The sequence below is a fragment of the Salvelinus namaycush genome, chromosome 3 (genome assembly GCF_016432855.1).
Source record: "Salvelinus namaycush isolate Seneca chromosome 3, SaNama_1.0, whole genome shotgun sequence".
In the NCBI taxonomy this organism is placed as follows: domain Eukaryota; kingdom Metazoa; phylum Chordata; class Actinopteri; order Salmoniformes; family Salmonidae; genus Salvelinus; species Salvelinus namaycush.
In genome coordinates, this window is record NC_052309.1 from 41,012,921 (window position 1) to 41,085,009 (window position 72,089).

The 72,089-nt window shown below is 41.2% G+C and overlaps 2 protein-coding genes across 2 annotated transcripts; both read left to right on the top strand.

The window, feature by feature from the left end:
• Window positions 1-4,565: 4,565 nt before the first annotated feature.
• On the top strand, window positions 4,566-14,815 carry LOC120044355 (lens fiber membrane intrinsic protein-like). The gene is made up of 4 exons (XM_038988979.1): window positions 4,566-4,740; window positions 5,285-5,434; window positions 14,099-14,233; window positions 14,754-14,815. Exons 1-4 carry the CDS (start codon window positions 4,566-4,568, stop codon window positions 14,813-14,815), a joined length of 522 nt encoding a protein of 173 aa, XP_038844907.1.
• Window positions 14,816-18,231: 3,416 nt separating this feature from the next.
• Window positions 18,232-19,490, top strand: bsx (brain-specific homeobox). The gene is made up of 3 exons (XM_038988980.1): window positions 18,232-18,484; window positions 18,959-19,149; window positions 19,248-19,490. Exons 1-3 carry the CDS (start codon window positions 18,232-18,234, stop codon window positions 19,488-19,490), a joined length of 687 nt encoding a protein of 228 aa, XP_038844908.1.
• Window positions 19,491-72,089: the final 52,599 nt, after the last annotated feature.

Genomic DNA, 72,089 nt, shown 5'->3' on the forward strand with positions numbered 1-72,089 from the left:
TTTTTCTTAAGAAGTGTTTTATGAATCTGGGCCCAGTCCTGTATGGACACAGTGGCCAGGAGGCTCTATGTCAAGTACCAGTAGAATGGCCACTGGTGATTTACAGACAGACTGGTCAGACCAGGGAAGTATATGGCTGGTGATGTTAGGCAGAGGGAGGCAAGCCAAAAGGCTACGCAACAAGCGGAGATACAAGCCAATGGCATCGTAATGGACACATGCATGTAACTCTCAGTCAAAGCCTGCCAAAATTATAATTTCTAATTGCTCATGAAACCATTAATGTTATGAACCTCTCTTAAAACATTTTGTTTGATCGTTCCCCAGCTTGCATAAATGTGTGCTTTCCATAACAACATTCATCTGTCAAAAGCTAGATGGATTTGTAGAAGATGGATTTTCTCTTCCAGCACAGAGGCATATTGTCCACTTTGATGGTGCAGGATGATATCAAATACCCTCCTGGCTGCTGAGTTGAAATGAAAGAAAAATAGGCGGGGGTCTATAAAAATGAACTTGGAAGTAAGTACGCCACTCACATCTATGAGGAGGAGAAATCCTTTTCCCAGGACATTTTGTAGTCGTCAATTGGTCTGTGCAACTTGCTGTAATGCAGGTAATGGAGCAACTCTTCTCCTTTCATCTTCAGGGTGAGTGTGTGCTGAGGCGAGGGAAGGCCCAACAGGAGAGGCAGATCAGTCGTAACGGACATGCATGGATATATGAGGGAAAAACAAACCCTTATTCTAAAAAGAGCAATCAACTAGCCTAGCTAGTTTGTGTTTGTTTGTAATCTCTCATGATGATGAATGATACAGAGGAAATGTGCTTTGATGCTGGGGGCAGTTTGTATCTTTTCGATGCAGAGTTACCGAATGATTGATTCTCTCACTTGGGGAGAGCTTCAGTGGTTGAGGAGAGCGATATAGCAGTCTGATGCTTTTTCTCTTGTTTTTAAGAGTACAATTTAAAGAACTGTGCATTAAAGGCACAGTGCAGTCAAAAATAAGATTGTCTGTGTTTGATATATATTTCCACACTATGAGGTTGGAATAATACTGTGAAAATGTGAAAATTATGATCATGCTCTTTTAGTGTAAGAGCTACTTGAAAAGACCGCCTGAAATGTCAGCCTGTTTTGGTGATGTGGAGTTTTGGCCTTTCATGTTGCCATCATCAGGCAGTAAATTACTTAATTAATAGATCAATAAGAAAGAGAGTTCCAAACCTCTCTGCCAATAACAGCTAGTTATCCGTTTTCTCCTCCCCACGCAGACCACTCCCAGACAGTCTTAGCAAAAATCTTGCTTTAGAAATTGCTCTTTGCTAAGAAAACAATCACAGTAAGGTACTTCATTGTTACCCAGAAATGATTTGATATTGAGAAAAAACGGTTCCATTACAACTTTAAAGTAAGGCCAATTAAAATCAAACAAAAGTTTTGAATCCTGTTTTTATTACAGCCACAGATATTCATAACATTTGAGTGTGCAAATTAAAACATACATTTTTATTGCCATGGGTTACATTCTTTCTTTCAGGAAATACCCTTTTGTGTTGAGGGTGCCCCAGGGCCCTCTATAGATGATAAAAGGATGTTGGGTGCCAAATTATTGGTGAATTTCCAGAAAAGGGGGTTAGGGGACCATGGTTCTCTGACATATTGGTTCACATTGGACATATTCTGCACCATTTTAGTTCAACATAGCTTGACATTTTAGTGCTATATCTGGTTGTCAAACCTATTAGTGGTGCAACTTTGTCGAACATTAATTATTATTGGCACAGTTGATAAAGATGAGCAAAAAGACTGTATACAATGAACTGCTATATTATAAATAGCTATATTTTATGCAAAAAAAAGGGAAATTATATTATTTTATATTTTATACTAATACAATTGCTCAGAGAAAGTACTATCATTATATAATTTTTTTTGATCGTGGTCAACATGAGTGGCACCTGTGTTTTCAATACTCCAGCACCCTCCCCTTGAGATGATAAAAGAGCTCTATCTTCATGTCATCTGACCATAGCACTTCCTGGAGTTTTATAAACGGCATTGGCACTTGGATTGAAAATGGTGCTATGGTCAGATGACATGAAAATAGAGCTCCTAGGCCATGCACACCAGTGGTGGGTTTGGACTTGAAAAACAAAAGTATATGCAGAAAAGTACCTCATACCTACAGTAAAATATGGTGGTGGATCTTTGATGTTATGGAGCTATTTTGCTTCCACTGGACCTGGGGCCCTTGTTAAGGTCAACGGCATCATGAACTTTACCATGCACCAGGAAATGTTTGCCAAAAACCTGGTTACCTCTGCCAGGAGGCTGACACTTGGCCACAAGTGGATCTTCCAGCAAGGCAATAACCCCAAACACTAATCAAAATGGGTTTGAATTGAAGAGGGCAGTCCATAAGCACAGACGAAGGATATCAAGGATCTGGAAAGATTCTGTATGGAGGAATGGTCCAATATCCCTCCCAATGTGTTATCCAATCTCGTAAAACATTTTACAAAAAGGTTCAGCGTCGTTACCTCGCAAGGGAAAGATGCTAGAGTATTGAAAACAGGGATGACAATCATTTTTACCCCCCTTTGATATGTTTGTATTACTTAAATTTCTTTCTCTAAGCAATTGTATTTGTATAAAATAATATAATAAAAATTAAAAAAAATCATAGAATATTGCTCAGTATTTGTATTATTTATTTTATACAGTCTTTTTGGCTCATGTTAATCAAGGATGCAAATAATGATGGTCCTGACTGTATATAGAACCAATCATGGTAAACTCTCATATAGAGTATATCTGGAAATTGTGAGTATGCCTCACAAAATGATATGAGTACCTCTTACAGCTTGCATCTATAAACAAATACCTTTGAATCAAAAATGGGACAAGGAAAGACTAATTGGGAGAATATTTGCTGAATTTTCTGTGACTTTTGTTTGTTTTGGAAATTAAAATAAGCACTACTGGTTGAGGCAGAGTCTCTGATTTAACGCCTGGCCTGCTCTCCATTATAGCTGCTTCAGCCCTCCACTTTCAATAGAAACCACCCAGTCATCAGTATTAACTTCAACCTGCCAGCTTTAGACATTTCTGTTTTTTCAGCAGATTCCCAAACGACAAAACTAGTCCGCGCTGATTGGCTAGCTCTCCGCCGGTCCCTTTGTCTGCCCTCTCGGTTTGTTCTATCCCCCGTTTCCCTATTCACCGACTCAAACGTTAGCGCTATTAGCCTGCTGGAAATCTGCCTGTCTTGGCATTATAGGGGCCTTGTTGTATTTTGTCAGGCAACCCGACTTCAATACAGAGTCACTTAGTCTTCATAAAAGGGGTCAATAAAGGTAAGCTCGTCAGCGTGTGGTTGAATTTATGCAATAATGACATCTTGGAAATAATTATTTTGTGTGATTGTGTGTGACAGTCAAGCTCTGATTCTTTCCAGTATAAATGTAGATTTATATTCTAAATATTCAAATGAATGACTATACTACATAAATTCATGAGAATATAGATGTACATGTTGATATCACCAACTTGCATTAATAGCATCGGCACATGCTATCTGCTGTATTGGAAAAAGAGCAATACAATTATTTGCGTTTGGGAATACTCTGGTTATTGAACCACTGTGAGAAATATTTTGCAAATATTTAGCCTGTAGAATCAGTTATAGACCTTTGTAAAATCCCCACCAAATCATAAACAGCCATTTTGTTGGTGTAAATAGGGTATGGATGGAATATTAGGGTAATATGGATTTAATCCATATGGGTGACACCAAAAACAACTAGGTTGCCCTCTTCTGGCGAGTGTAAAACCGATAGCTGATTGATAGGAGTATCTATGGCAAATTAGTGTCTATTCTCACAGTAAGAGGAAAAGTGGAGCTGAATTTGAGAGGGATGACAGATTTAATGTTAATGTATTTTACAAATTCTGCTATTAGAACAACAATACATAGAGACATAAAAAAATCTGCATTAAAATGTGGATATACTATATTTGCAATGTTTATTAACAATATTTTACCAGACATAACCTGCCATGTAAATCTATTGAATTTGAAATAAATTGAGACATTTAAATGAGAACAACTAGGGTTTGGTAGACAATATTGTTTTCAGGTGGAACAAGTAGACAATCCATGTATCAAATATCAAAGTTATCCTGGGCAGATGCCCTGAGTGAAGCTCGATAATATAAAAGGTGCCTGTGAGGGCCCATCCTTTCTCACTGATCTCCCAGAGAACAAAGTGGACCTCAGAGTAGACCCATGCCTGTGACCCCTCGATTCAATCCAGTGGAAATGATGTGTTCATTACAATGCAATTACAGACACTTTGGCCCTCTCTCCCTGAAGTGTGTGTGTATGTTGAGAGGGGGCCGCAGCTGACCCCCGTATGCTAAGTGACCTCATTCTCATCAGTGTGTGTGTGTGTGTGTGTGTGTGTGTGTGTGTGTGTGTGTGTGTGTGTGTGTGTGTGTGTGTGTGTGTGTGTGTGTGTGTGTGTGTGTGTGTGTGTTTCTGTCAGTCTGCAGGTGCAGGATGTACAGCTTCATGGGCGGAGGGCTGTTCTGTGCAGGCGTGGGGAACATCCTCCTGATTGTTTCCACGGCAACCGATTATTGGATTCAGTACCGGCACTCCAACAACTACATGCATCAGGGCCTGTGGCGGTACTGCATGCCGGGGAAATGCTTCACACACAATGAAAGTATTGGTGAGGACTACGGCCAGTGCACACAATGATGTCATAACACTGTGATAACACCCAACACATGTCATAACTGTTCATAACACGCCATAACAAATGAAAGGTGCTTTTTAAATTTTTTGTGCCATGTCATTGGTACGGCTTGTCACTTAAGAATCACGATATGTTGTGATTGAAGCTATGTCAATCACACCACATCTGTTTATAAAAAGGCAAAGTCCAGGAAGCAAAGTGTAACCCGAAAACCCCCAGAAAGGATTGATTTGAACTTCCATTGACTAAAACTATTCTTATATCACGCTTTGTATCTAAACTGCATTTACGCCTTATCCATCAGTGAACAATTGCATTTGAATTGGTGATTTTGGCACAAAAGAGTCATTATCCTAGTCACAGCATAAGCATCAAGACATGCTTTCCATAATAAGATTATCATTTGCCAAGCACAATTCAAATGTTTTACCAATATGGGTAGTTTGTCAGGTCAGAACAGGCCAGGGTCAGCCACTCTTGTACCCTGACGACCCCTGTTAACCTTTGACCCCTGCAGCCCACATGGATGCCACCCGAGCACTCATGATCCTCTCCCTCTTGGCGTGTTTCATGGGCATCATCATCGGCATCATGGCCTTCATCCACTACTCGTCCTTCGACAGGTTTGACAAAACCTTTGCTGCAGGCATATTGTTCTTCATCTCATGTAAGTTTGGTTAATTTACTTATTTTCACTTATTTTACAACTTTTACTGCTTGATGTAATGTTGTTGTCCTTATTTGATAATCTATGCAGTACTTTGTTGGATGATGAACACAACTTTTAGTTCAAATTATCTGTCTTTTCAAAGATTTTGTCAATGGAATGGTATCAAATTGTTTTTATGAACCACTTAAACCCAACAGGCAAAATTCATAATGATGTTATTTGGTTTAAATATGTTTCTGGTTGAAGCAATGTCAGGACTATAAAAAGCCAATATTTTGGTTGTTATCTGGGTATTTTTGTCCACTTTGCAATTAGTATACTACCAGACCATGACGTCATAGCCAGACCATTACATTGTGATGTATTTGCAGGGACATGCATCCAAGACATGCTAACCTCTCACCATTACCAATAACAGGGGAGGTTAGGGGGGTATGATATTTATGCCTCTGTAACTTTCTCACTCATTATTATTCACGATTCATTCAGGATTATCAATAATTATGGTAGCAGCCACAATAATGTAGAAGTGTTGCGAAATATATTATATTGTTATTTACAATAAAAGTGACTCCAAAATGACACAATACATTATTTACCATTAATTTCTATTGGGCACAAAATCATCTGAAACACAACTAAAACCAACTGCAAATGCATCCAATAAGTTTGTAGTCACAAGTTTGATGTAGTCATTGCACATTAGGAATATGGGACCAAATACTAAACTTTTGACTACTTTAATACACATACAGAGTGCCTTCAGAAAGCATTCAATTCATTTTATTTATCACCCATCTACACACAATACCCCATAATGACAAAGTGAAAACAGGTTTTTAGAAATTGTTGCAAATGTATTGAAAATGAAATGCACACATCTAATTCACGTAAGTATTCATACCCCTGAGCCAATACTTTGTAGAAGCACCTTTGGCAATGTTGCACTTTCCACACCTGGATTGGGCAACATTTGTCCATTATTCTTTTCAAAATTCTTCAAGCTCTGTCAAATTGGTTGTTGATCATTGATAGACAACCATTTTCAGGTCTAGCAATATTTTCAAGTAGATTTAAGTCAAAACTGTAACTTGGCCACTCAGGAACATTCACTGTCTTCTTGGTAAGAAACTTCAGTGTAGATTTGACCTTGTGTTTTAGGTTATTGTCCTGCTGAAAGGTGAATTCATCTCCCAGTGTCTGGTGGAAAGCAGACTGAACCAGGTTTTCCTCTAGGATTTTGCCTGTGCTTAGCTGCATTCCATTCCATATTTTTTTGTCCTAAAAAACACCTCAGTCCTTAACGATTACAAGCATACTGATAACATGATGCAGCCACTACTATGTTTGAAAATATGGAGAGTGGTACTCCGTAATGTGTTGTACTGGATTTTGCCCAAACATAACACTTTGTATTCAGGACAAAAAGTGAATTGCTTTGCCACATGTTTTGCAGTATTACTTTAGTGCCTTGTTGCAAACAGGAGGCATTTTTGAAATATTTTTATTCTGTACAAGCTTCCTTATTCTCACTCTATCAAATAGGTTAGTATGGTGGAGTAACTACAATGTTGTTGATCCATCCTCCATTTTCTCCTATCACAGCCATTAAACGCTGTAACTGTTTTAAAGTCACCATTGGCCTCATTGTGAAATCCCTGAGCGGTTTCCTTCCTCTCCGGCAATTGAGTTAGGAAGGACGCCTGCATCTTTGTAGTGACTGGGTGTATTGATACACCATCCAAAGTGTAATTAATAACTTAACCATGCTCAATGGGATATTCAATTTATTTTATTTTTTTACTCATCTACCATTCTTTTTTTTGGGTGCCCTGGTCTTTGTGGTTGAATCTGTGTTTGAAATTCACTGCCTGACTGAGGGACCTTACAGATAATTGTATGTGTGGGGTACAGAGATGAGGTAGTGATACACTATTGTTGCACACAGAGTGAGTCCATGCAACTTATTTGACTTGTTAAGCAAATTTTGGTAACACTTTATTTCGCTCCTAGCGTCACAACACGTTATGCCACGGTCATAACCATGTCATAATATGTCATAACAGCTGACAAAACTTAACATAACCTGTCACAATATTGTGATAACACTGTCATGACACATATATTTAGACCTGTTGTGACATATATTGCATTATTTTATGGCTGGTTATGACACCTACATAAGATTGTCAAAACCCACAAAACCTACCACACAAGGCAACCCTCTTCATTACACCATAGCCTACTTGTAAACAGTATTATTGTTATATAACATTTTCTGAAATGTACCATATTAAATTATAATTGTAATTGCGCGCACATTGATGTCAGACATGCACCTACCTCAATGCTCTGTTTCTGATGACTGGGATGAATGCAGGAGCAGATTTCAGGAGCAGGAAAAGACACCCTCTTTGTGACTGATCCCTGACATAAGGACATGTACATTATAGACCTATCTGGCTTATAGGATTATGATGGTCATAATGCTTCTTGACAGTGTCATAAAATGTATTTTCTTAGTCCAAGTAAAGTGACACAGGATGGTCATAATGCTTCTTGACAGTGTCATAAAGTGTATTTTCTTAGTCCAAGTAAAGTGACACAAGATGGTCATAATCGGAGTTGGGTAGGTTACTTTCTAAATGTAATTCATTACAGTTACTAGTTACCTGTCCAAAATTGTAATCAGTAATGTAACTTTTGGATTACCCAAACTCAGTAACGTAATCTGATTACATTCAGTTACAGATTACTTTCCCCTAAAGAGCCATTAGAAGAAGACAAAAATGTATGTTACCAATTGAACGACATCTATTGCAGGATAAATCAAAGTTTAAGTTTACATAGCTGGCCATATATGGATGTTCAATTTTACTTTATGGTTTGGTTATGTAGGCTTCTTCTAACTCATCTCTTTTTACTACATATAATAGTGAAATTATATATTTTCATTAAAAACCAAAGTCTATCAGAATTTCAGTCATTCTGATAAATGACCCCTTGATCTTCAAGAATAGGACTTGGAAATATGGAAGTATAGATTAGCAAAATTGTTTTACCTGAGCATAACCCCAAAATGAAGGACTTATTAGCCAGCCCTACTCTGTTGTTTATGATTTTGTTGTCATGGAGGACTGACTGGGCTCATTGATTTGAGTTGAAAAATAAATGCTGCGCTCATGGAATGGCATGCTTTGAGCACTACTGAAACGTGTTATTTACACGTGAAAAATGAATGCCATATGCTGCATTTGCTATTGGCCTATTCTTTACCTTTTTGTTGGTGACACTTTGATATCTTGATAATATGCAGCTGTTTAAAGGGTAAATCCACAGATGAAATAATGGCAAAATGGCTGCCCCTGACTCTGTTCAGATTAATAGACCTTCCATGACATCAAAAATATTGTTTTAACCTTGTTCTGAGAAAAACAAGCTTATATTTTGGGTTCTCATGGAATGTGACAGTTGAACTAAGCTCATGAGGCATTTATAAGTTCTATTCTTCATGAATCAATGGATATACACCACCGTTCAAAAGTTTGGGGTCACTTAGAAATGTCCTTGTTTTTGAAAGAAAAGCACTTTTTTTGTACATTAAAATAACATCAAATTGATCAGAAACACAGTGTAGACATTGTTAATGTTGTAAATTACTATTGTAGCTGGAAACAGCTGATTTTTTAATGGAATATCTACATAGGCATACAGAGGCCCATTTATCAGCAACCATAACTCCTGTGTTCCAACGGCACGTTGTGTTAGCTAATCTAAATGTATCATTTTAAAAGGCGAATTGATCATTAGAAAACCCTTTTGCAATTATGTTAGCACAGGTGAAAACTGTTGTTCTAATTTACAAAGCAATTCAACCGGCCTTCTTTAGACTAGTTGAATATCTGGAGCATCACCATTTCTGGGTACGATTACAGGCTCAAAATGACCAGAAACAAAGAACTTTCTTATGAAACTCGTCAAGTCTATTGTTTTGAGAAATGAAGGCTATTCCATGCGAGAAATTGCCAAGAAATTGAAGATCTCGTACAACGCTGTGTACTACTCCCTTCACAGAACAGCGCAAACTCTCTCTAACCAGAATAGAAAGAGGAGTGGGAGGCCCCGGTGCACAACTAAGCAAGAGGACATGTACATTAGAGTGTCTAGTTTGAGAAACAGACGCCTTACAAGTCCTCAACTGTCAGCTTAATTAAATAGTACCCGCAAAACACCAGTCTCAACGTCAACAGTGAAGAGGCGACTCCGGGATGCTGGCCTTCTAGGCAGAGTTCCTCTGTCCAGTGTCTGTGTTCTTTTGCCCATCTTAATCTTTTATTTTTATTGGCCAGTCTGAGATATGGCTTTTTCTTTGCAACTCTGCCTAGAAGGCCAGCATCCGGGAATCGCCTCTTCACTGTTGACATTGAGACTGGTGTACACAGCGTTGTACGAGATCTTCAGTTTCTTGGCAATTTCTCGCATGGAATAGCCTTCATTTCTCAGAACAAGAATAGACTGATGAGTTTCAGAAGAAAGTTATTTATTTCTGGCCATTTTGAGCCTCTAATCAAACCAATAAGTTCTGATGCTCCAGATACTCAACTAGTCTAAAGAAGATCAGTTTTATTGCTTCGTTAATCAGCACAACAGTTTTCAGCTGTGCTAACATAATTGCAAAATGGTTTTCCAATGATCAATTAGCCTTTTAAAATGATAAACTTGGATTAGCTAACACAACGTGCCATTGGAACACAGGAGTGATGGTTGCTGAAAATGGGCCTCTATACGCCTATGTAGATATTCCATAAAAAATCAGCCATTTCCAGCTACAATAGTCATTTACAACATTAACAATGTGCTTTTCTTTCAAAAACAAGGACATTTCTAAGTGGCCCCAAACTTTGAACGGTAGTGTACAGTATATATACTTTATAAGTCCAAAAATGGATGTAGCAACTACAGATTGCCCCTTTCAGTATATCAAAACGGTGCGAGTTTGAGCATGTGTCCATTAGGCCTATGGATTTTTTTTATCAACATGAATTAGATTAAGCAATAAAAGCCTCACTTTTATTCCATAGGCTGGGATCCGCACTATGCAGCTGATGAAAGAGTGCATTTTTCACTAGCTGTCCACTGGTTTCAAAAACAATGATTGTTAGGCGGTTTAAACTTCTTGAATTATTGGGTTCAAATACAAATTTAGATTTGTGAACAGCCATCCACAACAACCACAATCCGTAAGGCACAAATATCTAAATGAGAGAGCAGCAGTGTGATTCACATCAATGCGCTGTGTAGATATCAATAATAAGTGATATCCGTATCGCCGTAGACTAAACCACTGCTGTCATCCTTACCTCCAAGTGTTTATTCAAGTTGGATAATCTTTGGATGCCGACAGCAGTCACACCATTGGAAGACATACCTTGGATTGTAGCCTACAAAAGCCTATTCCTGCTCTTTTCCCACGATCCATCAAACACATTTGGTCTGTCATCATAGTGGTCTCTGACTTATGGTCAGACTCGCTCACATTGAACAAATTTAAACTTCCAAATTATTTCAATGCTGATTTGAATCACATTGAGAAAACAGAGAAGTGTCAAAGATTTTTTTTATGCAAACATCCTTTCGGGATTCAAAAGTAATCCTCGAAGTAATCAACTTGTTTTTCAAAAGTATCTAATCTGATTACAATATTTTTGCGGGTAAAGTAACAGATTACAGTTAGAGTTTACATGTAATATGTTACTCCCCAACCCTGGTCATAATGCTTCATGACAATGTCATAAAGTGTATTTTCTTAGTCCACAGGATGGCACAGGATGGTCACAATGCTTTATGGTGACAGTGTCATACAATTTATAAAAAATACGATGACAAAAAAACAACAACAGCAACACCCAGGTGGCGACACACATCTCTGTGTGCCTGGCAGACATCTCAGCTTGGATGTCAGTTCACCACATTAAGCTCCTCGACAAAACGGAGTTGCTCTTCCTCCTGGGGAAGGCTTGCTCTCTCCAAGATCTCTCCATCACAGTTGACAACTCCACGGTGTCCCCCTCACAGAGTGCAAAGAACCTTGGTGTGACCCTGGACAACACCCTGTCATTCTCTGCAAACATCAAAGCAGTGTCTCGCTTCTGCGGGTTCATGCTCTACAACATCCATAGAGTACGACCTTTCCTCAGACAGGAAGCGGCGCCGGTCCTAATCCAGGCACTTGTCATCTCCCATCTATACTACTGCAACTCTCTGTTGGCTGAGCTCCCTGCTTGTGCCATCAAACCCCTGCAACTTATCCAGAATGCCTCAGTCCGCCTGGAGTTCAACCTGCCTAAGTTCTCCCATGTCACCTGCTCCTCCACTGACTTCCATCATCTTCAAGACCCTGGTGCTTGCCTACGGAGCAGCAAAGGGAACTGCCCCACCTTACCTTAAGGCTATGCTCAAACCCTACATCCCAACCCGAGCACGTTTTGCCACCTCTGGTCTCTTTGCCCTCCCACCCCTACGGGACGGCAAATCCCGTTCAGCCCAGTCAAAGCTCTTCTGTGTCCTGGCAACCCAATGGTGGAACAACCTTGCCCTTAAAGTCAGGACAGCTGAGTCCCTGCCCATCTTCCAACATTTCTGGAACACTACCTCTTAAATAACGCTCACAGCACCCCCGTTAGATACACATTTCATAAAAAGTAACCTTCTTAAATACATATCATTAGCGTGGTTCATATGTACTCATGTAAATACACTTAATACAAGCCATCTTTTGTCAAAAAATAAAACCATTTAAGAGCCAAAATGTTTTAACGAAAACACATTTAACCCGAGACTTCATCTTGTCTCATTGACTTATATACAAAGTTAGCTAGCTTACTTGGCTACATTCATATGAAGTGGAAAATCTCACTCCATTTTCACTGTCAAAACACTTAAATTATCCATCACAATTACAAGAAAACTCATCATTTTGTAATAAACATGTTATCGCTATAAATGTTATAAACCTGAAAACAAGATGAATGAGACATGGACAATTAAACCTTTTCCACTGGGCTTCTCATCCTGTTTCTCTTCTTCCAACGTATGAGGTGCGTGCCTGCTGCTAACAGTTCGAATGTCTCCCCCTAGTGGTAGCGCTAAGTATACATGTATATTAAAGCAAAACCATGGAGGACTACAATACAATTGTTGTGAACAAACAAACTTTGATTCCAAAATATGGACATTTATAGAATCTATCACAGAAAATGTGTTGTTGTTGTAAGGCTAATAATATAAGCCCGATAGGCCTATCACTTACATGACCATATGTCAACATAAGTCCCAAAGAGGGTGTTTTGTCCTGCTCCTGCATTCACCCCAGTCATCAGCGACAGAGCATTGGGCTAGGCAAATGTTGGACATCAATGTGTGTACAATTACAATGGTAAAAAATGACCAATTTTAGGAAATGTTATATAACATATTATTTACAAGTAGATTGGAATGGTTTGCCTTTTGTGGTAGGTTTTCTCATAACCAGCCATAAAATGTTGCAATATTTGTCACAAAAAGTCTAAATATGTGTCATGACAGTGTTATGACAATGTTATGACAGGTTATATCAGCTGTTATGACATTATGACATGGTTGTGACCATGTCATGGTGTGTTATGATGCTAGGTGTCAAATAAAGTGTTACCCAAATGTTTACTCCTAAACTTATTTAGGCTTGCCATAACAAATGGGTTGAATTATTGACTCAAGACATTTCAGCTTAACGTCTTTTATTAATTTGTAGATTTTTTTTTTTAACATAGTTCCACTACGACATTATGGGGTATTGTGTGTAGGCAAGTGAACAAATAAAACTAAATTTAATCTATTTTAAATTCAGGCTGTAACTCGACAAAATGTGGAAAAGGTCAAGGGCTTTGAATACTTTCTGAAGGCACTGTAAGTAAATTTGTCAAAATACTTTTGGTTCCATTAAATGGAAGGACTATGTACAAAAAGTGCTGTAATTTTCTAAACGGTTCACGTTTTATGGATGAACATACCCTCAAATTAAAGCTGACAGTATGTATCATTTCAAATCAAGTATAGAAGTACAAAACAACAAAAAATGTGTCACTGCCCATGTGGGTTGCCCCAAACATGCTAACTTTAAGTGTTACTACTTTATCAAAAACTGATTTAAAAATATATCTCTAATCAAGTGAATGATTTATCTTTAGGCGCCCCCATGGTATATATATATATATATATATATATAGAAATGTTTATAGATTTAACTTCATTAGATTAAATATAACTTTTTCTAAATAACAAATATAAGATCAATGTACCTCAACATCGTTTTGTTGGAGTGACTTCCCAAGTTGAAATGAGACAGATGAAATGTTTAGTTGAGCAAAAGTAGAGGCAGCCGGGGGGGGGGGATATGAGGTGACATAAAGTGGTTTCTGTGAGAATTACATGCAGGTGAGTTTAACACAGGGCCTCCCCCAATGCAAACTGTTCACTAAATGGTTGTGCATAATAATTTCCATGTTTCCTAAAGCAGGAAACTCTTTTAAGAATCAAAGAATGCAAAAACATGGATGCCTGTGGATGCCATCATTAAATTATGTAATGTTACATTAAGTAGTTTGATCTCCTCTTTCTCTCCAGGCTTTTTCGTGTTGCTAGCAATGGCAGTATACACTGGTGTGACGATTAATTACTATGGTAAACGCTATGGCAACTGGAGGTTCTCCTGGTCCTACATCATCGGCTGGGTGTCAGTGGTGCTAACCTTCTTTTCAGGTAAAACCAAGACATCACTGGTCACACTCCCCACATAACATTCAGTTGTGAACAAATGTTTTATTTAAGAAAATGTATTATAGTCAATGGTCAATCCAGGGCCCATATTCACAAAGTGTCTCAGAGCAAATGACTGCTGATCTAGGATCAGGTTTGCCTTTTAATCATGATGAATAAAAGGGGGGGCTGATCCTAAATCAGCATTCCTACTCTGAGACGCTTTGTGAATACGGACCCAAGAGTATTATAAAGGAATAATATATTTTTGTTATATTTATTTAACCTTTATCCAGCCAGGTAATTCATTGAGAACAAATGTGTGCTACATCGATTCCAGGCTGAATATGTACAGCTCCTATTTACTTCAACATGCTTCAATCTCCTTACAGACTGCTTTTTTGGAATATAGAATCTTTAATGGCAGCTGAATTGTGTTTTATATCATTTTGGTCTAGGTCCTTCAATGTATGTGTGTGTGTGCAAAAGTACAACATGATGTCTTTGTCTTTTTTTTATAAAGGTATATTCTATATGTGTGCCTATCGGATGCACGAATGCCCCAGAAACTCAAACTCTCACTAGAAGACTTCAGAAATGATCATCAATATCTTATGATTTTGAGAGCCACTGACTTGTGGCTGTTCCCCGTATTTGAGAGTCAAGATGGATCAACCCACTATTTACTTTTGGAACATGGATTATAGAATTTAAATTATATGAATAAAGGACGTTGGGGGTAAACGTGTCACCTTTTCAATGATTAAATGCTTGTCTTTTATATTTGTACGGGCCCATTTTTACACGTCAGACATATTGCCCATTTTGACTCTACAGGTCTGATATGCTATATACAGACAAACTATCCCAGATCTGGTCAAGTTAAGTGATCCAAGTACCTAAAAGAAATTGTGACAGATGCACTGTCTCCAGGTATGACAATCCATATTGTGGAATAGCTATAACAACCTATTTAGCGCTTTAGCAGAGTTTGGGAGGCATCATGAAATTATACAACATTACTGTCCAGGGTCAGCCTACAGCAGAAAAACATAGTATTTTTTATGTGTATATCTTTCAAAATATTTTTGTATAGTATGTAGGGGATGCACAACAAGTTGCTATGTTGAACTATGTAAAAAAATATATATATATGTGTTTGGATCATACACCAATGTTGTGTTCTTGTGGCAGGCATTCTTGTACAACATGATGAATGATATTTTGTCCAGACTAACAGGATTGGTTAAGTGGAAGACCCAGATGTCATATAGGCTTACAAGGAAACCAAATAGATTGCATGCAAGATGATGCACTGGTGCCAGGTATACATATTCGCAAAACACATACTGTAGGCTGCGTTTACACAGGCAGACAAATTCTGATTATTTTTCCACTAATTGATCTATTGACCAACCAGATCAGCTCTTTTGCCAATAATTAAGGCAAAATATCAGAATTGGGCTGCCTGTGTAAACACAGCCATATTGTGTGTGAAATGTGTGTGAAGATGTCACTTCGATTGGTTAAACATTGACCGGAGTTAATTGATGGATGTCAGAAATGTTTAGGCCAGCGTTTCTCAAACTCAACCCTGGGAACCCCAAGGGGTACACATGTAGTTTTTCGCTCTAGCACTACACGGCTGATTCAAATATTCAAGCTTGAGGATGAGTTTAATATTTAAATCAGCTGTGTAGTGCTACGGCAAAAAAACATGATGTGCACCCTTTGGGGTCCCCAGACCGAGTTTGGGAAATGCTGGTTTAGGCCTATTAGGACCATGTTTTGAGATAAAGGTGTTGGAAAAATTGACACATATTTAAATGAATATGACATAACAATGTCCTCTGGTGTTTCACAATCAATCATCTTATTGATGCCAAAAAGTCACTGAAACGTAATGATCTAATAGAACCTATCCATGCCCCCGAGCCACTGGTGCGTGATGTTAACCCTGACATGAAACAAAGATGAATTGCAACAACAACAAAAACTACTTATTTCCACTAGATTGAATTTGATTTCTCTTGTTACCAGATCAATAAATATTGTAACTGCTAAGATTGACCCGTCGTCTTTGAAGCTAACCGACGTATTACCAAATGCAATGCTGCAAGCCTCTTATCGAACGAAAATAATACGCCACTTACTTTAGAGTGACGCAATGGCTCCCAGGCACCACATTTTACTTGATGAAGTTGGCTGTAAAAGCAGCTTAACCCCACCTTAACAACGGAACAGATCCTATTGACTATCCGTGCAAAGACGATGTAATTGCCATTTGTTCAATCACTTTCAAATTTTCATCTAAAAGCAACTAGTTACCCTGATGTTTCTTTAAGGATAGAGGAGATGCACGTGCATCTGAGGCCTTCTCGTATTAGTCCACGATTTATTTATTTGACATTTAAAATAATAGGCCTAATATGCTTTGCAAGTTTTTTTCAGACAGATCATTTGTCCTATAGGCCAATTATCTTCAACAAATGTTTATACAAATAGCCTTCTACAGATAGGCCATATGTAAAAAATTTAATGAAATAGGCATCAAGAGCATTACCAAAGTGAGCTAAGCCCTTCAAGTCATGTTATATTTACATCACTTAATTTCTCTGTTCACTCTTCCATTTTACTCATTCAACTGTCTAATTCTGTGGTTGCCATAAAAGTGTACTCTCTGATGTATGGACTCTGTGCTCAGGGAAAGAAACACAAACTAAAACAGTATCTAAATCTGTCACATTTCCATATTCTTTAAACTGACATTTTGAGTCATTTGCAAGGTCTACACCCATTTTCCTTATATAAGCTCATGCATATGGAGGACGTGTTTTCGATTTAGCGCAGTAATGCACTTTCGTGAGTAATTGAATTCAGTAATTAATTTGTTATGCCTACCTGATCAAATGGAAATCCTGTCCTTGCGTCCAAGGATTACTACTTCCGCTCTAACATCTCCCCTAATTGCCTAATAGCGTTGCAGCGAGAATACTGCCTGCATTAAGACACTTTCACATTAGCTAGCGTGATTGGAAATGTGATGACAACACGATATCAACAAATTAAGGCTTCCGTCGCTTAAATGGCGCAGGAGCACCACTTGTACTCTCCCAGATTTTAATACCAACAATTACAGCCAATTTATGGCGGAATTAGCAAATACACCTGTCATCCCCCGCATCAGTGATCCGGGGGATGACTATGAAAAGATAGTAGGAGACAGACACCCTACTAGGTATTAGGGAAACAACAGGTAGGAACTGTTGCACAAAAATAAAATGCTATTCAGATCAGTAAATGTTAGTTTTCTGTCGTATACTTGGGGATGCCAACAGCAATCCCACCTATTGAGGTCATTTAAACATGATAAGATATGCTACATGTAGAAAGTGAAACGTTATACAAATCACCTCCAGTTGTTAATCATTAGTGTTGCCTAATTGTGTAGCATATGCCTTGTTATAAACGTTGATGTTTGTTTATAAAAATAAAAAACACTGGTAATATGACAATATAAATAATAGTCTAACGGCCTAAAACAGTAGGATATATGTCTATAGTTTATATTCACTGGAAAGGGGACGAATGAAAGCAAGTTTGACTGAGGTGCAGGAGGGAAAGACTGCAGGGCTCCGGTGGGAATGCTGTTTCAGCACCATGGCGAGCGACCCTCCCTCTCCGTCGTCACCATCATTAATCCATACACAACTAATTCCATTCTCCGCCCCACCGGCGTGCTATTGGCTGATTACATATCAGTTTTATAATTTGCCACAGTCGCTCCACTTGGATAAATAGTAATCTACCTCCCTCTGAATAAATAGTAGGCTAATCTACCTGGCACCACTCACTGGCTGCCACACAGACGACCATTCTAGCGTTTGAGACTGAGGAGACGGAGGCAAGAAGTTTAGTGCTTCCCTTCCTTGGTTTGTTAGGGTGCACATATAATCAACACCACACGGACTCAATTGTGAAGGTGTTTTCAGAGATATAAGATGAATCTGAACTACACGTCCCCGGTGCCTCAGATGCCAGCCCAGAGGTCAACGTCGTTCTTCATCGAAGATATTTTATTACACAAACCAAAGCCCCTGAGAGAGGTATTCCACTTGCCGTTCTCAAGCTCTCTGGCTTCCCGGATGCCTCTCCTAGAATATGGATACCCACTGATGCCCACTCCGATACTAGCGCCTCACCCGCACCATCATCTACACAAGCCGGACCATCACCAGTATTTCTTCACGTCTGGTAAGTAGGAAGGCACTGGATTGGTTCATGCATTCAATGAAGCGAAGGCAGTTACAGAGTGCAAGAACAGCTAAGCCAACGTCGACATTTCATTAGGCCTATAATGATTTAATTCCAAAAGGATGTTATTTCATAATGTTGGTGCATGTATAATTTCCATTTTAGTAGTCTACCAATCCTAACAGCCTGACAAAACGATGGAGTGGTCTTGGGCGTTTTGCAACAGGTACATTGGCCTTTTCGTGCGTAAAAGTTAGTGCAAAACGTTTTCGAATAAATCCAACTCAATCAGGAAAAAAAATCATACTCCATTATATAATGGTGTGCTAAATATAACGAGGCCTTAAGTAATATTCTACAATGTGAAGAAATTGCATGGAGTACATTGAATTTAACTTAAAACAAATAAACTGTTAATATAATTGCAAAAGTTGTGTTGAAATTTCAATGTTGAATGCCTTATATATTTCACAGGGATGCAAATGCCGGGGTTATTTCAGCATCATCCGGAGTTACCGGGCAAGCATTGCAGACGAAGGAAGGCGAGAACGGTCTTCTCGGATTCGCAACTATCTGGTCTGGAAAAGAGATTTGAGATACAACGGTACCTATCCACACCAGAACGAGTGGAGTTGGCAACAGCGTTAAGTCTCTCGGAAACCCAGGTAAGAAACCTAAACTACATCACACTAATCATACCTTTCGGGATGGTCGCATTGTGCTGCAAAGCAAGTTTATGAAATATTCCACCTTTGTCACACAGGTGAAAACATGGTTTCAAAACAGAAGGATGAAGCATAAAAAGCAACTGAGGAAAACACAAGACGACCAGAAAAATCCGAATGACTTAGATAGATCCATGGAGAACTCAAGTGAGAGTGAACTCAACGAAAAAAACACAGATGATCTAAACAGTGGAATCGACCCAGACTCATACATGTTAGAGGAAAATGAGGACGATGTTGATATCGAGGATGATATTTGCTCGCCAGAACGTTCACTATAGTGCAAGTGGCAAGTTGTTTTAAAAACAAATAGCCATAACCCAGTGTAAATGTCAATATTGAATCTTGTATTTTAGGCTACATATGAAATGATATATTGCTTTTTTAAACAAATCAATGACAATAATGCAAAGTATTATTTATTCAAGCGTCTATGCGTAATATGTCACTCACTACACATTCCCTTTAGGCTGTCTATATTTATAATTTCCGTGGCTGTGTAAAAATAAATCATGTCAAACAATTGTACATAGGCCTACAAAATATAATCTGAAGCCATGTTCATTATTAGGATACTATTATCATTATTATTATCATCAACTTCGAATCAAACAAAAAACAGTCATTTTCATCTTAAGATAGTTTTTGGTGAATGTTTGAAGCCACCACTTATGCAGACGACTTACGTTGACCCATGCAGGACCAGTTGATTATTTTGGGAGACAATCTGTGAGAAAATACATTTGTATGTTCCTACTTTGATAAACAAAAACAACTTAGCTCTTAATTTCAGCATGTCACATTTTTACCCTTTCTTTTTGCACTTTCGTTCTGGTAATCGGAATATGTTGCAGCATATGCCTTTTGAAGTGTTATTGCTTTACTATTAAAACGTGCATGATAAACATAACTAATTGTTTAACCTGTACCATTTATCATGTACATTTGTCGGTTTATTATTAGGCTAAGGGATTGCAGTTGCATTTTCCTATAAACTTGGATGAACTGACCAATGTTTCAATTTAATGCCATTAATACTTTAGTATTAGTTAGTTATTAGTCAATAAATCAATCCTTATAGGACGCTAGAGATTTATAACTATTTGAATAGATATATTTGTATTTAATTGAAATAGTTTCTTGGAATACCTACTCATAACTCATAATTATATTTCGGGAAGTATGCCTAACCCTACTTTTGAAAAGCAATTATAGCCAATGATTATTTCCTGGCAGTCCGATTCTACGATCTCTTTGTACTTTAATAATATTACGAATAATGATAATTAATTAATAATAGCTACGAATTATGGTTATAATAATATTTTTAAATAGCCTATTATTTTGCATAGGCCTTTCGATATTCACATAGCCTACCTTAGGCTTACAGAAAATTCCCCGGCCGTATCTTGAGAGGTCAGTTGTAATAGCGTTTTACTAAAATAACCCCACCTGCTTGAAGAGCCAGGGCCTCGTCTCCCAGTTTCGGTGTAAATTAAGAATTGCGATGATCGTAGGCTACCCAATGCATCGTTATTTACGAGCCAAACAGTGTTTCCCAAACATGCACGTAGAGAAGCCTAAGTGCGTCATTAGACCATGTGTCGATATTGATAGGATCGAAAGAAAAGTAGCGCTGCTCTCCGATCAGCTTTCTCCATTCAAATCTACTTTAACATTATAATTATTCCACATTACTGACGAAGGATCAGCTCCTAGAGAAATATTACCACCTATTTCTGCAAATATTGAGGCGGCTTATTATGCTTACCCAATACTAATGCACTAACTAACAGATTGGCATATCACTGTGCACATCTTGTCACACATCATGAACCGTATTGAAGCCAAAATTACAGACAGTAGCCTATTGGCAAAATATAACTCAATATGATTGAAATAGGCACATGTAGGCTATTTATCGTTTAACGAAGTCATGTCGGTTTTTATTTGAAGCATCGTTTAATCTTTCACTTGTTCGTAACAAGTGCAAACACTGTGAGCTTTATAATTGTAGTCAACTTTGTTCTGGGGTTATTGCGGTCAGTCAGACAGATATAAGAATCTTGATTCAATGTTTAGCGGAGATCTTCTGTGAATAAAATGATGCAGAAGGGCAAAACAGCATCCAACGATGCACTTTGGCTGCTCAACGAATAGTCTGGATCACTCATAGATGTGTGAAGGTTTTTAATTAAGAATCACGTTACTAACAAAGGCTTTGTTAAACAGCTCGGCTACTAAAGGTACATCGTAAGATCTTAACGCTACGAAGGCTCTGGGAAACGAGGCCATGGACCAGAACCACTACTACAGGAGTCACTTAGCAGTGGAGGAGATGTTAATCGGAGGCTATCTGTTAAATTTGCTCATGCTGTGGTAGACGCCTTGGTAGCTGGGACCCCGCTGTGGAATAAAAGAAATACGTCATCATACAATAACAAATAGTTGTTGCATGTAACGTAGAGCGGTAGCTATTCATAAACATTGTCATGACTTTTATTGAACTTGAGTTAGGCTATTATTGGTTACTGCTAGGCCTACTGGATCACCAAATGTCTTGAAAGGAGCAGTGAGGGGATTCGAATAATCTGTTTTGCACCGGGTGAAGTTGATTGCTTTCGTTTCGGAACGGGCGTGAACAAAAAGTGCCCCCTTCAAAGCCCACGGGGAAATCGGCTCAAAACAAAAGTGGCGTTATTAAGCACAATGATTCATGAGTAGGATTCTGTGTTTTCACATGCGAAAGTGATTGATTTTGAAAAAAAACGCTTTATCTGTCTTCCCAACGAAAACTAGTCAGAAAATGAAAACAATCGTTTTATGGAAAAGAGATGTATGTTTCTGGACGATACACAATGCTGTCTTGTTGACAACATGATCAAGCTGTGCAGATTTCTTTTCGATTTGGGAAAGGCTTTTGCCCGCTTTTGCCCGTTCAAGTCAAGGGCCATAGACCGATGCCCAGCGGCTCAGCATAATAGAATCCGCCCACTGACTCAAGCAGCTGGCTTAAGAAAACATGGGTCTATCACAAAAACATTGCGTTCAATGTAAGCTATTTTGGGACATTTGGAAAATTGGAATGCTAAGCTAAATGGAGACATTTTGACAGATATTTAACTCAAATAATTTGTACACAATGCTGGTGAAATTACAAGTAAACCAACCATTGGTCTTTGCCTCTACATGGTAGAATATGAATCGAGGCCACCAGCTCCAAACAAACAACATTTGACACCCAAGTCAGCTGATTTGTCCAGAGAATTTTATGAACATTTAAGGAATGTTGTAAAACATCATTCTTTTCTGGAAGTAAGGAAAGATTTCAGGATAAAAGCAAGTAATTCAGTAGCCTACAGTCCTGGAATTTTGTCAGCTCTTGCACACCACTGCCACACTTGAAAACAATATGCATTGATTAATTAAATCTTAGTGTGGCCCACTAGGTCGATTTGATATTTTTGTATTATTAAAACTCTCTATATATAATTCATGGCTTATGTTTTAAATGCTCAAGAGTGCAGTAAATGTGTACATTTTTCTGTTTGCAAAATATATTGTTCACAACAAGCTGTTATGTTACTAACTACTCTGCCCCTCAGTGAATCTGCCAGCAACAGCAGCTCCATGAGCACATAGGCTGTGCGAACATTGCTTGGATTGTTTTGCAGGATTTCATAGCATAAAATGTAACAGTCAAAGTAAATGGACTGTCCTTGGTCATTCACATGTGCGTGCAGTCAGAACTTTTGGGTCTGCTCTAGTCTCCCTCCCAATGAGTCTCTAGAGCCAGATGGCTTACTTCTGCACGTGAGGCTAGATCTGCTCTATCAGGTACCGATGGCGCTAAAGCAAAAAGCAAGTTGTAATTAACTTGTAAATAAACGATTATAACAGTCATTGAAGCCTGTCATAACGGTCATCTACATCCAACAAGAGTCAAAGGACAGAGGGATACAGTAGCTTGAACCTTCTCATCGCGGATCTGGTAGGACAAAAAAGCATGAATGTGGATGGTCAATTTGATTGTTTCCCCCATGGTGTTCATTAGGTTATATTGTGCTGTAGGTGGCAGGGTGACATTTTGTGTGGACTAAAACAGCCTAAAACAGGGTGTATCACAAAGCACGATCAAATTAATTAGCCAGCTACAATCATTTTGAGAAACATTGAGAAATAGTTTGGTATATTTTTGGGGTCAAGTTAACCAGTTATCTACCTTTGATAAACAGCTAGAAAGCTACAGCTAGCTGATGTTAGCTCCCATGCCAATTTCAAGTCTATGTAAACTAATATCTGCCTAACCCATAAATATTAAGCTATTTCAGAATGAAAGTTAACTGGCTAGCACATCATGCTTTGTGACATTATATTAGCTACCTATCCCCAGTTAGATGATGTGTTTTCACTAACTGCATCTGCAGGCTTGTTGAGTTCTCCCTGGTGCACTCTTTCCTTTGTGAGCTGGCTGCTCATTCTAAATGTTATAATCAATCTGTTCCAAACAGTGGCAGCATGTGCAGCAGGGGGTCATTCTGTTTTTGACATGCACAAGTGAATTAATTGTATTTATGCTGTTGTTCAAATGCATCATATTCTGTCATGCTTCCTTTTTGACCCCCCTTGACCATTTTAATTTAAAACAATCGCAGTAAGGTACTTAACTGTTACCCAGAAAGGATTTGATATTGAGATAAAAATGGCTGCATGGACCTTTAACAGAAAAGGATTGGGACAAATTAGGCTAAGGGATTTGATAGCTCTTCATTGTATAATGAATGATACACAGAGATGTTACAGCAATAACACGTAGCATGTTTTAATCAAAACACAACAGTAATTGTTGGGAGTTTAAATCACAATATTGAAAATAATGTCCATGTCTTGGTGAAAGTAACTCCTTTGTAACACACCCATTTTTCATTTTCTCTGAATATGATAAGGATCAGTAGGGCCTTTGGCCCATTGAATTGGTTTGTTGTTTGTACACGTTCTTAGAAGATACTCACCTTAGATAATACTCACCAATAGCATGCAAACACTACCCTTTAGGCCTACAGGTGAGTAAACATTGAAATATAATGATTTCCATTTGAGTAACTACGCCAATTTCTTCTGCTATGGCAATGAGTGCTACATTTTTCTTTAGGTATCATCTCTAGTAGAAACATACTTTCTTATCCATTTTATTTTCAGACAATTTGACTTTTAACCCAAACCCCAGAGAAGCACAAACACCTACGCACACACACCAAGGAGTTGCATGCCAGGGTCTGCCCCTGGAGCAGATTATGGGTTAAGTGCTTTGCTCAAGGGTGCAATGGCAGGAGATGGCATGCCACTTGCCACAATATTTTCCTATCAGACTTGGGATTCGAACTGGCGACCCTCCGGTTGCTGGACCACCTCTCTAACCTCTAGATGACCTGGCACACCAAAAGTAGTAGTGTAACAAGAGTGAGTGGGTGGATTCCAATCCATAGAGGTCATCCCTGAGACCAAAAACCTAATCATGGAGAACCTGGCCAGAGCACTACTCAGGGTACCACTGGGAACACATTGGTTTGATCAGAACGTAATGGAACTTCAATGGTCATCGTTCATAGCTCAATTAGTGAACTGTGATCATCTATAGCAGGCATGGGCAACTTTGATGGCCACAAAAAATCTGAACTCATCATGAGGGGCCGCAGTGTCTAGCGGGTCTGTGTACCCACATCTATACCCACACTTGCAGACAGAGCCGGCCTTAGCCTTCTGGGCCTTAGCCTTTAAAAGCATGCACATGTGTACTCACACACACATGCATACACACCATACCCACACACACACGTACGCACGCACACGCACACAGGCCAAAATCATCAATACCAGCTATTATTTAATTTATTCAGTCATTTAAATGTGCACCAGGAGGCAGCTCCCCATCAATTTAGAAGGTTTACATTAACAGGCTCATCCAAACAGGATATGCAGCACTATCCCGCCCTTTGAAAAGCAAATCATGTCGTTTTCAAAACGTGATGCAGATTTACTGAGAAAATAAAAAGCGTTGAAGAGAATAGGCTGTGCGGAAGGTGATCAATTAAAAGATTAAGCGTTTTGCAACACATGGATGCATCTGCATTTGGGCCTAATAGTGGGGCCATCAGCTCATTTTCAGGGGTCTGCCGCCTACTTAGGCGCTGTCCTCACATCAAAGTGTGCGCGTCTGCCCCGGCTATTCCAATCGGCAGAAAGGGATGCTAATTTAGCCCCCTTCATGTGTGGTGGTGAGAGACTCCTTCAATTAACTGGATTTCTATGGCAAAAGAGGGGTGGGGGGAAAGATGCAAAGAGAGTTGGTCTGGATAGGCAGTGTTTCTCATTAATTCAAAAGGTCCGGTATTTATTATTACCCCCACGCATCTGAGGCTTAAACACTAAAAACACAGTGCATCAAAGACGCCATGATGGGTTAAATAGAGACTATAATCAAATTAAAATATTACATAGGAGTAAATAGCTCTTTTATAATGATCTGACGGTTCTATTAAAGAAATGGGGGGTGCTTGAGATTTGTTTTATTGGTGGGAAAATTATCACTAGTTTACGGAGCCCTAATCAGGTGGGCTTCAAAGGGTCATCTTTGTTTGACTCATTTGTATCTGGAAGTAGAGACGGGGGATACAGGGAGAAAATAATCAGGCACGGAACAAAAAGAGCAGATTATTTCAGATTAACAGCAGCAACCAGGTGCGTGAGAGGGTGAAAGGGGGCAAATTGGAAATGTGGATAAAATGCCAACGTGTGAATTACCGACTAGTACCCCCCAAAATTGAGACAATATAGCCCGCAGTACCAAAAGCTTTCCGATTTAATGATGTATTGTTGAATTTACAAAGGATGTTTCAATGTCGAGTGCTATCAAAACTAAAAAAAATGAGAAAAGGCGGAGCGCACTATGTTTTTAGTGTTTCCATAAGTGTCCTTTGTCATTATGACAACAATTTGACCATTAGATCTCTACCAATGGACTAGCCATGGTCTTTGTACTCAGTTGCCGATTCCTTGTCATCAAACAACCTACACAAAGCTTTAGAAGGTGTACATGTTCTCTCAGATTGTATATAGTATTGTACTATTAACACTGTATGTGTAATATTGTACAACAACAAACCATATGTGTTATGCCTGAATTGACTTGAGCAGCTGTATTAAACATTTTCAGGTCATGTGCACTCAAGTCATGACTCATGAGCAATTGTAAGGAATATTAGCAGAGAGATATTCAAGGAATTGTGGAATCATTATCAATAGCCAGAGCATTATTTATCTGAAATATGTACAAACATTTGCATATTATTCAAACATCAATATAATACCTAATCAACTTTCAACAAAAAACAACAACACTTGGTTTGGGATTACAGTACCATGTTTGCCTACAGTATAAATTACGGTGTGGTATAAGTACCATGTTTAGCTATGGTTTAAGTACATCAAATCATATGAACAAACGAGCAAGCTACGACTTCATTAGTCGTAAAAATGCATTCATACAGTAAATGCTTATGTCAACAACCACATACAGACAGGCTACTCTGTAACACGCCAAACTGTCGTTTTTGACACAAGCATGAATGAACGATTGCTGCAATATTTCCCTGCTTATTCCTCCATATTGTCTATATAGTCCATATACTGCCTTTCCCCAAAAGTTGAATGGCCGTGTCAGCTGTAAGGGGAAACCTGTTGTTGCGTGATTTCAGTGTGTTGTAAAGTAACTGGGTCGGTGTAGTGTCAGATGGTGTGCACCACCTTGAAGTGGGCCACGGTCTGTTTCTCCTGCTCTCGCCGTTTCCTCAGGGCCTCCAGTGTGGCCAGCTGGGATATGTCGAAGCCCTCCAGGAGGCGAGTGTGGCCCCTGGGGCCCTCCTGGGCCCACTCTGGCTCTCTGGTCTTGGTCTGCTGAGGCAGGGGCACCACCTTGGGCCGCAGGATGCACCTGGCAAACTCCAGGGCCTGAAACACAATGGAAATAAAGGTAACATTTTATTTATCACTGACAGGTATAATGACGATGCAGTATAATACCATTATAATTGATTGTAAGACTGTATGATGCTCTTATAATTTCCTATATCATGCCTCTTGACTAAATAACAGCCACCTTGAGTCAATTGAACATTTGCTATAAAGACTTAAGATGACATAAAAGCTCATGCTTATAACAAGTAATAAAGCATTATACCTATAGGCTTTAAGTAAATTGTTACAGAAGAATAGTTTGGAGATGGAGGGGGAGGGAAAGGTACACCTGCAAGAGCTGATAAACAACTAGGCTTTCATATGGCTGGCGATTCAACTTTGTGACATAATGTTGACGTGTCCGTAATCGTTCTCAGACTCGCAATCTCAGTGCATGGGGATTTATTTGTTATAGGTACCAGTCAAAAGTTTGGACACACCTACTCATTCCAGGGTTTTAGTTTATTTTTAATACTTTTTTACATTGTAGAATAATAGTGAAGACATCAAAACAATGAAATAACACACATGGAATCATGTTAAACAAATCAAAATATATTTTATATTTGAGATTATTCAAAGTAGCCACCTGTTGCCTTGACAGCTTTGCACACTCTTGGCATTCTCTCAACCAGCTTCATGAGGTAGTCCCCTGGAATGCATTCCAATTAACAGGTGTGCCTTGTTAATTTGTGGAATTTATTTCCTTCTTAATGCGTTTGAGCCAATCAGTTGTGTTATGACAAGGTACGGATGGTATACAGAAGATAGCCCTATTTGGTAAAATACTAAGTCCATATTATGGCAAGAACACTTCAAATAAGCAAAGAGAAATGACAGTCTGTCATTACTTAACCTGACATGAAGGTCAGTTAATACGGAACATTTCAAGAACTTTGAAAGTTCTTCAAGTGCAGTCGCAAAAACCATCAAGCGCTATGATGAAACTGGCTCTCATGAGGACTGCCACAGGAAAGGAAGACCCAGAGTTACCTCTGCTGCAAAGGATAAGTTCGTTAGAGTTAACCGCACCTCAGATTGCAGCCCAAATAAATGCTTCACAGAGTTCAACTAACATACACATCACAACATCAACTGTTCAGAGGAGACTGAATGAATCAGGCCTTCATGGTCAAATTACTGCAGAGAAACCACTACTAAAGGACACCAATAAGAATATGTATTTTTTATTTAACTAGGCAAGTCAGTTAAGAACAAATTCTTATTTACAATGACAGCCTACCGGAGAACAGTGGGTTAACTGCCTTGTTCAGACTTTTACCTTGTCATCTCTGGGATTTGATCCAGCAACCTTTGGTTACTGACCCAACGCTCTAATCACTAGGCTACCTGCTGCCCGAAGAAGTGACTTGCTTGGGCCAAGAAACACAAACAATTGGCATTAAACTGGTGGAAATCTATCCTTTGGTCTGATGAGTCCAAATTTGAGATTTTTGGTTCCAACTAACGTGTCTTTGTGAGACTATTTGTGAACGGATGATCTCCGCATGAGTGGTTCCCACCTTGAAGCACGGAGGGGGAGGTGTTATGGTGTGGGGGTGCTTTGCTGGTGACACTGTCAGTAATTTATTTAGATTTCAAGGCACACTTAACCAGCATAGCTACCACAGCATTCTGCAGCGATACGCCATCCCATCTAGTTTTTGCTTAGTGGGACTACAATTTGTTTTTCAACAGGACACTGACCCCAAAACACGTAGTGCTGCATCAGATGACCTGTCCTCCACAATCACCCGACCTCAACCCAATTGAGATGGTTTGGGATGAGTTGGACCGCAGAATGAAGAAAAAGCAGCTAACAAGTGCTCAGCATATGTGGGAACTCCTTCAAGACTGTTGAAAAAGCATTCCTCATGAAGCTGGTTGAGAGAATGCCAAGAGTGTGCAAAGCTCTCATCAAGGCAAAGAGTGGCTACTTTGAAGAATCTCAAATATAAAATATATTTTGATTTGTTTCACCTCTAAGGGATCGGTGTCCCTAATCCGGGACGGTTGTTGCTCAATATGCGATAATGTAACTAGAATGACGTTGTAAACAACAGACAATTCCAGGACATAGACATAACTTATATGGGCAGAAAGCTCCCGAGGGGCGCAGCGGTCTAAGGCAATGCATCTCAGTGCTAGAGGCGTCACTACAGACGCTGGTTAAATTCTAGGCTGTACCACAACTGGAATCACAATTGGCCCAGCGTCGTCCGGGTTAGGGTAGGTTGTCATTGTAAATAAGAATTTGTTCTTAACTAACTTGCCTAGTAAAATAAAAAATAAAAACTTAAATTCTTGTTAATCTAACTGCAGTGTCCAATTTAAGGTAGCTATTACAACAACAAAAAACATGCTATTGTTTGAGTGCACAACAAAACGCTTTTATCACAGCAACTGGTTTGCTACATTTACCTCTGAAGGTAAATAATGTACTTACATTCAGTAATATCCCAGGTCCCAGAGATAAAATGTAGCATGGTTTTGTTTAAAAATAAAAATATTTTTATATTCAAATGTTGGAACTGGGTTCTACAGTTTGACCCCCACTGCTGGCTCCACCCGCCCCCCCACCTAGATGTGTGGAGGTTAGTGTCTTTTCTGTAGGAAAGCTAATGATTCATCATGTATGACATTTCTGGAGGTGTAAACGTAATTTTTTTATATCCATAGCATTTTTGTATGTTCTCTATAGTTGGGCTCCCAAGTGGCGCAGCGGTCTAAGGTAATGCATCTCAGTGCTAGAGGTGTCACTACAGACTCTGGTATGATTCCAGGCTGTATCACAACTAGTCGTGATTGGGAGTCCCATAGGGCGGTACACAATTGGCCCAGCGTCATCCGGGTTAGGGTTTGGCCGGGGTAGGCCGTCATTGTAAATAATAATTAGTTCTTAACTGACTTGCCTAGTTACATTTTTTATATTTTTTTGTACTTGAAAATGTATAAATTGACCAATTTCTCACATTTGGGCAAACTCCTGGCAAACTTGATACAAAATGTTGTGTAGTGTTGTAATTCTTCACTGGATTAGTATGAAACTTTGCACACACACTGCTGCTATCTTGTGGACAACATCTAAATTACACCTAAAATCCTATCTGAATGTATGGACTTTCTCTTGCATTTCAAAGATGATTTTTGTTGTTGAAAATGCATGTTTATTTGTTTGTATTATCTTTCACGATATCTAATGTGTTATTTTCTCCTACATTCATTTCACATTTCCACAAACTTCAAAGTGTTTCCGATTCAAATGGTATCAAGAATATGTATATCCATGCTTCAGGTCCTGAGCTACAGGCAGTTAGATTTGGGTACGTCATTTTAGGTGAACATTTTAATAAAAGGGGCCGATCATTAAGAGTTAAACATTTTTTGGTTACTACATGATTCCATATGTGTTATTTCATAGTTTTGATGTCTTCACTATTATTCTATAATGTAGAAAATAATAAAAATAAAGAAAAACCCTTGAATGAGCAGGTGTGTCCAAACTTTTGACTGGTACTGTAAATAACAAAAAGTGGGGACTGGAGTTGCAATACACTCAAGTTGACAGATGATGATGATGGACAAATTGACTGAGGAAACCGGGATGAGATGGAGGAACTTGTTATGAAGCAATGTACTCTCTCTTTCTGTTTGTTTTTTCTTTCTTTCTCTCTCTCTCTCTGTTTGTCTCTGTCTCTTCACCTCTAAGTAATTTTCTCTCTCACCCCCACTCTCTCCCTGAGTCAGTCTGTCTGTCTGTGTCTGTCTGTCTGTCTGTCTGTCTGTCTGTCTGTCTGTCTGTCTGTCTGTCTGTCTGTCTGTCTGTCTGTCTGTCTGTCTGTCTGCCTGCCTGCCTGCCTGCCTGCCTGATTCTCTCTCGGTCTCTCTCTCTGTTACCTTCCTTCTGGGAACCATGTTGTCCTTGTTGCCACTGCCCAATGGGTTCTTGGCGTCCGGCAGAAAGGTAATCCTACTTATCTTCTTGTTCTGCTCACGGATCACATTTGAATACAGCTTCTGTCGTCTCATTTTCTTGTCCTGGGCCATGTTGTGAAAGAACAGAGAGAGAGAGCAGAGGGGGAGATTACAAAAGAGTGGGTTTAATTAACTGAGCCATTTCTCCCTTAAGGCCCTATTCTCTTTGTGTATACCTTGGCGGAGCCTCTCCACACCGCCCGACAAAACCAAATACAACAAACCATTCAGCGGGCCTATCAACATTTACACATATCATTCACTAATAGGGCCGGCCCTAGAGACAGAGGCAGCCTCAATCTAGTGCAAATTGGCCATACATGCTCACTTTTTCCTCTCAGGGATTAACAAAAGATACATCAGACCCCAAATACCACTCAACCTTCCAGGGCTACTCTCATTTGCTTTGTAAATCCAATTTAATCTGTTCAGAATGAGGCAAGTCATTAATGAGAAACAGGGACAGAGGGGCGGGGGATAATGGAAGCACAAAGAGACTATTGAAGATCATCAGCCGAATAAAATGAACTGGGTAAATGGATTTATGGGCCATCTAGTCATTGCTGTTGTCTGTTTTAGAACAACCTTCATTGTTGTTTTATTAAAACAAACACTTATTTTTTAAGTGTTAAAGTTAAATAAGTGTTTCAAGTTGTACGTGTTAAAAGTAATAATTTCTTCAAATGTTCAATTTAAGATTGCTGAATGAAGTAAAGCATAGAGTACAGGATTGCTGGAAGCCATACGACCATATTGTTATGATGGTATGGCTACTGGTTATAAGGTGGGAAGAGGCACACTGAAATTTCTGTGATGGTGTAATCAGGCCCAAGGCAGCCAAGATTCACGTCCTGAAACAACTGCTTGTAGTCCTTCAGGGAGGAGGCCTAAGACAATACACGTACACACACACATACACACACACACACACAGGTAAATGCTAAATATTACTAGAGAATAGTTATTAAACAGGCAGGTGATGAGAAACACACACATACATTAGACTTGGTTCCGGAAAAGATGCCTGCCTAAGTACAAAAATATTACATTTATCCTTTACACTGGTCATTCCTAAGTGCCTGTATGTTTGGGTCTTTTAGTATAAAGAGGGAGTGTGTATTGTACCCTGGGGAGTGGAGTCCCAGGGACAGGTTGACAGAGAGATGCTCTCTCTTAGGCAGAGAGAGAGGGTAAGCGCCTTAATCCGCTATGTACGTCTGAGGTGCACTCGAGAAGCAATCCACAAGCTGCCCCAGACAATAGGGGACTAATCATTCCAGATCGGACTGGCTCCTTTTAGGGGCTCAGGCCACTTTGGAATTAGCCATTGGTCATGGACACTGTGGGACGGCTTCTTGTTTTGTTTTTATCTTTCTTTCTTTTCAACCCCCTCCCCACCCTCATCCGCTTTCACTTTTGTGATACCCTCCACATTGGGGTGTTTTACAAATCTACCCTGTAATCTTGTCAGATGATGGTGAACATGGCACAGTGGGGATACATGGAGAGAAAAGGGGCAGGGGGAGAGGCTAGTGGCAATTGTGGTGTAAAGTGACCTCTAAATACACATACACTGATGGGTTAGGGAAAAAAGCTAGTCAGATCAAAACTTGGCAACCGTAAACATCGTAAGAGCATCAATTACCTATCGATATCCTTTCATACACTGGCCCTTACTACTATCACCGGGTTTCCAATCTATGCTTAAATTATGGTAATAATGTGATAAAATACATTTTCTCAAACTAATTGGTACCTTAACAATTATCAGTAGAGTATCTATTTACGTTAGCTACCTACTAAATAAAAAATAGTAGGTTACTTACGTTATAACATTATCTGAGTGTTTTGTCTTCGAAAGTGAATATCTACTACTGTATGTGGATGTCTGCAGTCTGTGCTACACTACCTTATGGGAGCGGGGCTGACTTTCTCTGTTCATCAGTGGAACACACCTGCAGGGCTCAAGCTGGTGAACGACAAAGAGGCCGTCATTACATGCAAATGGACGTCTTTGCCTCACTTGCTCTCTTTTATTCACCTTATTTTCTAACAACTGGATCCGGCCTGTGAGGGGGTTAAATCTAGACAGCGGGTGGTTTGATTTAAAAAATAAAACCACTGTGGGAGGGGGGGACAAACTCAATATACTTTAAAATGACTAAAACCAAATCGACTGTGTCCAGCTAATAATCACCTAAATTAAAGCTACAGTCAGGGAGTATCAAAAATGTTAAAACAAAGGATAGAGGACAATCTTTATGACGGCAAAGAAATATAACTAATTTTCAGTGCGCACCCCCCACCCCCTTGTGTGAGACCGAATGCGACCGAATGCGCCCCCCGGGGCAAAATTAGTTTGACTCCCCTGCTCTAACACGTCTCAAAATTGTTTTCTTACCTCATCATCTCAGTGCTAGTAGCACATTTTCTAAATATAAACATTATTTATTTTTTACAGCCGAAAATCTGGTCTTTCTATGTCAAACATTTTTGTTATATTTCAGTCTTCTCTGTGATGTATATAAAGTGTAATATTGGGATGCAAACTCCAAATTGAACACATTTCAACTCTATATCTGACATGGTACTGGTGTCTTATTTTTTTAAGCCCATAACCATGTGTGTGAGGTGTATACTTTTGTTTCAAAGTAGATTTGTTTAAGACTACCAAGAAACACTTTACGTGTCCCTGATTTATTCCACTGCAGTAAAAGGTTTAAGTGCATCTTACAGGAATTAGACAATTAACCTGCTGTTTTGCATTCGTTGCCACTAAAGGGCCCCTCCTTTAGTTGTTCCGTTTATAAAGGAGAATGTGAGGATATCATCTGTCGTCAAAGCACATTGTTTGTGCGACTTGTGTGACTGATTATGCCCTTTGAGATTAGGCAAATGGCTGTCATGTACTGTAATTATCCCAGTAACCATATTGAGAAATGTAACAATAGCCTGGCTAGTTAGTGTGGCAATTACAAATTAACACACACACACCTTGTAAGTGACTCTCTCATTTCAATTGTTTCTCTCTCCTCATCTGTGCCAGGTAGCCCTCAGAGCTGCTTCTCTGCATGGAGGTATATCTCTGTGCGGTTCTGTCACTGCCCAGCTCCCATCATTGTTTTACCTATAGAGGGCAGCACTGTGTAGGAGCCGGAGGAGCATTGCGTCTAAGAGGTGTAAGTAGACGTGTGACCATCCTCATCATCATACTGCAGGACAATGCGGTTTTCACTGTGCCATGGGGCGTTCTCCTGGTGCCAGAGGTGCAGTGGTTCTCTGCTGCATTGGGAGAGAGGGGCATCCCTTGGAAGCCCTGCTTGCAGCGAGAGCCCCAACCTGGGCTTGGTGGAGACACAGCAGCCTGTGGAACCAAAGCGAGCTGTACCCAACCGTCTTGGTGGAAGGAGTGAGTGCTTGGGTGGGATGGCGTTCCTAAGCGGTACGTTAGCATTAGGCCTGTATCCATCTGTAGACTGGGGCTTCCATTGGGGCCCGGGACCGATACAGGGTGAGGTTATGGTGAGAACCACGTCCTGGTGATTGTGTTGCAGGAAAGGGAGAGGTGTTGAGGTTGATGTTGAGGTGGACGGTGGGGGGCTGTCTTAAGGATATGCGTTGGCACTGGTGTGGCCGGTCTCCAGTATGCTAGATTGGAAGTCTGTGCCACTGTGCTTGGAGGCGGGGTTAATGCTGTGGTTGGTGGTGAGGGTAAGAGTGGGGGTGGGAGTAGGAGTGGGAGTGAGCCTGGATCCTGGCTGTGGGTCTAGGGATGTCAGTGGGGGGGCTCAGGTAGCAGTCTCTCTGTCTGGCTTTGCCCACCTGAGTTTGGGATTGACTGTCCACTGAGCTTTATTGTCTTTGGAGATCTGAGTAACCTGTGAGTAGGGGTTGTAAAAAACAGAACACACATGTGGAATAACATCACAGTAAGTCACCAATAGGCTAATAGCGATATGATCAGCTCAACAACGACAATAATGAAAAAACAAAATACTAGTTCAGGGTTAGGTCAATATCAATGATGTAGGAAATGGAAATAACGCTTGATCGATGAGTCTTACAGTCTGTAATGCATCTAAGAAGGACCCTATCTGACCAAGGAAAATATGGTAATAATAACCAAATATTTCAAGAACCAGGAGGATGCCAATGTACTGGACATTTTCTTTAATTGATATACAACCTCAATGTACTTCACATGATAGAGAAAAACCAAAAAGTACTTCAAAATATTATTTAGAAAAATACAACTTCATAATGTACTTCCCATGATTGAGAAAAACAAAAAATACACTTAAAATTATTATTTTAAACCATCACATTTTCAATTTGTGAACAACATAAGAGGGGTATCATCTGTTCCTTAACTCAACGTATCAGTGGGACGATGGATGGAAGATTCCACCCAAAATGCAGAAAAAATACCCCTCTTTCCTTATGTAACTGATGCTTTGTGGCTATTGTCGTGGCCATGTACAGAGAGGGCCTTTCATGTAATGTCGGAGCTCCTCTGAGCATGGCCCTCACAAATTATTCTGCCGGGCTCCGAGGCTGTGTGCCTCAGCATCTAATGCCTCTGATTTAGCAAACACCAGCTTTCCCTTATTCTAATGGGAAAATATTTACACTCCTCTCCTCTGCCAAGGCGGCATTAGGGTGACCGCTCAAGTGCTCAAAATAATGATGCTTCTCCATTCCCCTCGCTTTTTCCCGCCTGTAGAGGCTCCGTTTCAGGAGTGTTTTCAGGCGAAGGCCCTATTGTGCCTCGACAACTCCATCAGACGAAGATTGGGTCTGTCGTGGGGGTAAAATGAAAATCCCAGGTGACAGTAGTGCACCCACTGTGCAGACATTTTCATCTTGAGCAGAAAGCCCCGCGCTGGAAGTTATGCGTTATAAGGCAATGGGGGTGTTTTCGTAAGCAACCCCCACCAAAAACACACACAGGAGAGAAAATCAATGGGATCATAATGTGAAAAGGAGTGGAGAGGGTCCCACCTTGAGTTGCTGGGTTTTTTGGAGCCACCTCAGCTCTGGGTCTGAATTGTCCTCTTGGCTTTCCTTCTCCTGGCTCCCACCAATGGTAATCTCCTCAGTAGTATCCAAAATCTTCGGATAGAAATGGAGAAAAGATTAAGGAGAGTGGGGCAAAAAGTGTCATTCAAAATTAAAGAGCCCCTCATGGGACAGATTGAAAGACATCAGGTATCTAGATGGGAACATTTTTGTCTGTGCTGTGTAACACTGTATGAATACATGGTTTGCGTAAGAGCAAAGCATATTGGAGGTAAACATTTCAAAGCACGATAAACTGCGAGTCAATCAATGACAGTCCAGTCAGGTGCACAATACTCAAAACCGCCCAATGTATCCCTTATTTTCCCCAAATAATGACAAAAACACTCCAAAGAAAAATACTATTTTGAGAGAATGCATTTTAAGGCACTAAACTGCATGCTTAAAATGTGTTACAAGAATACTGGGCAAAAACATAGTATTGATGCTTCGCTAGCCACCAAACCCACTCTACTCTGTCAAATCTGTAGCATAGGCCTAACCTATATATATATGTATATATATATATATATTTTAGTAGCCTGCACAACAATCAATTCCCTCACGTTTCGGCCTAAGCTTCCACAAACCCTCACATTATATCCATTCTCCTTCATGTTGTCCTATAATGCACCGTTTTTGAGAGAGAATGTCTTCAGCTAATGCCGTAATGAAAATCATTTAGTTAACTTGGAGGCCTCCCTTGGCATCCCAAGGACAATCTGAGAGGATCGATGGTATTGACAGACTGAGGAGTTCCTTGTTGAATGCCACTAATTCTGGGAGAGTGAATAGGCGAAGGTCAGAGAGAGTGAGTGGATGGAGTTGTAATATATCCATCAATAAGTGTGGCGTCAAACTGTTCTGTCTATCTGCTGAAAGGCCAGGTATGCGGGGAGCTGGGCTGATAACACGATGCAGTGTCCTCCCTATCTGGGCAAGAAGGCACACAGATGATAGCTAAGCGGCGAAAAAAGCAGAACCGGTGTTGCAATAAAAAGCAAATGAAAGAAGTAACTGAATGATATTCTATTTTGGTCTGAAGAGGGACATTTTTGTATTACTATCATGGTGGGATTTGGTGCAGGATACATGTGACGTTATGGCCTATCCTCTAACAGAAACCGGTGCTAAAATGGCTGCCAGCTAATAATCTAGGTGGACCAAAAAAATCAGTAGAAATACATTTTATGAGTAGTAGCCTAACTTCTCAATGTGAAACCAGGGGAAACTAGGCCTATATTGTATGTATCATTTCCATTTCAATGGCAAATATTTGAAAAACAGGTCTCTTTAAATGCTGATATTTAAAGATTGGTTTTGTAACTAAGTTAGCTGTTGGTCATTTGGCACATCAAACTCAAGGTGATCCTAACAGTGTCCAGGTGTGACACTGTTGGAGCAGCAGCTGTTTTGTGTATAGATCAGTAACAGGTGTCAATGATTCCACCACATACACCATCCATCCATCCACCCACCCACCCACCTCTCTCCCCAGCTCTCCCATGGCAAAACAGGCCACAACCTCTGCCCGTGCCCCCTGCCACTGCCTTTTGTCACCCATTATAAAAGTCCCAATCAATTGGAGCCAAATGATCTAAGCCAAATTGCATTTTGAGCATCGTAAGCTGTGTAATATCTATTCTGCTAAATTGGGGTCGTAATTGTCCTCCTCTCGGCGAGATGGGCCACAACAAAGTCCAGGCAATCGCGGCATGCCATTTTACCTCGAGCCGCCCAGGAAATATCAGCTTTTGCAATGAAGACTTCAAAGGGCTGCGGATCTTGGATTGCTATTTGCTTGCTATTGTGGCCAGGCCCAGGCAATCTTGATTAGGTGTTTACACTGAGGTAGGGTATATAGTGGCAGAGAGCCCCCGGGAGGCTTTGGTCTAAAGCTATTAAGAGATTGTACATTATGTCCCATGGCTTTGAAGTGAGGGCCTGAGAGACAGGCGAGGGACTCGGCGGGCTGAGTGCAATAGCTGAAGATTGCTGCTGCTACTTCTGTCTTTATCAAAGGGGGCCACTGCTGGAGCCCATCGTTGCTCCTGCCACTCGCCGGCTACAAAGTTGGCGCATTACAAGATTGTGTACATTTAATAACACTGCTAATTATCGCAAGTTGGTTTCCAACGGTCTCGTCGGTCAAATACCAAATTGGGCCTTTTAAAGAGAGCCCAAGGAGCATGCTTAGCTGGGCTCGGATAATGATGGTGGTGAAACTGATGCGATTTGGCTAGGGAATTGGCTTCTTTTGAAGGACATTGTGGACAAAGAGAAGGAAGCGCAAAATGTGCAGCAGAAGTATCCAAACCTAAAATGATATCAGAACAGAATGAGTAGGCCTGGTAATTGTGACTTGTGTTTGTTCTGCTGTTTTGGCTGTTTGAAGAGTGCAACTCCATCTTCGCCGAATGGCTATCCTTATACAAATTATACAACAACAAATCCTTCTACAAATGTTCTAAGAATGTTGGACTGCTTCATTTCATGTTGCTGGGTTTCATCAAGGAGGCGGTAACACCCACAAGCTGGATCATTCTCAAACGAATGTACTAAAAAAGGATTTAGCCTACACTACATGCAAATGGTTGACCGAAACTTTTATCCACAATGTCAGCCCTTGAGTAAAATATGTTGTGTAGTCAGTAGTAGCAATTTGAAACGAACAAGCTAAGTCAGAGGAGACTGCCAAAACAGACAGTTTTGGGGAGGGAGCAGGCTCTTTTTGCTGTACAATGCTAACGGCTCTTGACTATGCTAATCTGGATGATACAAGACATTGTGACAGGCCTAGGGGCTCAGATGGATAGATGGTAGATGGGGAAAAAGGGTTTGGAGATATAGCTACCAGAGAAGCATATACCCCAGCACAGAGGGAGCAGGTTACCGTCCTCAGCCAATTATGCCCCTGTGCCAGGTGCAGGGGGATATCTAAGAGGCTATTGGTAACCATGCCTCTCTGATGTTCTTAATAGCTACTGTTGTACAGATCAACTCATAATAGGCACTACATAGCCAGACATGGCTCCCTTTCCCTTCTCAGAGTGGATGGCAATTGAAAACAGCATTGCTCCTGCCAAATTAATTTCCCAGACTGGGTCAGAGACCACTGCTGCATATTCTTGTTTCCATGTGAGCCGAAATTACATATTCATGTTTTGGATGATAGAATGGACGGGCGTGAGTCTGGTTAGATAAAAGTTTTTGCCTTTTGCTTTCTTTTATTTAAAAAGATATGAGGATAACCTAGGAAGATGTGTTCAAATATTATGGTTAAGGAAAGGCAGTCTATCATTTTGCTCATATTTGCCATTGAGAGGATTCAAAAGATAATCGAAATTTGAGGCTGACTATTGATAATGGCGACGTTTAATATTCAGGAACACAATGGATACGTTTAGAGAAGGCTTTTTCCAAAGAATCTGACAATCTTCACATCAGGAGAGTGTGAATACTAAGGTGTTGGATCATGTAATGTTAAGACACTGTTTAGCCTTTATCTTCAACAGCCAATTGTTGCTGTTGCCTGAACGAGCGTCTGCTATTCTCATAAGAATTTAAAAACCATTGACAAAAAATAATTTCATATATAATATATTTCAGTGAGGTGCAGTCTACTCTGCAATCCTTCCAACGGAATATCAGTGGTCAATGTCAAAGCCTCCGTCTGCGTCATTAATGCCAAACTCAGCGTAATATATATATTTTTTTAAACGGCAAAGTATACGTTTACAGACGTTAACAAGACTGCATATTGACCTAGCACATGTAAATGACTTCTCTCCAGAGACGCCAGGCAGCATTTAAAGTCAGTATTATGGAATTAAAAAACACATAACAGGTATCATCATAGGTATCAAATACCAGTATACTACGGTGCAATAAAATGTAAATAAAATAGGCATTGACCCAAGACCAAGACAACCCCCTCCCATCCCCTATACCATAGGCGAAATTGCCACAGGGTACTCCACAAGACATGCCACCAGAGGACTCTTCACAGTCCCCAAGTCCACAGCAGACTATGGGAGGCACACGGTGTTACATAGAGCCATGGCTACATGGAACTCTATTCCACATCAAGTAACTGATGCAAGCAGTAGAATCAGATTTTAAAAAACAGATAAAAATACACCTTATTGAACAGCGGGGACTGTGAAGAGACACACACACACAAGCACAGACACATGTATACACATAAACATGATGACACATGCACTCTACACACACGTACACCAGTGGCGGCCAGTGGCCTTATTTCTATTACAGCATATTGGATGACTCTCATTCATATTCCATTCACCCAGTTCAATGTAACAGCGATTTAGGCTACTAGGTTTAGGCTACTACATAATACTCACATTTTCCCTATACTCATTATGAGGTTGCTACAACCTAGTCTATGAATGAAAGTTTACAAAGTAGGTGCACACAGGTCAAGAAACAAATTTGAGGTGGCAGACAGTGACATTCAATACCACCTTGCACACTACACTCTTGTCTGCATCTAGCTGATGTAGGGTGTAATCATTAGTCCAACAGTTGCAAACAAGAGTTTCTATTGTACACATGCAGGTATGTTTATCCCCGTTTTGTTCTGTTTGCTTTCTTTTTAAGAAAAGTTTTTCAACAGAATCGGCAGAATGAATACACCCCTGATCACGCGTAAACAGAGTTGACTCTCATAACAGCCACGTTCAATCTCATAACAGGACTTCAATGCACAACACATCAGCTGTATGTGACCAGGTGAAAAAACCTTTCCAAGCCAAACCACTACACACAGCCTACATAGTTGTCACCGTTTTAGCTAAAGTAGTCAGCATAGATAATCGAACTAACGCATTAGTAAATCTGCTACAATCATGCAGTAACGTTAGTGTACAGTCAGTAAGCAGTTACACCGGTGGGCCCAGCTGGCAATAAATTAGTAATACCAAAAGCTTACCTTGACTTGGAAGAGTTCCTGTGTTGTGTTGGATAGTCATAGCCAGCTAGCTAACATAGCATCCCTCTGTTTGAGCAGGGTGATTCTGTAGGCTAAACTAGCCAACTGCATTTGCTAGATAAGTAAGTGAAACTGAAAAAAAATGACAATCTCTTGCTCCCTCTATTTCTCTCTTGCTTCTCTTTCATTTTGGAAGAAATTTATTTGTTCAAAGCTGTTCAACTATTGTCTTTCTCTCTTTTTGAGTCAACTACTCACCACATGCAGTGCTAGCTAGTTGTTGCTTATGCTTTCAGTACTAGATTAATTCTCTGATCCTTTGATTGGGTGGACAACATGTCAGTTCATGCTGCAAGAGCTCTGATAGGCTGGAGGACGTCCTCCGGAAGTTGTCATAATTACTGTGTAGGTTTATGGAAAGGGATGAGAACTATGAGCCTCCTAGGTTTTGTATTGAAGTCAATGTACCCAGAGGATGGAAGCTAGCTGTCCTCCGGCTAGACCATGGTGCTACCCTACAGAGTGCTGTTGAGGCTACTGTAGACCTTCATTGCAAAATAGTTATTTGATGATGTGATTATATTTAGTATAGTTTGACCTAAAAAGTATTTTTTAAATGTCTTACTATTTAAAAAAATATGAGTAGTGTGGTAGTAGATTAGTGGCTTGAAGGCACACACTTAATGTGTTATGAAGTGTTATGAAATGTAATGTCATGTAATATTTTTTATTGAATGTAACTACCTTGCCAGCAGCTAATGGGATCCTTAATAAATACAAATATGTAATTTCCCAGGATTTGTTTTTGGACGGAAGCTGTAGAGATTGATAAGAAATGGCACTTCTGTAGCCAAATATCGTATTCATATTGTATTTTGTTTCTAAGCATTGAAATGACCTGCTATTATGGTGCATCGATCAGTTATACAGTTTAAAGCCGTTATTTTAGAATTTTTGCCCAAAGTCAACCTTTAAACTAACTGTCCAGTGTTTCCAGATTTCTATTAAATATGACTTATAATTAATTACAATATGAGTGAAATATTTTTCCTTCCAAAAGTTTTTAATTAAGTATGTTAAAAAGCCGCTTCCTGTGTTGGAATGGGCGTACCCCAACAACAGAATGGTGTGGGTGTATACTGGTCATTAAAAATATTCATGCGAGTAGACCGCTGATTGGCCAGCTCATCCTCCTTGTTGTTTTTTAAGTGTTTTTTATCCAATTTATGCTTTGGCCACAAATGCGAGTATAGGATGAGTCAGCAACATTATTTGGGAATGAGTTAACAGAATATGTACTTTTAAAAGTGAGATTTTTACTGGATAGTTACTTTAAAAGTGCAACATTTCCTCTCAGCCTCATGGCAAAATGTGTAGAGTAGCAAGAAATTTGCTTTAAAACTGAAATGTTTTCTTTCATCCTTATGGCAAAATGTGAAGAATAGCACGAGATGAGCTATAAAACGGCACATTTTTCTCCACGTCTATTGTTTGTCCACCCAAATATCTATACCACACTTTCGCCATTGCCCTATACAGAGACACAGCACCTTACCACAATAATTTCAAAACGACTAACCCAAATGTTAATTTCCACAATAAAAAATGCCATAGTGTATGAGTGGTATGGGACATGGCTTTCACTAATCCAGTGAGAGTGTGAACTATCCTAGCCATTTGAAATGATCATTATCCAATAGCAAATAGCCTAAGTCCGTAATGACATGTAATAGGTTACAGTGAACAGTGGGGTTTTATAACTAACAATTTCTCTCTAATTTTCAACAGTAAAATTTCTTCATTCTGTAGGTCTATGAGTAGAATATGACTTGTTTTTCACTGTACTGGTGAGATTGTGTGACTTATTGAAATTGTCATTTTATTAAAGAAATTTAAATAATTGTCTATTCTTGTGTAAGTGTTGTTTATTTTGTATATAATCATGTCTTGTGCAAAAACAAAAACTCCCTTTGAGGACAACACCATTTTCTGCTGCTACATCTAAGGGAACTGGAAGCTTGTAAAATGAAAGACATGGGAGACTTTCTCCTTCCATTCGCCGTGTGTATATCTTCGCACCTTCTTGAGGGAAAAAAATGTACATTTCACATGTAAATGTCTGTTGGTTAATCCCCCTCAGCTCGTTTAAATTGGAGTACAGAACAAAACATTAAACATCCTGTTGATTTACACTACACACACATCAGGTAGTGAGTGGGTTTAGTAGAGATTAGGTGAAAGGACGTGAATTTATCACTATGTTTGTGCAGCTCCTAGTGACAGATTTTATAACTGCAACCTATTCAAGGAGAGAGAGGCAAAAATAATGGAGCAAGGGAGTGAGTGAACAGCAGGAGAGCCCACATGTGGTCTTCTTTCTCTTCAACCTAGAATAACTGCATACAAATCCACGAATTCAGAAACCTTGTAATGAAAAAACACAGCTTATCTCACCAAATAAATCTAACTGATTTGAGCTATCTGATTTCACCTCCTTCTGGCTGAGTTGATCCCCAGTGTCACTCTGTTGCATTCAATGATGTCACCGATCTCGACAAACCATTTGTGTATGGACCTCACTTTGTGCACGGGGGCATTGTCATGCTGAAACAGGAAGGGCCTTTTGCAAACTGTTGCCACAAAGTTGGAAGCACAGAATCGTCTAGAATGTCATTGTATGCTGTAGCATTAAGATATCCCTTCACTGGAATTAAGGGGCCTAGCCCGAACCATGAAAAACAGCCACAGACCATTATTCCTCCTCCACCAAACTTTACAGTTGGCACTATGCATTGGGGCAGGCATCCGCCAAACCCAGATTCTTCCGTTGGACTGCCAGATGGTGAAGCGTGATTCATCACTCCAGAGAACGCGTTTCCACTGCCCCAGAGTCCAATGGCGGCAAGCTTTACACTACTCGACGCTTGGCATTGCGCATGGTGATCTTAGACTTGTGTGTGGCTGCTCGGCCATGGAAACCCATTTCATGAAGCTCCCAACGAACAGTTATTCTGCTGACGTTGCTTCCAGTGGCAGTTTGGAACTCGGTAGTGAGTGTTGCAACTAGGGCTTTTGCGATGACCGTATTACCACTACACCGGAGGTCACGAGTCATGAAGGCAGTCAAATTCCATGTGACTGTTTAGTCATGGTAATTAGGCTTCTCCAAGCTCTGATGCTGCTGATGGTCATTAGTAGCCTACCAAACTTGCTAACTGTCTGGTACTCAACACTCTATTGTTCCTCTAATCACTCTGACATCAATGCAAATGTAATCGAAAATCTAATCAAACACTTCATGAGAGCCCATGAGCTCTCATGAGCTCTCATTTCTATAGGCTATGCAATTGCGTGAGAAAACAGTGATGACCTCAACTAAAAATAGGAGGATCCCATCAGATTTCTATAGACTAGGTTTACTATATTTATTTCTCAACTTTCCTAATATTAAGCACATTGCTTCTCTTTACAACAGGAGTATAGCCTACCTGGCTGGCATGATAATGAACCACAGGAAAAGCGTCCTCCATTTGCTATTTAAGTGCATAAATTACATGTATTTTTTCCCGCTACCCCTGTTTCGAGACAGGTGCATGATAATGGTCCATTCTAAATCAAAACAAATTTCACACATATTATTTAGTATATGTAAAGACAAGATTAAATCAAGAATAGTCTGTTGGGTGACAAAATTAGCCTATCACTTGTGAATTCTATATTATAATTTGTGAATGATGCCCAGCACAAGGAATTGCCTTTTTTGCAACTTTTTCTAATCATAGTCACACACCTCATGTAGCCTAGCCCATAGGCCTATATGTTTTGACAAGGTTTGTATCACAACTAAAGTGGCCAAATAACTTCTTAAATTTAAGCACATTAATCCACTTAACAAGGGGTTTAGAGCCTAACTGGTATACATAAGCAGTGGTGAGTTTTAAGTGCAGTCACTTTTGATTATGGTGTTTTCCCTCTAATGGAACATTCACGCTTATAGCCTACTGCCATGTGTGCATTGCTGTGCTTATAATGTGAAGAAATAGCCTAATAGTTTATCAACATTTTAATCTAAATGTTCTGATCTGTTGCGTCAGCCACATTGCATAAAACATTTTTTTAATTTTTTTTAAATTAATTTGGGATCTATTGCACACCACAACTGTCCCAGACTGTGTTTGGAATATTTATTTCTTGCACAGAATAGAATAGGTTGACTTTTGTACTATGGGGGATAGTAGATTGACATAGGCTAGTGCTTTTGCTGTTTGTTAGGCCTACTCATCTTGTTGGCTGATGAAAAGTAAATGTGGACAGTAACTTCAATATGCACCTCGGAATTGGATAAGGACACGCGCAGTTGCGTACCTGATGTGTCTGTCTTCACTTGTAGCCTGTGAGAAAGACCTGATCACCTGATGGAGAGCCATGTGAGTGATAGGCGCTTCGGGTTGCGCGGAACTCAGAGAGAAGGGCACAACCCAGCACTCCGAGCCACAAAATACCTGGATTTTTTTATTTGCATTACGGCCACAAAGGGGATGCCACCGGGAAATTCGAGGCATTATCAAGTGCTTGTGAAATTGTAAATGAGAGACTATTGAAGTGTGTACAGCCTGCGCAAAAAAATAAAGCAGACTCATGCCCTTCAAGTGACTTTTTTCAAATCATCATTAGTCTCATCATGCAGCCTTCCAATTTATTTAAAATCAAAACATATAGCCCAACGTTTGTAGAACAATTAAAGTTACATTAATATCTCTAAATTAAGCATATAGGAGTAGCTATTTCTTTGTTAACCGCTCAACACAGATAGCCGCATGTGCGCACTCCCTCAAATCATTTGGAGAAAATATTTATATTATATTCAGCTTTGTTCAATTGTATTCTTCATACTATAAAATAATATAAAATAATGCCATGGAATTCTAAGCAAATCTTGTCTGGTAAATTAACTAGTGTAGACCACAGCCATTTGGTATAGACACGTCAGGACCTAAAATAAGAACAACTCAGAGTATGCTATTCTTTTCTTCTGAAATAGACTACATTTTCTTCAAATCATGCTTCTTTAGAACTGTCTAAAATAAATAATGGATTTATTGTGAAGGTGTAAGCTATAGCACATGGATTTATTGGACTTTTTAAAATGTAGATATTCCAAAGGTATTGTAGCTTGTAGGCTATGTGTGGAAACCAGGAGATGCCAAATGTGTTTATGTTAATTAACGGTCAATTACCATGAGACTGACAGTTATTTGCTTGACAATCACCGGCTGACAAAATTGAGTGACTGCCACAGCCCTAGTTGCAACCAGGGACAGGCTATTTTTACGTCCTACGCGCTTCAGCACCCACTGGTCCCATTCTGTGAGCTTGTGTGGCCTACCACTTTGCGGCTGAGCCGTTGTTGCTCCAAGACGTTTCTACTTCACAATAACAGCACTTACAGTTGACTGTGGAAGCAGGGCAGAAATTTGACGAACTGACTTGTTGGAAAGGTGGCATCCTGTGACAGTGCCAAGGTGAAAGTCACTGAGCTCTTCAGTAACGCCATTCTACTGCCAACTTTGTATAAATAGTGTAACTAGTGGAATTAAAATTTTCTTTAGTTACCAACCTCAATCAGAACACTATAATGTCAAAGCTCAATGTGACTGATTAAAACATAATCAAAGGTCTAATAGGCTGGCCTTTGTTAAAATAAAATAGAAATGGAAGATCCTATTATTATCATTGAATTCAAAAGTATTAGGACCAAGTAGGCCACCATCCCCGAAATAAAGATTTGGGGAAAACTAGAACACCACAAGCTTTGAAAGGTCAGAAGTACAAGAGGTGTTACTGTACACCGCAATGATACTGATGGTGTCCTTAAACAATGCGAGTGAGTCCTACTTTGAACAGACAAGCCGCTGTTTCAAATTGAATTTGACATCAGCACATTATCTGCCAGTATTTCTACCTAATCTCCGTATTTTCACCTCCTTATCCACTAATGAGGGAGTGTCTGAAGACTACTACCGGCGAATGGTTCACAAATGGACATTTTCAGCTGATAAAATGGACTGGAATTGCTACCTAATGTGCCCCTTCTAACGGTGATGAAAAGATCTCATTAAAATAATTAGCAGAGTGCCTCTTTGTTGTGCTGCTTTGCAGATGAGGGGAATCGTACTCCTCATCTCATGATGCCCCTGCGCGGGGCTTCCTAGGTGTAGGGCACTTCACTCAATGAGGCCAAAAGGGTAAGGGATGGCTCAGTAATGACTCAACTGCAACAAGCTGGAGAATGTTTTATGGATGCAACACAGCTGGGCGACACCTTCTTTACCGTGCACAAAACAACACCCATTGGCTATTATATGGCAGCCGTGATACAGACCAGCCACACAACCACTACCACCATGCACAATAGGTACTCGGTTGCTTTCATGAAACAGTTTAGACTAAAAACTGAACTGTGTGGGAAGTAAAAAGAGATTATGTGTTTCTTCATCAGAATTCTAAAGAAATTGCAAGGTAAACATATTGCACTTAATGAATAGAGGTGCTTGAATGGGGACATTAGGGAGGCTTTTGATTGAATGACAAGTAGGCAATACATGGGTGTAAAATGTCCACTGTTGTCAAAGGGGAAGCCCGGCTTTGAGGACAGAGCCGGTCAGTTGTGAGGATATGAGACTATCAGACAATCTGAAATGGACCCTTTTGTGAGGATCTGCCATGGTCATTTTCACTGAAACAATGTGGGCATACATGGAGAAGTGGATCACTTGGCAGGCATCAATCTACCCCGAAACAACAATGAGAGGATAGCCTGTCTCTGTTTAGGATGAAATTATTATTGTGATGCCAGTGAGGAAACAATTTGATTAGATGGGGAGAGTGAGAAACAGACGTGGGGTCCTCTCTTCAGATTCCTGCATCAGGGAGGTCTCTGGCGTGTTGACAATTAAGCGCCAGCCAGTTAATGGACAGGAGAGTGACCGCTTATTGTGATAACCTCCAACAAAATCAAATCAAATTTGCCTTACGACGACAGTTACTCGGAAAGCACCAAAATTTGCCTAGTCGTCTGCTGACAGCACAATTAATTTTCCAATGTGTGAATAAGGCTCAATTACCTGCCTTGTACCATTGTTGAGTGAAGAATGAACCCAGATTTTTTTTGTGCTTGTTAGTGAGGAAAATGAGTTTTCCTTGTCTAAATTTACATAAGCACTGTATTATCTTCTTCATTTTGATTACTTTGTGTAATTGAAAAACAGTCAGTTTCCAATGCAATAATGAGATTAGGCCTAATTAAAATGTTGTAATGTTTTTTAAGGTTTAAAAAAAATTGAAGGGTATTCCTTGGCTCATTTGAAAACAATCACAGTTGGTTGTAACATAATTATCAATAAATTATGTCCTGTACTTCCCCTGTAGCCTTTTTGTATTTTGGACACTTCTGATTATGATTTAGTGCAGTGTTTCCCAACCCTGGTCCTCGAGTACCCCCTACAGAACACATTTTTGTTGTAGCCCTGGACAAACGCACCTCATTGAGGGCTTGATGATTAGTTGACAAGTTGAATCAGGTGTGCTTGTCCAGGGTTACAATAAAAATGTGTACTGTTGGGGGTACACAAGGACCTGGTTTGGGAAACACTGATTTAGTGTACAACATAACATGTTCCAGGCAAAATTGTAATAAATACTTTGCATATCTAGCTAAGCTAAACCCAAATCTGATCAGCTTCTTCATACATTACAAAGGGCAAAAAGATACACTCATACACCAATGTTATAGGCTACACTACCCTTTGAGATGCACAACCACAGTGAAGAAGAAATACATTTGAGGTGCCACTTAGCATGATCTACTACTGCCACCTACTGACCAAACTAAATATGTCCTGAAGTTTAGTTTGGGAAAAGATAAGATAACAATGTTTAGGCCTAATGCCAGTGATATCATGCATCTAGATAGGTCACATTAACTGTTGGCCTATTTCCAGTGGCTGAGAATCTGTCAGAATACATAATAGAATTTGTATGAACTTGGCAGATTGACTAAATCTCTTAGTCAGACCATTTCTGAGTGGTCTTTGCCTCATTGTATCTGCATCACGAGACTAATAAAATATTTTACAATTAAATTGTGTATGTGCTGCTTTGCAAATACATTTTGAACATTAGACTAATAGTCGAATGTAGCTCAGTAGACCATGGCGCTTGCAACGTGTGTTTGTTTGATTCCCACGTGGGACCAGTACGGAAAAATTAATATATGAAAATGTATGCACTCACTACTGTAAGTTGCTCTGGATAAGAGTGTCTGATAAAAGGTAAACAGATTTGTTGAAGAGTCACATTGATATTCAGCTAAATGTCTTAGAGGAAATCTATTATTTCCCCCCTTCTGGATCTCAAACCTCATTACTTTCCATGCACTTACACATGTGGTTATTAAGTATAGGCAGAGTCATGCAAATAACAACATGGTTCAAGACATGATCTCTACACTAATGTTTGATATGGGAAATGAAAATGGTCCTGACAAAGCTATTACATTCTAGTTGCATGTGTATTGTCTAGGCCTACTATGGTTGTTGTTATGTGTAGACTAATCTCTGAAACCCAGAACAGAAATGTTGCGCAATTGTGTGATGCTCGATTAAGTTCTCGGGGGAGATGTGTTAGAAAAGATACTAGAATGAGAAGTGAAATAGGGCAGGAGCTCCACCCTCCTCTCTCTGCAAATTCGTGACAAGTCTATGAGTCAAATGTCCTCAACCCTTCCGAAATTCGAAAGATGTGTGCACCTGAGAAATCGTTATTTCTCCAAATGATCAATCAATCAATCAATCAAATGTATTTATAAAGCCCTTCTTACATCAGCTGATATCTCAAAGTGCTGTACAGAAACCCAGCCTAAAACCACAAACAGCAAGCAATGCAGGTGTAGAAGCACGGTGGTTAGGAAAAACTCCCTAGAAAGGCCAGAACCTAAGAAGAAACCTAGAGAGGAACCAGGCTATGAGGGGTAGCCAGTCCTCTTCTGGCTGTGCCAGGTGGAGATTATAACAGAACATGGCCAAGATGTTCAAATGTTCATAAATGACCAGCAGGGTCAAATAATAATAATCACAGTGGTTGTAGAGGGAGCAACAGGTCAGCACCTCAGGAGTAAATGTCAGTTGGCTTTTCATAGCCGATCATTCAGAGTATCTCTACCGCTCCTGCTGTCTCTAGAGAGTTGAAAACAGCAGGTATGGGACAGGTAGCATGTCCGGTGAACAGGTCAGGGTTCCATAGCCGCAGGCAGAACAGAGATCAGTGATGAAGCCACCGGAACACATTTCGGAACCTCCAACGACGGTCCACAGTCCGGAACCTCCAACGACGGTCCACAGTCCGGAACCTCCAACGACGGTCCACAGTCCGGAACCTCCTGAGACGGTCCACAGTCCGGAACCTCCTGAGACGGTCCACAGTCCGGAACCTCCTGAGACGATCCACAGTCCGGAACCTCCTGAGACGGTCCACAGTCCGGAACCTCCTGAGACGGTCCACAGTCCGGAACCTCCTGAGACGGTCCACAGTCCGGAACCTCCTGCGACGGTCAACGGTCCGGAACCTCCAGCTCCAGACTGCGCCGATGCCCAGTCTAAGCACGGTGTCCAGTCCAGCTCCAAGGCCAGAGTCTTCTTCTGCATTGGTGCCCATTCCAGGCACGGCGTCCGGTCCAGCTCCATGGCAGGAGCTTTCCTCTGCACTGATGTCCAGTCCAGATCTGGTGTCCAGTCTCACTCCATGGCAGGAGTCTTCCTTGACTGTCACGTCCTGACCATAGAGAGCCCTTATTTTCTATGGTAGAGTAGGTCAGGGCGTGACTGGGGGGTTTTCTAGTTATTATTTTCTATGTGGGGTTCTAGTTTAGTTTTCTATGTTGGTGTTTGGCAGCCATAATAATTACAGACACCAACGTCAAATACCTAATTACTCATCATAAAACATTTCTGAAAAAATACATAGTGTACAGCAAATGAAAGGCCCCAGAGTCTGTAACACCACTAAGCAAGGGGCACCACCAAGCAAGCGACACCATGAAGACCAAGGAGTTCTCCAAACAGGTCAGGGACAAAGTTGTGGAGAAGTACAGATCAGGGTTGGGTTATAAAAAAATATCCAAAACTTTGAACATCCCACGGAGCACCATTAAATCCATTATTAAAAAATGTAAAGAATATGGCACCACAACAAACCTGCCATGAGAGGGCCGCCCACCAAAACATACGTACCAGGCAAGGAGGACATTAATCAGAGACGCAACAAAGGGACCAAAGATAACCCTGAAGGAGCTGCAAAGATCCACAATGGAGATTGGAGTATCTGTCCATAGGACCACTTTAAGCCGTACACTCCACAGAGCTGGGCTTTACGGAAGAGTGGCCAGAAAAAAGCCATCGCTTAAAGAAAAAAATAAGCAAACACCAAAAGGATTGTGGGAGACTCCCCAAACATATGAAAGAAGGTACTCTGGTCAGATGAGACAAAAATTTAGCTTTTTGGCCATCAAGGTATACCACATTTATGCTGACTGTTTAATGTAGGCTCCATACATCAAATCAAATGTTATTGGTCACATACACATATTTAGCAGATGTTATTGCGGTTGTAGCGAAATGTTTGTGTTCCTAGCTCCAACAGTGAAGTAATATCTAACAATTCAAAACAATACACACAAATCTAAAGTAAGAAATGTATAAATATAAGGATGAGCAATGTTGGAGTGTCATTGACTAAAATACAGTAGAAGTACATGCATATGGAATGAGTAAACCAGTATGTAAATATTATTAAAGTTATCAGTGATTCCATGTCTATGTATATAGGGCAGCAGCCTCATAAGGTGCAGGGTTGAGTAACTGGGTGGTAGCCAGCTAGTGAGGGCTATTTAACAGTCTGATGGCCTTGAGATAGAAACTGTTTTTCAGTCTCTCGGTCCCAGCTCTCGGTGACATCAGATGCTGCAGGTGTCCTTGAGGGCAGGCAGTGTGCCCCCGGTGATGCGTTGGGTAGACGGCACCACCCTCTGGAGAGCTCTGCGGTTGCAGGCAGTGCAGTTGCCGTACTAGGCGGTGATACAGCCGACAGGATGCTCTCAATTGTGCATCTGTAAAAGTTTGTGAAGGGCTTAGGGGCCAAGCTGAATTTCTTCAGCCTCCTGAGGTTGAAGAGACACTGTTGCGCCTTCTTCACCACACTGTTTGTGTGGACCATTTCAGATCATCGGTGATGTGTACGCCGAGAAACTTGAAGCTTTTCACGTTTTCCACTGCGGTCCCGTCGATGTGGATAGGGGCTCTCTCTGCTGTTTCCTGAAGTCCACGATCAGCTCCTTTATTTTGTTGACGTTGAGGGAGAGGTTATTTTCCTGGCACCACTCCACCAGGGCCCTCACCTCCTCCCCGTAGGCTGTCTCGTCATCGTTGGTAATCAGGCCTACAACTGTTGTGTCGTCTGCAAACTTGATGATTGAGTTGGTCAGTCATGGGTCATCATTGAGTTGGTCAGTCATTGGTCAGTCACCCAGTCATGGGTGAACAGCGAGTACAGGAAGGGGCGGAGCATGCACCCTTGTGGGGCACCTGTGTTGAGGATCAGCGAAGTGGAGGTGTTGTTTCCTACCTTCACCTCCTGGGGGCAGTCCGACAGGAAGTCCAGGACCCAGTTGCACAGGGTGGGGTTCAGACCCAGGGCCCGAGCTTAATGATGAACTTGGAGAGTACTATGGTGTTGAAGGCTGAGCTATAGTCAATGAACAGCATTCTTACGTAGATATTCCTCTTGGCAAGATAGGATAGGGTAGTGTGCAATGCGATGGCGATTGCATCGCCTGTGGATCTGTTGAGTCGGTAAGCAAATTGAAGTGGGTTTAGGCTGTCAGGTAAGGTAGAGGTGATATGATCCATAACTAGCCTCTCAAAGACCTTCATGATGACAGAAGTGAGTGCTACGGGGCGATAGTCATTTAGTTCAGTTGTGGCGAAATCCTGTATGGCCTTCACCATGAGCTGCCACTTTAAGAGCGCATCAGCAGTAAGGAAGGAGGAGATAAAGACAGCTCTTTCAGCTCTCTGGAAGGAGTTCTTGGTTGGAGCGACAGTTTGATTGTGTGTGCTATGCTGTAGAAGTCCTTGTTTATTTTCAGCTTGTTTAGTTTATAAAGTGTTTAACTCAATCATCGTGTGACCGCTCTAGGTCGTGGTTATTATCGTTTGGGACCGCGCCGGTTATGGATCGCATGGATTAGTAGTAACATTGTTGCGAAGCTTTGACATACAAGCCAACAAACCATCAGACAGTCAGACAGTACAACTGTCAGTGGAGACAAGCCTGAAGTCAACAGCTAAGATCTCTTTCTCTCTCTCTTTCTCTTCCCTCTATCATTCCAGTGCTTTACACTGCAGCAGACTTTCTATTTTTAAAACCAAATGCACTTCCTGTTGATGTTCATTAGCGCTGGACTATTATTGCCCTGACAGAACTATTTGGGTTGACATTTTACTTAAAAGGGAGGTTGCTTGCAAGTTGTGTATTGTTAGTTGAACTGTATTGAGGTGGTGTGTACTAATGACATGTTGCCGAGAAGATTGTGGACATTTCAAGGCCTTTGTTTTGTCTATGAACACCCCTCACATTCAGAGCCTCTGCACTCCTCCACTGGAAGGTAATACAGATTATTGCAAATCCTCTGTTGATGACTGGGTTCTTTCTTGTAAATTGTTTCTATGAAGTTGCTGTTCAATTGCTCTGCCATTATTATTGTACGAGGTATTATTGGTGGGGTTACCCCTATGCTGTGACGTGGGTTTTATATGGTGTGTATTCTCTTTTCTCTTCACTGGCTATCTGGTAAACAGGCTATACTCTAGGCAGTCTCTTCTGCTGATATGTGTGGGTCTGGTAGTGGTACTCTCTCTATTCTACTCTTTTCCTTTCGGCAGGGTTAATACCTGCCTGACGCCCAAACAAAATCTTTATCTTTACCCCTCTCTAATAAATACCGTTACAGAATTGGCACCTGAACAGGGACTTGAAGAGAAACACCCATGACACCATCCACACAAAGTTGAATCATGTATTTTGTTGGAACCCTATACTGTGTCAATGTGGACACACCTAATGGTAATCATGTTCGGGATTCTTTCATTGTGGAAGGACTCGATGGACTAATGGAGTTGGATAGCACTAACCCTATCCCCAGGCTTCCGGCTCACCTATAACATCTCCACCCTTACCCTCCCCTCAACCTCTTCCTGTTACCCTGTCCAAGGAGACTGGGAGAGGTGTCTCTGTGATCACTGGACAAATTGAACATCAATGGACACACACCAATCATAGTTTGACAATGCAGGAGAATGCCATTCGCAAACTCAGTGAAAGTGTGGAGGCTTATCAGACAGATGTGCAGCGGAGGTTGGCTTACCTTCCCTGTCAAATGGAGGAAAGCCAACAACAGAAATATTTACAAGATTCTCTGAAGCAGGATATTCAAGGAAAACTGCACAGGTTCAAAACACAAATGGAAACTAATCATCATCAAGTCATAATGTATCTTGAGGAGGAACAAAAACAGAGAGCAGAGGAGTCAGCCTCTGTTGTGAAGGGAGTGTGTTCTTATCTGAAGGAAGTTATGGAGGACATGAAGAACTCTCCCACAGGGGAACTACGATTTTTGATTGAACAGACTCAAAAGAACACCGTTAATGAGATGGAAAAAGCACACAAGGCCACAGACCTTCAACTGGAGGAGCTGCACCAGGAGGTAATGGAGTGCTTTTCCCTTCTGGGCAAATCTTCTGCACCTCCCTCAGGATTTACCTCTGCCACAGACTCTGCCATTAATTGAATAGGAACAGGTAGCACTACAAAAACCCCTCTGAAGATACTGTTAAACAACAGAACTCACTTTTCCCCATGACCCCTTGCCACTGTCATGCCTCCTCTAGAGCGCCCCCTCCCTATCAAACTACTTTTCCCCACTTTTGGCGGCCCAGAAGATGATGTTGATCCACTGTTTTTCTTATCTAAGTGTAATGATTTTCTTTCTATCCGGCCCCTTACTGACTTGGAGGTTCTTGCCACCCTCCGCAGTGTTCTCAATGGTACAGCAAGATACTGTGGGAGTTTGTCAACCTGGGAGGAGTTTCAAAAAATATTCCTCTCAGCCTTCCTCTCAGAGGACTATGGGGATGAACTGGCGGAACGTGTTTGTAACAGAGTACAGGGTGAAGCAGACACAAAACAGGACTTTGCCTTCTCCTATCGAGTTCTATGTAGGAGATGGAAGGCTGACATTTCTGAGCAGGAGATGGTCAAACTCATTCTTAAGAACATGGTTCCCGCCTTGCTAGTCAACTTCGAGAACGTGTGCAGAATGTGGATGATTTGGTGCGTCTGGGGACTCAGTTTGAGAAGGACTGGAAGCACCACCTCCAATCTAAAAACCCTGTTCCCTCATCCCAGTATACCCATAACTCTCCTGGGGCTAAACCGTCTCCGCTATTTGTGCCCAAGATCCAAGACAAAAGTCCAGTGATGTGCTGGAGGTGTAAAGTCCAACATCCTCCAGGTTCTTTCCCCCTCTATGGCCAGCATCAGGAGTCAGGAAAAGGTCAGAAAGGACAGAAGACCAACAGTCTAGACAGGCGTGGTGGCTTGCATACAATTGGGTCAGCCTTAATGCCCACCATGAAGCCTTTAGACAGCACAACTAGCGGTCTTATTCGTATTCTGCTACAACTATTGGTTCCTCTGACTGTTAGGAACTGGTGAGGGAAGGCCATAATCGACACAGGAGCAACTTACACCCTGATGCAAGAGACCCTGTGGCGAAACATGGCATTACCTCATGAGGAGCTACGAACATGGGAGGAGGGACCATTGTACTTGGCCAATGGAGAACCTACCACCCCCCTGGGCTGGATTGGTATAATAATAAAACTGCATGATGAGACTATTAAACTTCCTGTGGCTATTCTTGCAGATTTGAGCCATGCATTTGCTGTAGTCCTTGGCCTGGACTTCCTGTTCTTCAGTGGATTGACCATCTCGATGTCCGAACCATCCTATCGGCTGCACTCTGACTATTCCCAGCCTCATCCATTTCAACCTGGAAATGCACTGATTTCAGGCTGGAGCCTGCTACACTATACAGAGTCCGGACTAGGTCAAGTCGGAGACAAAGACAGAGAAAATACAAAGACAGAGAAAATACAAAGAGACAAAGACAAAAACACGTTCCACCAGTGAAGTCAGAGAACCCAACTATCACCCTGATTACCGCCGTACCCCCCCCCCCCCCCCCCCCCCCTTCTATCCAAGAGAAAAAGCAAACCTGATGCTGATTTCTACATCAAACAAGCAGTGGAACATGCATGTCTGTCGGATGATGAGAGGTGGCAGCTATCCCAGATGTTGGAGATGAACAGTGAGGTCTGTACTCTTACACCCGGCCCTACAACCGTCTTCAAAAACAAAATCTATACCCGGCATGAAGTCTCCATTAAGCAGCGTCCCTACAGGCTGCCCCCCGCCAAACTGGAAATTCTCAATGAACAGCTCAAAAGCATGTTGGAGAATGGAGTTGTGGAACCTTCTTTTTCCGGATGGGCTTCTCCAGTTGTCCTGATTCCAAATAAAGATGGTGGATATCGATTCTGTGTGGACTACAGGAAGCCGAATGCCATAATAGAAAGTGATGCCTACTCTCTACCAAACATAAATTACATACTGGAATCTCTGACAGGAGCATCCATCTTCAGTAATCTGGATCTGAACAGCGGCTATTGGCAGGTGGCAATGGATCCCGCCAGTCAGGACAAGACTGCCTTTGTCACACCTGTTGGTTTGTACTCCTTCAAAGTCATGCCTTTTGGTTTGAAGAATGCTCCAGCAACCTTCCAAAGGTTGATGGAGACTGTCCTGGGAGATCTGAGGGGTAGAAATTGTCTTGTGTGTCTGGATGATATCATAATCTACTCCTCCTCTGTCGCGGATCATCTGCAAGACATACAATCTGTCTTTGACAGACTAAAGGCTGCAGGTTTGACGAACTTGAAGAAGTGTAATTTCTGTTTGCCAGAACTCAAGTTCCTTGGTCATGTGGTTAATGCTGAAGGTATCCATGCAGATCCAGCCAAAGTTGCAGCCGTGCAGGAATTCCCAATTCCTACATCCCTCAAGGCTGTTCAGCACTTTCTGGGTATGGCTGGATGGTACCACAGGTTTGTGCCTGACTTTTCAAAGGTCGCCGAACCCCTCAACCACCTTAAGAAGAAGGGTGTGAAATTCAAATGGACCCCTGCATGCCAAAGTGCATTTGAAGCACTCAAAAACAGTCTCATTACTCCTTCAGTGCTTGGACATCCAAACCCTAATGTTAATTTCATTTTGTACGCAGATGGAGGTCAAACAGGACTTGGAGCAGTCTTGGCTCAACAAACAGGACTTGGAACAGAAGAAGTTCTTGCCTATGCAAGTCGCACCCTTAATTCAGCCAAGAGGAATTATTCAACGACAAAGGGAGTGCCTCGCTGTGGTCTGGGCTTTGGAGAAATGGAGCTACTACTTGGAGGCAAAAGTCTTCACCATTGTCACAGACCACGCTGCAGTGGGTTCTGGCATCAGGCAAGACCAACAGCCGTCTTATTCGCTGGTGTATCAGACTGCAGAAGTTTGACTTCATCATTGAGTATCGCAAAGGAAAACTGAACGTTGTACCAGATGCCCTTTCTTGGATTACAGAGACTGACAATGTTTGTCCTCCCTTGTGCAGCACTTACACTACCGCTAAGTGTCTTGATAATTCCTTACCTCTGGATGATGAGCGTGTGGAGAGCACAGCAGAAGGATGCTGCCATCATGGCGATCCACAAGAGTCTGTCTGAAGAAGACTCGAGGAGTCGCTTCAATGATAAGTTCAGCATAATTCAGGATAAAGTGTATCGAAAAACTCCAAGAGGAGATGGAATACACAGCACCCATTACCGTGTTTTCATCCCCTCTACGTTGAGTGACCAGATAATCCAAGCTTATCATACCAACCCCATGAGTGGCCATCTTGGAGTTAAGACTTACCGAAGATTACAAGAGGTGGTTTAAAGGCCAGGCATGTGGGTTGATACCCGGAGGTTTGTACAGCAGTGTGAAGTCTGCCAGAAATACAAACCAGACATTGGCAGACCTGCCGGGAAAATGCAGCAGACCGTGGTGAACCATCCAAATGAAAACTTTGGAATTTTCCTCCCAGCCGGGGGACCCGGAATGAATTTCTATTGGTGGTAGTGGACTACTACACACACGAGGTGGAGTTGTTTCCCCTCCACAAAGCCACTGCATCAGCCATTGCTCAAATTCTGCGAAGGGAGGTATTACCAGATTCGGGATTCCAGACCAAATCCTCTGACCGAGGTCTGCAGTTCATATCAGGAATCTACAAAGAGCTCTGTACCTACTGGGGTGTAGTTGCCAAGCTGACCACAGCTTACCATCCTCAGACCAACCTGACCGAGAGGGTAAACCGAACCCTAAAGGGGATGATTGCTTCATTTGTGGGGGATCAGCACACAAGGTGGGATCAGCATCTTCCTGAATTTCGCTTTGCACTGAACTCTGCGGTGCAGGAGACTTCTGGGGTCACTCCCGCCAAACTCCACCTGGGAAGACCACTAAAAGGTCCGATGGACAGAGTCTTGCAAAGTTCCAATGTTTCACCTAACTGCCCAGCGTTTGATGCCGTCAAACACCACCACACCTTGCTAGCCAGAGTGGAGGCCAGCAAAATCAAAGCCAAACAACGACAGCTCAAACTATGACAAACATAGACGAGACGTGTGTTTCCCACCCAAGTCTTGTGTCTGGGTACACATCATCTGTCAAAGGCGTCTAAGAAGTTCACTGCCAAGCTAGCTTTGAGATGGAAAGGTCCATACCGTGTAGTGCAGCAGTTGGGGCCTGTGAACTACTTGGTCTGTTTGGAGGACACTGGGGAAGATGTCAGGACGGTGCATGTGGTTGACCTAAAGCCCTGCTAACCTACAGCAGAAGAGCTGGATCGCAGGCAAAAGCAACACCTACAGGACCTCTTCTTGGAGGACTCTGATGAGGACTTCCCTGATTTTGTGTAGCAGGAACATGAACCTGCCAAAGCCTGCATCCTCTGTTTCTACAGGCTTTGTTTTTTCATGGGGGGAGGAGTGTGACGAAATCCTGTACGGAGCCTTCACCGTGAACTGCCACTTTAAGAGTGCATCAGCAGTAAGGAAGGAGTAGATAAAGACAGCTCTTTCAGCTCTCTGGGAAGGAGCTCTTGGTTGGCGCAACAGTTTGATTGTGTGTGCTATGCTGTAGAAGTCCTTGTTTATTTTCAGTGTGTTTAGTTTATAAAGTGTTTAACTCAATCATTGTGTGACCGCTCTAGGTCGTGGTTGTTATCGTTTGGAACCGCACCGGATGTGGATCGCATGGATTAGTAGCAACATTGTTGCGAAGCTTTGACATACAAGCCAACAAACCATCAGATGGTCAGACAGTACAACTGCAAGCTTGAAGTAAACAGCTAAGATCTCTTTCTCTCTCTCTTTCTCTTCCCTCTATCATTCCAGTGCTTTACACTGCAGCAGACTTTCTATTTTTCAAATGCACTTCCTGTTGATGTTCATTAGCGCTGGACTATTATTGCCCTGCCAGAACTATTTGGGTTGACATTTTACTTAAAAGGGAGATTGCTTGCAAGTTGTGTATTGTTAGTTGAACTGTATTGAGGTGGTGTGTACTAATGACATGTTGCCGAGAAGATTGTGGACATTTTAAGGCCTTTGTTTTGTCTATGAACACCCCTCACATTCAGAGCCTCTGCACTCCTCCACTGGAAGGTAATACAGGTTGCAAATCCTCTGTTGATGACTGGGTTCTTTGTTGTAAATTGTTTCTATGAAGTTGCTGTTCAATTGCTCTGCCATTATTATTGTACGAGGTATTATTGGTGGGGTTACCCCTATGCTGTGACGTGGGTTTTATATGGTGTGTATTCTCTTTTCTCTCCACTGGCTATCTGGTAAACAGGTTAAACTCTAGGCAGTCTCTTCTGCTGATATGTGTGGGTCTGGTAGTGGTACTCTCTCTCTCTATTCTACTATTTTCCTTTCGGGATGGTTAATACCTGACTGGTGCCCAAACAAAATCTTTATCTTTACCCCTCTCTAATAAATACCGCTACACAGTTACCTTTTGCTTTGTTGGATACAGGAACAATGGTGGGGACAGTAGACTGGGATAGGGAGAGATTTAATATGTCCGTAAACACTCCAGCCAGCTGGTCTGCGCATGCTCTGAGGATTATGAGGACGTGGCTATGAATGCCGTCTGGGCCGGCAGCCTTGCGAGGGTTAACACGTTTAAATGTCTTACTTATGTCGGCCATGGAGAATGAGAGCCCACAGTCCTTGGGAGCGGGCCGCGTCGGTGGTACTGTGTTATCCTCAAAGCGGGTGAAGAAGGTGTTTAGCTTGTCCGTGAGCAAGACGTCAGTATCCACGACGTGGCTGATTTTCTCTTTGTAATCCGTGATTGTCTTGTTTTTTGGGGGGTCAGTCACAGTGGTCAGGTATTCTACCACTGTGTACTTACTAGGGCAGAAAGAGAGAGGGATCATGAGCAGATGGGCTCCTGCATTTTTCAGCATGTTTTGACAAAAAGATAGAGTTAGATAAACTTGGATTTTTCTGCAAGGACATATACAGGATTCTACCCTCCACAAGATAACCTTCACTCCAAATCAAAACTCCAAACCTACAACCTGATTTTGGACAAAATTACCTGGAAGGATTACTACTACCAAAGATACTAATTTCCAAGGTCTATACAGCAAATGCTCTGGCAAACCAATGACCAGAAAAATAAGTACAAGAAACCTGAAAACACCGTCCAACCTGGAACTGAGTGAGTAATGTTTAGTCTGAAGCTACTTTTAAAGCCAAGAAAAAAATACATTAAAATTATATATTTTACTTTATAAGGACTTAATGCTAAGTTAAGGCTACCAAGCTTGCTAGGACAGAACAGATTAGATCAATTAGCACTGAGGTGGGACGTGAGAGGTGTCAACGCCCTTGAGCCCATTAATGGCAGGAGTTTCACAGCCTCCCCCACCCAAAGCAGAGGCCTTTGAAGCCCCCTCCAGCTGTGCAGATGTCATTAGACGACAGTAACCCCTGGATTCATCTCTATGTTGAACTGATATGCAGCCAGGACACTTAAATTGTAAATTACCTCCAATAAGAAATAATATTGTTACTTTGATCACATCAGAAGATATCCTCATCGCAATCTCTAAAATACAACAGCCACAGAACAATTTTGTTTGGACGTCGTAAAGGACCATTGGCTGAAACTGAAGAGATATAGCTAGATAATGATCACGTGGGAAAAAACGGTGGACAGAGACTTGCTAGCTATGTTAGCTAGCTAGCTGAGATTTTCTACAAGGAATCTGCCTCCTGAAAAAAGCTTCTCCCAAGTGGGTGTGACACCTACTCCCCTTGCCTGCTGCACTGCTGCTTGAATTCCACCTAGTGATCTGTTCGCCGTCTGCCCTGGCCTGTCTCCCCCTGTCTGGTACTGGTACCCCTGCTACACTCCCCCCTATCTCCCAAGCTTTTTCCAGAGGCACTGTCAAGGGTGAATGACTCTGAACTTACAATGGCTAGCCTTAAGTCATTGTATATTTTTCTTGTGCTTTATGCTATTTGCCTCATGACTCCTGCATGCTTTGTTGACTATGAACTTGCTTGTTAACCCAACCGTGGGACAGACTGTTGGGACTCTCTATTGGTTACACAGACTCTTGGCTTCCCATCCTATTCTGACCACCTCTCGCCGGCTTTGTATTCATGTTACCAGATGAAATTTCTGTACAATATGATCTTGTTGCCATCTAATGCACATTCAAATGTCATAAATGAACACTGCAGAGCTATCCTTGTCCTCTGCCGTGCACTGATTGTATTACTGCTGATGATATCTGGAAATGTGCATGTACACCCTGGCCCATCAAACGTTGCTAGCCCCAATTCTGACTTGTGCTCTATCTGCTTCACTGATGTCTGCTCTCGTAAAAGCCTGGGTTTTCTGCACGTTAACACTAGAAGCTTATTACCTAAAATGTATCAATTGAAAATCTGGGTTCACAGCTCCAATCCAGATGTGTTGGTCATTACGTAGACATGATTTAAGAAAGGTTAACATCAGTGTTCTGAACACTCTATCTGATCATAACCTTTTTTCGGGAAATTTAGATCTTCCAAAAGTGGTGGAGTGACAATCTTTAACAAGGAGGATGAGAAACACACACACACACACACACACACACACACACACACACACACACACACACACACACACACACAGAGGACTGACAGATGAACATTGACTGGCAGAGAAGCAGCTGGCCTGTGTCGTGTCTTTGGCTATGCCGGATTAAGTGATATGACATGCTATTCTATAAAATCATTTCTCTGTAATTAATATTACCTGATTTAAGCTAGAAAGTCGGGGCACCACGAAAGAATGTTCCGAATAAACTCTTAAAGACCTGGTAATCTTTTACGTCAGTAGCAGTCAATATTTAAGCCTCCCCTTATTTAGTCTCATCTGAAAGTTGTAAATGATTGGTTATCTTCACGAACCCTGGCTAACAAGTTGAATCAGCAATACAAAATTTGGTTTAATTATTTAGTTACTAAATACCTAACTAATCACACAGAATTACATATACACAGAATGAATCATACATTGATGGACCTGGTGAGCGGAGCCGATATAGCGGGTGGTTACACAAAGAAAAGGGGGGGGGGTTTGAGTGAAAGAGCGGGAAGACTGAGGAACAAAGGGAGAAGCTATGCTATCATTAATACAGTATCTTATGCATTCTAAATAACCGGCCATTTGAAAAAGGAGAATTCAATAAATATTTACTCTGAGCTGCGCTTCGGTAGATGGGAGGCCGAGTGGTCCAGCATGGATCTCTGGTCCTCTGAAGACTGTCTATTGGTGAATTGGAGCGTGGTAGAATGGATACTCTGTCCGTCCTCTCCTAGCCCACGTTTAGCGACTGCTGCTAACTCAACGGCTAGGAGGTATCACTTCTGGAGTGAATAAGAGTTCAAAGTTCATACCAAGTTGCCATACTTTAAGCTCATGCTATATTCTGGCTGGTATAGTCGAAATTCATCCTTTCGGCGTGCTGACCGTCATCTTCACGTTGAAATTCGAGGCTGATTTCGTTAGGTTATCTGAGCCCTTTTAACGTAGGACCGTCGCCCTACGTCCTCGGAACCGAAAGTTACATTTTCGTCAAGGGCTTATATAGGAGGGGAGAGAAGGGTGTGTTTCATAGTTTATAACCAATGTCTGTTCACATGGGCAGGGCCACTGAGTTGAGCATAGTTCACTCATGAAAACCCAATTCTCTCATTTAGAAGCTAAAATTACATTTAATCTTTTCACAAATAGTTTCATATTTAAACATTGCAACTGCACAACAATTCCATGTGAATCTGATAACTAGAATGTGTAGACTTTCCAAGATACAGTTTATTTCGTCCTATCATCAGTAATAATGTCTCAGACGCCAACTGATCTGGCATCATATTCATTTAGTACCAACGCATATATTTTCAACTGGTTGGATTACCGAAATATGGTTCCGTTTCCCATCTTTTGATGTCACCAGACTCTCCATGTTAACAAAGGGATTTTCAATAGTCACATCAGTAGAGTAGAGAGAGGAAAAATGGGAAAGGTATTTATGGGGGTCATAAACCTCACCCACATCAGGCCCACGTCATGACACCTGGTTCCACCCTAATCCTCCAAGGTTAATGCTGGTGGAGGTGGCTGCTGTACAGACGCACAAATCAAGACTTGAGGGTATGATATTTGTGCGTCTAACTTTCTCACTCATCATTATTCACGATTCATTCATAATTAATCCATAATCATGGTCGCATCCACATTAATGTAGTTTTAAGAAACATATTCTATTTTTATTTACAATAAAAGTGACTCCAAAATGACAATACATTATTTACCATGAATTTATATTGGTCACAGAATAATCTGAAACACAACCAAAATAAACAGTAAATGCTTCCAACAAGTTTGTAGAGTCACAAGATTGATGTAATTATTGCGTCATCACAAATAATTCCTGAAAAGTACTGTCGTGACGTGACTACCATTAATGTGATGACGGCTATTTTATCAAATCAATGAACTATGTTTAATTATTAGGTGATTAAATTCATCATGTAACAAGTAACTCATTAGTAACTTGGAAAAAGTTTGTTTAATGAGTTACCTTCCCAAATTAACTCAAGAATATATCAGAATATATCGTTATCATACCAGTCATCCATGAATCATTATTACCTCATATCAGTCTCATTCTGAACATCGCACAATTCTAAATGATGATTCAGCGATACACAAATTGGCTTAATTTATTTACTAACTAACTAAATAATCACACAAAAATACATAAACAGACACACACAATATACTTTGAATTGATTACTAACATAATGCAATGAAAAGTCCCTAGTGGACTAACCCGATATGACGGCTTGTTACCCCTCCCCTTCCCATTGTAAAAGATAAAGAGAACGGATGACACAAAAATAGTGGGCTGGTACATACATGTGGAAGCTATGCTCATGAAAAATGCTGCCAACAATTTAATTACGTTTTTCTGCCGACGTTTACTGGCTATATTCAACCGGTGTTGAGCGTTCGTAAATTCATCCGTTATTCTGTGCTCTGGCACACTCAGACGAGAGTGGTCTGAAATCGGAGTAGATGGCCAGACTGAATTTACGAACGCACCCGAAATGGTTACTTGCATAGTGGAGTCTTTTGTTAAGACATGTAGCTAGCTAGCTAAACAATTAACCATAATCCCAACTCATGACGTTACTACCCTGCATGAAACTGCAAGGAGTGTGAAGGTGAACGGAAAGGCACTGAACGAACCGCCCTTGCTGTCTCTGCCTGGCCGGTTCCCCTCTCTCCATTGGGATTCTCTGCCTCTAACCCTATTACAGGGGCTGAGTCACTGGCTTACTGGTGCTCTTCCATGCCGTCCCTAGGAGGGGTGTGTCACTTGAGTGGGTTGAGTCACTGACGTGATCTTCCTGTCCGGGTTGGCGCCCCCCCTTGGCGGAGATCTTTGTGGGCTATACTCGGCCTTGTCTCAGGATGGTCAGTTAGTGATTGAAGATATCCCTCTAGTGGTGTGGGGGCTGTGCTTTGGCAAAGTGGGTGGGGTTATATCCTGCCTGTTTGGCCCTGTCCGGGGTTATCGTCGGATGGGGCCACAGTGTCTCCCGACCCCTCCTGTCTCAGCCTCCAGTATTTATGCTGCAGTAGTTTGTGTCGGGGAGCTAGGCTCAGTCTGTTCTATCTGGAGTATTTCTCCTGTCTTTTCCGGTGTCCTGTGTGAATTTATGTATGCTCTCTCTAATTCTCTTTCTCTTTTTCTCTTCTTTCTTTCTTTCTCTCTCTCTCGGAGGACCTGAGCCCTAGGACCATGCCTCAGGACTACCTGGCCTGATGACTCCTTGCTGTCCCCAGTTCACCTGGCCGTGCTGCTGCTCCAGTTTCAACTGTTCTGCTTGCGGCTATGGAACCCTGACCTGTTCACCGGATGTGTTACCTGTCCCAGACCTGCTGTTTTCAACTCTCTAGAGACAGCAGGAGCGGTAGAGATACTCTGAATGATCGACTATGAAAAGCCAACTGACACTCCTGAGGTGCTGACCTATTGCACCATCGACAACCACTGTGATTATTATTATTTGACCCTTCTGGTCATCTATGAACATTTGAACATCTTGGCCATGTTCTGTTATAATCTCCACCCGGCACGGCCAGAAGAGGACTGGCCACCCCTCATAGCCTGGTTCCTCTTTAGGTTTCTTCTTAGGTTCTGGCCTTTCTAGGGAGTTTTTCCTAGCCACCGTGCTTCTACACCTGCATTGCTTGCTGTTTGGGGTTTCAGGCTGGGTTTCTGTACAGCACTTTGTGACATCAGCTGATGTAAGAAGGGCTTTATAAATACATTTGTTTGAAGTAGCTGGCCAACCAGCTTCAATGTTAGCTAGCTAACATTAGGCTATAACTAGCCAAGCAAATGGCTCTGAGATACAAATAATAAGTTCATACACGTAACGTTAGCTAGCGAGCCAGCTAACATTAGCTAGCTAACAGTACACTTTAACTTGAAATAAAAAGACTTGATGTCAAAATTATAAACGTTAATGTATCTAAAAATGTAACTAGCTAGACTATCTTACCAGTGGTCTGAAATCGGAGTGGATAGCCAGAGCGAATTTACCAGCTACGTATATCAACAGTTGTTGCAGTGACATTCTATTGAAATGGATACATGCATAGTGGAGTCTTTTGTTAAGACATGTAGCTAGCTAGCTAGCTAGCTAAACAATTAACCATAATCCCAACTCATGATGTTACTACCCTGCATGAATCTGCAGGTAGCTAACCAACCAGGTTCAATGTTAGCTAGCTAACATTAGGCTATAACTAGCAATGCAAATGGCTCTGCGATATGAATAATAAGATCATACACGTAACGCTAGACTATCTTACCTGTATACATCATTCATGGATGGACGCGTCACCCTGTCACGAATGCAATGGTTGCGCTTAGTTTGAAGATGTAATCCTGAGACAAGTGTTTTCTCCATCTCCTTAGCTATCATAATCGAATTCCACTGATTTCAAAACTCAGTCCTCCAGAATGTGGAGAGCAAAACTTTGCAGTTTTACAAAGCAATAAAAAATAAATAAAAGCCACGTTAGACAGGATTACCTACACATACTGACCAGCTCAAATAGACAGAAGCATGCTATATGGCAGACCAATCCAAACTCATTTCCCGGCATGTCCAGCCCACTCATTATCTCAGCCAATCATGGCTAGGTAGAAGGTTGCTGACTTTTTCTGTAGCAAACCAACAATTTTATTCGTATTTACAGATGGCATACAAGTTTGTTATTATGGCACATGAAAATTCACATGTTCGAAAAGGCATTTAGCTTCTATCTCAAGGCCATCAGACTGTTAATCAGCCATCACTAACACAGAGAGGCTGCTGCCTACATACAGACTTGGAATCATTGGCCACTTTAATAAATGGATCACTAGTCACTTTGATAATACCACTTGAATAATGTTTACATATCTTGGATTACTCATCTCATATGTATATACTGCAAAACTGAAAGCACGTACCATCACATTTAATCATGGCAAGGCGATTGGAAACATGACTGAATACAAACAGTATAGTTATTCCCTCCGTAAGGCAATCAAACAAGCAAAGCGTCATTATAGAGACAAATGGAGTCGCAATTCTACGGCTCAAACACGAGACGTATGTGGCAGGGTTTACAGACAAACACTGATTACAAAAATAAGAACTGCCCCGTCGCGGACATCGACGTCTTGCTCCCAGACAAATTAAACAACTTCTTTGCGTGCTTTGAGGACAATACAGTGCCACTGACACGGCCCGCTACCAAAGACTGTGGGCTCTCCTTCTCCGTGGCCGACGTGAGTTAAACATTTAAACGTGTTAACCCTCGCAAGGCTGCCGGCCCAGACGGCATCCGTAGACGCGTCCTCAGAGCATGCATAAACCAGCTGGCTGGTGTGTTTATGGACATATTCAATCAATCCTTATCCCAGTCTGCTGTCCCTACATGCTTCATGATGGCTACCATTGTTCCTGTTCCCAAGAAAGCTAAGGTAACTGAACTAAATGACTATCGCCCCGTAGCACTCACTTCTGTCATCATGAAGTGCTTTGAGAAACTATTCAAGGATCATATCACCTCCACCCTAGACCCACTCCAATTTGCTTACTGCCCCAATAGGTCCAGACGATGCAATCACCATCACACTGCACACTGCTCTATCCCATCTGGACAAGAGGAATACCTATGTAAGAATTATGTTCCTTTACTACAGCTCAGCATTCAACACCATAGTACCTTCCAAACTCATCATTAAGCTTGAGACCCTGGGTTTCGACCCCGCCCTGTTCAACTGGGTCCTGGACTTCCTGATGGGCCGCCCCCAGGTGGTGAAGGTAGGAAACAATATCTCCTCTGATCCTCAACACTGGGGCCCCACAAGGGTGCATTCTCAGCCCTCTCCTGTACTCCCTGTTCACCCACGACTTCATGGGCATGCACGGCTCCAACTCAATCATCAAGTTTGCAGACGACACTACAGTGGTAGGCTTGATTACCAACAACTACGAGACAGCCTACATGGAGGAGGTGAGGGCCCTCGGAGTGTGGTGTCTGGAAAATATCCTCTCATTCAATGTCAACAAAACAAAGGAGATGATCGTGGACTTTAGGAAACAGCTGAGGGAGCAGAAAATGGCCTAGAAGGCCAGCATCCCGTAGTCGCCTCTTCACTGTTAACGTTGAGAGTGGTGTTTTTGCGGGTACTATTTAATGAAGCTGCCAGTTGAGGACTTGCGCAGTTCTGTGAAATTTCTAAGTGACCCCGAACTTTTGAATGGCAGTGTATACATGATTTCATAATAGTTTGATACCAGCAAATTATGCTCATTAATGCACACAGAGGGCATGATCCAGTAAAAAAAAATACATTCTGCTCGTGCAGGAAAGGGCTCGAACTGATAAAGTTGAATACCATGTGCCAGCCTGAAAACATACTTTTTTAAAGGGGTGGGCTCTAGAGAGTCGAGTCGATCTTATCAGCAAATAAAGTCGTTGTATGTAAATATATGCAAATATGGTAGACTGAGCATTTCAATTGCAAAAGGAGGCTCAGGGAAATCCAGTGGCGGATTTAGGTGTAGGTGACATGGGCAGCTGCCCAGGGTGGCATCTTGCCAGGGGCTGCACGGGGCTCCCGCACAATTTTTGGGGGAATGGTGACATTTGCGCAATTGGTTTTCTATCACTGATTTGCACGTCACGTCAATCATTTCATGTCACCGTGTGGGACTGTGGGTCAATTAATCTTGTCAGAGTGGGCGGCCTGATTCTAGTTTGTGAGCTAGACAGGCTACTGCCTGGAAAGGTCTCTCACTCAGAAGTAAGCGATGGGGCAGAGGTAGGTTGACCTCAGGTCTCCCCACTGAAAGTCTGAGGTGGGGGAATCTATCAAATAGCGCACCTAAAACTTTATACAGTACTAATGCAATTAGTAAAATCAGTCACACTACGAAATGCTACCAAATAAACCACAATTCATTCATAATACTGTGAATATATAGTTTCACAGACATTGTTTTCTGGTTTGTGCAAAATCGTTAAGAATAATATAAAACCAGTCTGCACACCACCAAGGTGAATTGGTTTAGTCTTGACTCTTGGTTGACAGTGTTTGGTTGACAGTGTTGGGGGATGGGTAATGTATTGATGCTCGAGTACCAAATCAACACAAATTTGTTTCTATTTGGCTTTGTTCTTTTTTATATTTTTGAGTCTTATTTTTGTGTATGTTTTTATATTTCTATAGTTTAAATGTTATGGGGGGGGGTTCGCCCAGCGAGCCATACAAGCTAGAACCGCCACTGGGGAAATCAATGATAAGAAATATATATTTTGGAGTTATTTTCATGAAATAAACACACACAGTGATTAGCCATATAGTGATGATTTAAAAAATGTATTAAAAAGACTGAATCAAAATATGATTACTTTCTTTACTTTACCTGCGTTTGGCAATCCTCTGTCATCCTGATGAATAACTCCCCCCTGGCCAGAAAGCAGAGATGGAAACTATCATGACATAGTAACCAGGCTAACAGAGTAATATGAACATTTGTAAGCGGACTTACATGGACTTCAGTATAATAAAGGTTCTGAAAAGTATATATTTTTGTTCAATGAATGCATTACATTTATAGCAGAATTACAACAGCGTTGAACCCTTTCAGTCATCTTGGGGTCAGTGAGGAGACGAGATAAGTCAGAGAAATCTACACTAGTGTTATGGTCTTGATGTGCAGTTTCAAAGGGCATGCCGACCCCGAGTGTCAACCCAAATTAGTAACACTGTCACACTTCAATATTTTGGTTTGAAACTTGAATTGCAAATCACTCACTTATTGGGCAAAGTTCCTTCCACAGTACGAACACATTGCAAATTCACAGGTTGTTCATAAAACTTAGGGACACATAATATATGCTAAAAAAAGGTGTTTTAATAGCTTATTGATCTATACAATATATAACTTCCCCTTTTAACAATACCGTTTACTTCTGCTCCATATCTTCCCAGAGTTGCTTCATCTTCTACTTTCTACTGGACTACAAGCCCCTCAGGTTTAAATGGTGGTACCTGTAGCCAGACTGGGCCTTGGCACTGGGCTGGGCCATGGCCCTCTCCTCCAACCTCCTGGTGCCACTGTGGTGGATTGGCAGGATCTATGTTGGCACAGGCCGCCTCAGGCAGGTTAGTAACCAGTCAAATACACACCAAGTCAAATTTATAGAGATGAATATGGTGAGAATTTTACTCTAACAGTGTTCCTTCTGCCAGTGACATTGAAATGTTTTTTGTATATGATGGTGCCAGCGTGAAACAAAGTTGAACATTAAAAAGGGTCCACTTAATTTATCTTAAAATGGCAGTACAGTCAAAAAACGGATGTTCCTGTGTTTTACATAGTATTTCCACTCTATGAGGTTGAAATAGTACTATGAAATTGTGAAAATTATGATAATGCCCATTTAGAGTAAGAGATGGGTTTTTTAAACGCTTGGAATTTAATCTTGTTTTGGGCATGTCAAGTTTTGGCCCGCCACATAACTTCACCCGCGATCTGATTATAATAGACCAATGACAGTTCATCTTTTATTTGCATATGTATCCTCTTAGAACAAGATAGAGGCCTCTCAAATAACACGTCCTGCCCTAGCCTACTAACATTACCATAGATATGTAATTAATGACAGATCTTTGGATTACTCATATTTTCATCATGGACAACATGAAAAGTAAAGCTACAGTTTTTAACAATGTGTTGCCCTGAATTCAGCTAGTGCCATCAATGCAACTCAGTCAAGAATGTCAGAAAAAATGCCAAGTTCATGCCAGTGAGAATAATGTGTTTCACTTTCAGTGTTCTGCAATGAATCATTCATCCATGCACAGTTAAGAGACTGTTACAGTTAAATTGGCTAGCTAGCTACGTGTGCATACATTTTTTGTTCAACTGTATCAAGTCATTTGATTTGACTGCTATATTGTTAGCTAGATAGCCAGCTGCTTATTGGTAGCTAGCTAGCTATGTAACTACTAGCTCTTGAGAACCCAAGGGGGCTTACAGCCGGCCCCCCTTTTGGATTCTCGACTGAAGGTATGGACCACAGCTGGCTCCATGTGAACTAAAATCACGACGATCTGTTTTAACATATAGAAAATCCTTGCTTGAGAATACCATTTTGTAAACCTTTGGAACTTAACTTTCATACCAGCGCAAAATGATCTTCCAAATCCAAAAGATACACGTACTGTATGTAGTTTAGCACAGTTGCTTCTGGCTGTAAAACAGCCTCCTGCCAAAGTCTGACACATCCTCTCACCTTGCTCTTACATATCCATTGGACCTTTCCATTAAACATTTTCGGTCTTTAACAGTTGTTACTCAAAACACAGCCAGGTGCAACTTTGCTAAACTGTGTACAGTAAGTGTATCTTTTGTATTTGTGTTTAGACAGAGCATTTGGGCAGCTTCAGGGCATTTCCCTCACAAGGCTA

Coding starts and splice junctions, on each gene's coding strand:
- bsx (XM_038988980.1), top strand. CDS start 18,232: ATGAATCTGAACTACACGTCCCCGGTGCCTCAGATGCCAGCCCAGAGG. Junction 18,485..18,958: donor CCAGTATTTCTTCACGTCTG/GTAAGTAGGAAG, acceptor TATATTTCACAG/GGATGCAAATGCCGGGGTTA. Junction 19,150..19,247: donor TAAGTCTCTCGGAAACCCAG/GTAAGAAACCTA, acceptor TTTGTCACACAG/GTGAAAACATGGTTTCAAAA.
- LOC120044355 (XM_038988979.1), top strand. CDS start 4,566: ATGTACAGCTTCATGGGCGGAGGGCTGTTCTGTGCAGGCGTGGGGAAC. Junction 5,435..14,098: donor CATATTGTTCTTCATCTCAT/GTAAGTTTGGTT, acceptor CTTTCTCTCCAG/GCTTTTTCGTGTTGCTAGCA. Junction 14,234..14,753: donor GGTGCTAACCTTCTTTTCAG/GTAAAACCAAGA, acceptor TTTTTTATAAAG/GTATATTCTATATGTGTGCC.